Genomic DNA, 70,848 nt, shown 5'->3' on the forward strand with positions numbered 1-70,848 from the left:
TTGTACATACCAGTTGCGTTGCTCCTGGGAGTATGGGTTCGAGTCACTTCTGGGGTGTGAGTTTTCAGTTGCATATTGTCCTGGGGACCATTCAGGCTTGTTCGCATTTGTGTTCCTCACGTGTGCCCCAAAGAATGAGGTGATTTGGTAAAATGCTATGCCCAAGATTACTATCCGAGTGCCGGCGGTGGGGTGGTTCAAAGAGCCTCGGCTATCACCTCATTATGTCCGGTCGTGATGGTCAAGTGGATTAAGGCGTCTTGTACATACCAGTTGCGTTGCTCCTGGGAGTATGGGTTCGAGTCACTTCTGGGGTGTGAGTTTTCAGTTATATATTATTTATATATATATATTATTTATATATATATTATTTATAAATATATTATTTATATATAAATATATTATTTATATATAAATATATTATTTATATATAAATATATTATTTATATATAAATATATTATTTATATATAAATATATTATTTATATATAAATATATTATTTATATATATATATATATATATATATATATATATATATATATATATATATATATATATATATATATATTGGTGTATACTGGCAGCAGGTTTTCTTTCAAACATGTTTCATTGAATATGACCGCATATTCTGTATTTATTATTTTCTGGTTTAGGGCTTCTATCCCTCTAACTATTTTCTTAGCATCAGGGCTTAATTGAAATAGGAGTTCTCCAAAACTCATTTTCGTACTTTTAAGTTGAAGAAAAGAAGTGATTTACTATTGAGTATATTGCACTTATTTGTATAATTTGCACGACGTTTCGAACCTCCATGGTTCATTCTCAAGTGAACAGATCTTACAATACTAGTTGATTTTATACCCGCATTAGGTCAGGTGATAATACAATGAAGGTGAAAACATGGGGGGATACATAAGGGATAAACATAGGGGCTGCAGAAGGCTTATTGGCCCATACGAGGCATCTCCTATCTAAACACAAAGATTAATCCAGTGTAATTGGCCTGTTATGTTGGACATTGTCTTCTGTGTTGGCATCGATATATTCTTGTCTTGTCCTTACTCTCATGGTGGGTAGAGTAAATAGTTCGAACTATTTACTCTACCCACCATGAGAGTAAGGACAAGACAAGAACATATCGATGCCAACACAGAAGACAATGTCCAACATAACAGGCCAATTACACTGGATTAATCTTTGTGTTTAGATAGGAGATGCCTCGTATGGGCCAATGTTATGATCTCAGCCTACAGGAGAAACGAGTCTCCCTCCTTGAGAGTTATTCAGCAAGCCTGACCTAACTAGAAGGTCTAGCAAATATTGAGGTGATAACCCATATGAAAAATGGCTGGTTGGATATGTAAAACAATTTAAGATTATGGGCAGTAAGTAAGGAAATAGATAAATGACTGGCTAGGAGATGTGGACATTTTGCTGGAGGCGTGAGGCTCGCTTCCGGAGGACCTTGACCTCACTTGAGTGCCAGACATCGCAGGGGGAAGCCGCGCTCCATTTGAGCTCCCGCCAGAAGGGAACCCCTAGTGATATATCTCGAAGAGAAGAGAAGTGTGTAGACGTGCCAGCTGTGGAACCGAGCTGGGAACGTTGTGGTATCAAGTCCTGGTCGACGAGCAGAGTTTAATAAGCTACTCAGAGGCATTTTCGTGGGCTGTGTGGAGCGCCCTGACCAGACGCCGTCAGAGGAAAAGCGCCCTCGATCAGTTAATCTGTGGTAAGCACGATATACGCCAGTTCATAGTGATCACTTGTAGTTGGTCGTGTGCCCAGCGACGGTAGCAATGTTTATTTATAAGTTAGACAGGTTTTAATAAGGCAGAAAGCCTGAAATAGGAGAGTGAAGAGGGAGGAGCACGGAGCGACGTCCGCCCCCTCTGAGCGCTGGCGGACGACTGAGGGAGCCTGGCTCTTGACGGAGGAAGACCCTCCCAGCGAGTGAGGACCGCCGCCAGGCGAGGTGGAGTATGGACCCGCCCAAAACGGGGGAGTCCACTCTCACTGTATGTAGAGAACAGATAGAGGTTTGAGGCAAGCATATTGTGTGGTTATTTTTGTTTATGTGTTAAAGGGGAACATTTTATTGGAGTGTCGATGGGTTGCAGGTTTGTCTTTTGGGGAAGAAGTTGCTGAGAACTTCGAAGCCAGCAGATGAAGTAGCTGATGAGACTCCAAGGTAGTGAAGCAGAGAACCTCGAGCTGGGAGGAGAAGCAGTGAAGAGGAGTGTCACATGCTTCTGTAGAGGTGGAGAAGCACCATAGTTGCTCGAGGAAACTTCATGGTGTAGCAGCCAAGAGAGCTGTGGAGGAACCTAGAAGAAGGGTGAAGCACCGTAGTTGTGCAAAGAAACTTCATGATAGCAGCCTGGAGGAGCTGCAGAGGATCCTGGTAGTGAAGCCCGGAAGAACCTAAGGATATTAGGGTAGTGAACTTCCAGAGGTGGAAGGGGAAGTTCTGGTGGATTACTTATAGGGAGTTGATAGTGTTTGGTTGTCATTAGCGTGCAAGACGCAGTGAGAGGTGAGTGACTGTTGGCATTCTTACGTCAAGGAGTTTTTTATACTGAAGTATCAATGAACATTTATACAGGTATATGTTATTGCATTCAAATGCTGATTTTCTATATATATATATATGTTATCTTGCTGATGGTGCAACAGTGTATGTAGGCTTGATCAACTGGAGGAGGTTGATAGTATCAGGTGGTGAACCAGGAGATAGGATACCACTTGATAAGCTGATAATAGAGTTCTGATGGTGTTGGAGTGCAACCGGATTGTGATATTATAGAGTATAGGATTCATTATTATTATATGTGTGTATGTATCGTGTATGTGCTTTGTCCAGTAAATGTGTCACAATTTGCTGGTGTTTGCCCTTGTCCTAGTGAGGCTTCCCAGGAGGTAGTAAAGAAGGAGAGAGAGAGAGAAAGAACCAAGAACCACTGCCGTGGACAGGGTAGGAGGTAATACTAGTAAGTCATAGGGGATTGAGGAGATCATATCTCATAAGGAGAGAGTGGGGAGTCACAGCGGCTCGAGTGGGTGTGTGCACGTGACAACGAGGCTAAGTGTTGGAGCCGCATCCCCTAAACGTGTGACGTTGAGCCCCTCTCCAAGAGCCAGAAGCGCCAAGGGTGATCTCCTAGTATAAGCACTCTGCCGAGTTGTGGGTTGGGTTGTCCATAGAGAAGGATCAACGACGACAACACCAACCAACCCACAGTCTATAATAAAATTGGGGGCCTGTCCGGGAGAGTGAACTGACACACCCACACCCTGTCCAAGAGTGGATTTGTACACCCCTGCTGAGATAAACTGTGTGACCGCAGGTGTATACTCTCTCTCTTGGGAAGACTCACAGGACAAAGATGGATAAGGTGCAAGCGTTTGTGGAGTCAGGCAAGCCTGAGGACTTGGAAGGTTGCACGAGGGATCAATTGAAACAAATAGCAGAAAAATGTGGCCTTAGGTTGAAAGCATCTAAAGTAGCTGGGATGAAGGATGAGATCCTGAGGCAGTTAAGAGCCAAAAATGAAGCGGCAGAGCAAGGAGCCCAAAAAGGAGCTGAAAGTGGAAAGGAGGATGATGGGCAGGATGAAGTGAGATCCCAGGGATCGAGTAGGAGCAGCAAGAGTAGCCGCAGTAGCAGGAGTAGCCGAAATAGGAGCTTGGAGAGATTCCAGTTAGAGCTCCAGATGCAGCAACAACGAGAGGACAAGGAGAGACAGTTCCAGCTGGAAAAGATGAAATTAGAACTCCAGATGAAAAATGAAGCAGAGAAGGAAAAAGAAAAAAACAGACTGGAAATAGAAAAAGAGAAAGCAAGACTAGAGGTGGAGAAAGAAAAAGAGAAAACCAGAGTAAGAGAACTGGAGTTGGAACAGGAGAAAGAAAAAGAGAAAACCAGAGTAAGGGAACTGGAGTTGGAACAGGAGAAAGAAAAAGCCCAAGTCGAAAAAGAAAAAGAGAGAACAAAACAAATGCAGATAGAAGCGAATAGAACCTTGGCTGAGCAAAGGATTGAACATGGGTTGCCAGAGAGCACCACCCAGGTATCACACCCACCAGATGTTAGGGTTAGGGAGAAGGACATTCCCTTGTTTGTTCCCGAAGAGGCAGAGAGCTTTTTCGAGCACTTTGAAAAAGTAGCCAGTATCAAGGAGTGGCCACAGGAGGAATGGGCCCAGCTGGTCCAGTTAGGATTGACTGGTGCAGCCAGGGAGGCATACACCCAATTGTCACTGGAAGAGTGCCAGGATTATGCCACGGTAAAGAGCAGCATATTGCGCTCGTTTCAGTTAACCCCAGAAGCTTATAGAAAGCGTTTCAGAGAGATGGTGAAAGTTGGAGCATGTACGTTTGCTGAGACAGCAAGAGATCTGGAAAGACGATTCCAGAAGTGGATTGAGGCTGCAGGAGTTGGATCTTACGCTGACCTGAAGCAACTGATGGTCATGGAGAAGTTCTTGGAGATGATGCATCCCAAAACAAAGTTCAAGATCCAAGAAGCAGGGATAATGGAGGTGAAAGATGCCGCAGATAGGGCGGATATGATTACTGAAGCGTACAAGAGCTTAAGGGAGAACAGAGTGAGAAGTGAGGCGAGATGCAGCAATGGCAGACCCAATGGAGTCTGGGGAGGAAGAAATTATGAGAGACCCAGAAGAGTCTGGGGTGAGAAAAATTTTGATAAATGGGCAGATAAAAGTAAGTGCCCTAAAACTCAGAAGAATAGGTCGCGCACTTCGTCTGAAAGTGAGGATGGAGGAGCCAAACGAGAAACTAATCGTTATCCAGGGAATCAAGAGTCCAGTAAAGCTCCACAGAGTACGAGTAGTACGTCTGGCACGAGGAACTCCAATACGAGTGGGCAGAGTCAGAGCTACTCTGGTACGTATAGGAGAGATTTTTCACAGATGAGATGTTACAATTGTAACGGATTGGGTCACGTGATGCGAGATTGTCGGCAGGGCAAGAGAGTTGTGACCCTGGCCATGTGTGACCCCCGAAGCAAATATATCAATGTGTTCCAAGACAAACCACAGAGAGCGAACTTAGTGAACGAGAGGTATAGGCCGTTCATGAGCAAAGGTTGGATCAGTGTAGGAGGCCAACCTGAGGTAGAAGTTGGTATCTTAAGAGATACCGGAGCTAATCAGAGCTTGATTGCGAGAAGCCTGATTGGGAATGATCGACGGTTAGCTGGCAGTGGGAAGATGAAAGTATATGGGTTATTGTCGGAGAGTGACATGCCCATTTGTACTGTCCAGCTAAGGTCGGAATATGTGTCGGCAGAGGTGATGTTGGGAGTATGCCCCGACATACCTATTCCAGGAGTCCAAGTGATCCTAGGGAATGACTTGTGCGGGACAAAGGTGTTGACAAGAGTCATGGCGGAGACTGTGCCAGAGGAGTGCCCAGAAGGCCACGGCACGGGTGGGACACCTGAGAGTGTGAACCTGACTGACATCCGAGGAGATGCGTCAGGAGACCGCCAAGCCATTGAGTACCCTGTCTCGGTAGTGACGAAGGCAGAAGTGGCCGACGAGGAAGACACTGGAGAAGGTGAGACAGTGTCGATTCAGCCGGTGGAAGAGATCGATGTAGATATAGCACGGCTATTTGATGAAGGTCCAGCCCAGGAAAATGGAGTCTCGGTGAGGTCGAAAGTGAGGATGACCCAGCCGAAGAAGAATCATGTGAAGAGAGCGGACCTGAGTAGAGCCCAGACTGCTGAAATTAAGAGTCGGAAGGTGAATGCAACTGTGCTGAGTATGAATGAGGAAAGATGTGGACATACTGAGGACGGGAGTAGAGCGTCACGTTGTCCACGAGCACAGAGGCATATGGATAGTGGAGTTAAGTTGTTTGAGATGTCAGGAGTTGACATGTTTCACAGAAGACGTGGAGGAGAGATAGTGAAGAAGAGTAATAGCCGAGAAAATGAAAGGAGAAGAGACAGTATGTGTGGAGAGATGCTTACGAGCACTTTGGGAGAGGTAAAGCGACATGTATGGTCGAGTGCTGTTGGATGTAGTATAGTGCCCGAAGAAACTTTTAGGGAACGAAGAAGAGTTGAAGGAGAAGAAATGGAGTTGTATAAAGGTGAGAAGTGTGAGAAGAGGATGACGATACAAGCATGGAGGAATAGAAGAAAGCCGAGGACTCGATGGAGGTCAAACAAGACGATGTCTTGGACAAATGAGGAGACGAAAGGGAGGATAGTTGGTGAAGACGAGGGAGTGAAGTATGATGACAGGAGGCGGAAGTATAATGGCAGTAGATGGAAGTATGAAGACGACAGAGGAGATACAGACAGTAGATGTCTGACTCTGGACGGGAAGAGAAGAAGACGAGGAAACGGAGGGTGGAGACAGTAAGTAGAGTGGACCAATGGATTGCAGGCATCCAAGGAGGACAGCCTAGCCAAGAGGTGCCAGAGAAGTCAAATCGTTTATGAGAAGATCGTGTTTCTGGAGAGTTGTGAGCCAGATGTTGCAAGGTGCAACGAATTAATTGTAGACTCCTAAGAGAGTATATGGGGTGAAGAACGAGACAGTGTAGTGGCGGATGTATTATCCCGAGCCTAGCCACTAGAATAACTCTCAAAAATAAGGGGGGGGGGAGTGTTATGATCTCAGCCTACAGGAGAAACGAGTCTCCCTCCTTGAGAGTTATTCAGCAAGCCTGACCTAACTAGAAGGTCTAGCAAATATTGAGGTGATAACCCATATGAAAAATGGCTGGTTGGATATGTAAAACAATTTAAGATTATGGGCAGTAAGTAAGGAAATAGATAAATGACTGGCTAGGAGATGTGGACATTTTGCTGGAGGCGTGAGGCTCGCTTCCGGAGGACCTTGACCTCACTTGAGTGCCAGACATCGCAGGGGGAAGCCGCGCTCCATTTGAGCTCCCGCCAGAAGGGAACCCCTAGTGATATATCTCGAAGAGAAGAGAAGTGTGTAGACGTGCCAGCTGTGGAACCGAGCTGGGAACGTTGTGGTATCAAGTCCTGGTCGACGAGCAGAGTTTAATAAGCTACTCAGAGGCATTTTCGTGGGCTGTGTGGAGCGCCCTGACCAGACGCCGTCAGAGGAAAAGCGCCCTCGATCAGTTAATCTGTGGTAAGCACGATATACGCCAGTTCATAGTGATCACTTGTAGTTGGTCGTGTGCCCAGCGACGGTAGCAATGTTTATTTATAAGTTAGACAGGTTTTAATAAGGCAGAAAGCCTGAAATAGGAGAGTGAAGAGGGAGGAGCACGGAGCGACGTCCGCCCCCTCTGAGCGCTGGCGGACGACTGAGGGAGCCTGGCTCTTGACGGAGGAAGACCCTCCCAGCGAGTGAGGACCGCCGCCAGGCGAGGTGGAGTATGGACCCGCCCAAAACGGGGGAGTCCACTCTCACTGTATGTAGAGAACAGATAGAGGTTTGAGGCAAGCATATTGTGTGGTTATTTTTGTTTATGTGTTAAAGGGGAACATTTTATTGGAGTGTCGATGGGTTGCAGGTTTGTCTTTTGGGGAAGAAGTTGCTGAGAACTTCGAAGCCAGCAGATGAAGTAGCTGATGAGACTCCAAGGTAGTGAAGCAGAGAACCTCGAGCTGGGAGGAGAAGCAGTGAAGAGGAGTGTCACATGCTTCTGTAGAGGTGGAGAAGCACCATAGTTGCTCGAGGAAACTTCATTGTGTAGCAGCCAAGAGAGCTGTGGAGGAACCTAGAAGAAGGGTGAAGCACCGTAGTTGTGCAAAGAAACTTCATGATAGCAGCCTGGAGGAGCTGCAGAGGATCCTGGTAGTGAAGCCCAGAAGAACCTAAGGATATTAGGGTAGTGAACTTCCAGAGGTGGAAGGGGAAGTTCTGGTGGATTACTTATAGGGAGTTGATAGTGTTTGGTTGTCATTAGCGTGCAAGACGCAGTGCGAGGTGAGTGACTGTTGGCATTCTTACGTCAAGGAGTTTTTTATACTGAAGTATCAATGAACATTTATACTGGTATATGTTATTGCATTCAAATGCTGATTTTCTATATATATATGTTATCTTGCTGATGGTGCAACAGTGTATGTAGGCTAGATCAACTGGAGGAGGTTGATAGTATCAGGTGGTGAACCAGGAGAGAGGATACCACTTGATAAGCTGATAATTGAGTTCTGATGGTGTTGGAGTGCAACCGGATTGTGATATTATAGAGTATAGGATTCATTATTATTATATGTGTGTATGTGCTTTGTCCAGTAAATGTGTCACAATTTGCTGGTGTTTGCCCTTGTCCTAGTGAGGCTTCCCAGGAGGTAGTAAAGAAGGAGAGAGAGAGAGAAAGAACCAAGAACCACTGCCATGGACAGGGTAGGAGGTAATACTAGTAAGTCATAGGGGATTGAGGAGATCATATCTCATAAGGAGAGAGTGGGGAGTCACAGCGGCTCGAGTGGGTGTGTGCACGTGACAACGAGGCTAAGTGTTGGAGCCGCATCCCCTAAACGTGTGACGTTGAGCCCCTCTCCAAGAGCCAGAGCGCCAAGGGTGATCTCCTAGTATAAGCACTCTGCCGAGTTGTGGGTTGGGTTGTCCATAGAGAAGGATCAACGACGACAACACCAACCAACCCACAGTCTATAATACCAATAAGCCTTCTGCAGCCCCTATGTTTATCCCTTATGTATCCCCCCATGTTTTCACCTTCATTGTATTATCACCTGACCTAATGCGGGTATAAAATCAACTAGTATTGTAAGATCTGTTCACTTGAGAATGAACCATGGAGGTTCGAAACGTCGTGCAAATTATACAAATAAGTGTAATATACTCTATAGTAAATCACTTCTTTTCTTCACCTTAAAAGTACGAAAATGAGTTTTGGAGAACTCCTATTTCAAATAAGCCCTGATGCTAAGAAAATAGTTAGAGGGATAGAAGCCCTAAACCAGAAAATAATAAATACAACATATGCGGTCATATTCAATGAAACATATATATATATATATATATATATATATATATATATATATATATATATATATATATATATATATATATATACATATATATATATATATATATATATATATATATATATATATATATATATATATATATATATATATATATATATAATATATATACTATTACACTACACCCTTATATATTACACTAATATATATGTATATATATATATATATATATATATATATATATATATATATATATATATATATATATATATATATATATAATATATTATATAAATTATTTATATATATATATATATATTATTTATATATATTATATATATAATTATATAGGTCATATGTTTTTGTATTTTTGCTGATTTGTTAGTAAATAATAAAAGAAATATAAATTATTTGATTTTTTTACCCTTAAATTGGTTTTAATATTTAAATTGAAAACAATAATATAATATAAAAAAATATAAGAAAAATAATAATACATTATAAAATAAAATATAATAAAAATAATATAATATAATATAAAATAATATAATTTAATTTCAAGAAATTTAACTTTAAACACAAAGATGTGAAAAGGGTTCAGATTAGGCTCAAACCTTTCACAAGAGATTCATATTTGTGTATGAATGGATTATGAATGACTCATGTTAGGAGTGTAAAGTTATCACAACATCTCAAATTAGTGTTAGATACATATGTCTTGGTTATAAGTTTTGGAAACCTATTCAAGTCCACACACAATATCGTATCTGATACGATAAAACAAACGTTTCCAATCCTTTCAAATACTTTCCAGATATGTTGTGGCAACCTAAAATTGTTTGCTGGGAAGAGAGTGATGCAGAGGCTCAAGAGAGTGATGCAGAGGCTGAAGCGAGTGATGCAGAGGCTGAAGTGAGTGATGCAGTGGCTCTAGAGAGTGATGTAGAGGCTTAAGAGAGTGATGCAGAGGCTTAAGAGAGTGATGCAGAGGCTTAAGAGAAGGATGCAGAGGCTCAAGAGAGTGATTCAGAGGCTTACGAGAGTGATGCAGAGAATCAAGAGAGTGATGCAGAGGCTCGAGAGAGTTATGCAGAGGCCTCAAGAGAGGGATTCAGAGGGTTAAGAGAGTGATGCAGAGGCTGAAGAGAGTGTTGCAGAGGCTATAGAGAGGGATGAAGAGGCTGAAGAGAGTGATGCAGAGGCTCAAGAGAGGGATGCAGAGGCTCAAGAGAGTGATGCAGAGGCTTAAGAGAGTGAGGCAAAGGCTTAGGAGAGGGATGCAGAGGCTCAAGAGAGTAATGCAGAGGCTTAAGAGGGTGATGCAGGGGCTCCAGAGAGTGATGCAGAGGCTTGAGAGAGGGACGCAGGGGCTCAAGAGAGTGATGCAGAGGCTCAAGAGATGGATTCAGAGGCTTAAGAGAGTGATGCAGAGGCTTAAGAGAGTGATGCAGAGGCTTAAGAGAGGGGGATGCAGAGGCTCAAAATAGGGATGTAGAGGCCCAAGAGAGGGATGCAGAGGCTCAAGACAGGGATGCAAATGCTCAAGTGAGGGATGCAGATGCACAAGAGAGGGATGCAGAGGCTCTTGAGAGTGATGCAGTGCTTAAGAGAGGGATGCAGAGGCTTAAGAGAGTGAAGCAAAGGCTCAAGAGAGGGATGCAGAGGCTCATGAGAGGGATGCAGGTGTTCAAGAGAGGGATGCAGAGGCTCAAGCGAGTGATTCAGAGGCTTACGAGACTGATGCAGAGGCTTAAGAAAGTGATGCAGAGGCTTAAGAGAGGGATGCAGGGGCTCAAGAGGGGGATGCAGAGGCTCAAGAAAGGGATGCAGGGGCTTAAGAGATGGATGCAGAGGCTCAAGTGAGGGATGCAGAGGCACAAGAGAGGGATTCAGAGGCTCTTGAAAGTGACGCAGAGGCTCAAGAGAGCGATGCAGAGGCTTAAGAGAGTGATGCAAAGGCTCAGGAGAAGGATGAAGAGGCTCATGAGAGGGATGCAGGAGTTCAAGAGAGTGATGCAGAGGCTCAAGAAAGGGATGCAGAGGCTTAAGAAAGTGATGCAGAGGCTCAAAAAAGGGATGCAGAGGCTTAAGAGAGTGATGCAGAGGCTGAAGAGAGTGATGCAGAGGCTGAAAGAGTTCAAGAGAGTGATGCAGAGGCTCAAGAGAGGGATGCAGAGGCTCAAGTGAGGGATGAAAGTGAGGTAATTACCTCAAGTAAGGTAATGTGATTACCTCAAATGAGGTAATGAAAACACATTGATTTTTATCATTTGTATTGGAAACAACATCTTTTTATGTCTTTTCTAGAATCTAAATAATACGAAACCTCGCTTTATGATTTGAAGTTAAAATCCTCAAATTCGGTAATATAGCGATTTTTTTTCACGTTTTTCATGTAGTGTGATTGTACGTAAATTTATTCGTTTTTACCAATAGTTCGATAATTCTTCATGTTTTCTCACGATATGTGATTTAGCCTTAAGTCTGAGAATTTCGCATAATATTGCATTTTTAAGCAAGTTTTCTTGCTTTTTGTTTTGTACTAAAAATCATCGAATTTAGCAATATTTTGACGTTTTTATCCTTCTTTTTCTTTGTGATTTAAACAAAATACCATCGAATTAGGCAATATTTTGCCGTTTTTCCACGTTTTTGTGAATTTTCAGTTTATTGTTAATAATTCTTTAAATATACGATAAAAATGATGCAAACACATAATTGATTAGAAAAAACTTAAATACTTCATTTTCAATCAACTATTTGTTTCTCGGTAAAATACTGAGTAAGATATTGAAAAGGGGAGAAGTTCTGTTTTTATTGCATATATCGACGTTTCAGCCGGATTAGAGCGGTTTTACGTGTACATCTTCCACCGGTAATATAAACGGAAAATCAAGAACATTTTAGTTAATTCTAATGAAAACACATTGATTTTTATCATTTGTATTGGAAACAACATTTTTATATGTCTTTTCTAGGATCTAAATAATACGAAACCTCGCTTTATGATTTGAAGTTAAAATCCTCAAATAAGGTAATAGAGAGATTTTGTTCACGTTTTTTATGTAGTGTGACTTCACGTGAATATATTCGTTTTTACCAATATTTCGATACTATTAAATATACGATAAAAATGATGCAAACACATAATTGATTAGAAAAAACTTAAATACTTCATTTTCAATCAACTATTTGTTTCTCGGTAAAATACTGAGTAAGATATTGAAAAGGGGAGAAGTTCTGTTTTTATTGCATATATCGACGTTTCAGCCGGATTAGAGCGGTTTTACGTGTACATCTTCCACCGGTAATATAAACGGAAAATCAAGAACATTTTAGTTAATTCTAATGAAAACACATTGATTTTTATCATTTGTATTGGAAACAACATTTTTATATGTTTATATTTGGGTTGTTTGGGATATTTTGAAAACTGCAGGGGGGATTGGGCAAAATGTGACCTATCGCTGCTTTCAGTTATTGGCATATTTTCAGTATAAAAATTCGTAATTTCAAACTGCGAATACGTGCAGAGAGTCAAAATTTGGCTCCAAAATTAAGATCAAGGGTCGAATTTGGGATGTTTGGGATATTTTAAAAACTGCAAGGAGTGTTTGGGCAAAATGTGATCCATCGCCGCTTTCAGTAATTGGCATATTTTCGGTATAAAAAGTCGTAATTTCAAACTGCGAATACGTGCAGAGAGCCAGAATTTGGCTAAAAAATATTGCTCAAGCGTCGAATTTGTTATGTTTGGGATATTTTGAAAACTGCAGGGGGGTTTGGGCAAAATGTGATCCATCGCCGCTCTCAGTAATTGGCATTTTTTCGGTATAAAAAGCCTTAATTTCAAACTGCGAATACGTGCAGAGAGCCAGAATTTGGCTCCAAAATTCAGCCTCTGCATCATTCTCTTCAGCCTCTGCATCACTCTCTTAAGCCTCTGCATCATTCTCTTGAGCCTCTGCATCACTCTCTTGAGCCTCTGCATCACTCTCCTGAGCCTCTGCATCACTCTTTTACGCCTCTGCATCATTCTCTGCATCATTCTCTGCATCACTCTCTTCAGCCTCTGCAACCCTCTCTTCAGCCTCGGCATCACTCTCTTAAGCCTCTGAATCCCTCTCTTGAGGCCTCTGCATAACTCTCTCGAGCCTCTGCATCACTCTTTTGATTCTCTGCATCACTCTCGTAAGCCTCTGAATCACTCTCTTGAGCCTCTGAATCCCTCTCTTAAGCCTCTGCATCCCTCTCTTAAGCCTCTGCATCCCTCTCTTGAGCCTATTCATCCCTCACTTGAGCCTCTGCATCCCTCTCTTGAGCCTCTACATCCCTCTCTTGAGCCCCTGCATCCCTCTCTTAAGCCACTGCATCACTGTCTTAAGCCTCTGCATCACTCTCGTAAGCCTATCCATCACTCTCGTAAGCCTCAGAATCACTCTCTTGAGCCTCTGCATCACTCTCATGAGCCCCTGCATCCCTCTCTCAAGCCTCTGCATCACTCTCTTGAGCCTCAGAATCACTCTCTTGAGCCTCTGCATCACTCTCTTGAGCCTTTGCATCCCTCTCTTGAGCCTCTGCATCCCTCTCTTGAGCCTCTGCTTCACTCTCTTCAGCCTCTTCATCCCTCACTTGAGTCTCTGCATCCCTCTCTTGAGCCCCTGCATCTGTCTCTTGAGCCTCTGCATCCCGGTCGGCCGAGCGGACAGCACGCTGGACTTGTGATCCTGTGGTCCTGGGTTCGATCCCAGGCGCCGGCGAGAAACATTGGGCAGAGTTTCTTTCACCCTATGCCCCTGTTACCTAGCAGTAAAATAGGTACCTGGGTGTTAGTCAGCTGTCACGGGTTGCTTCCTGGGGGTGGAGGCCTGGTCGAGGACCGGGCCGCGGGGACACTAAAAAAAGCCCCGAAATCATCTCAAGATAACCTCAAGATAACCTCCCTCTCTTGAGCCCCTGCATCCCTCTCTTAAGCCTCTGCATCACTCTCTTAAGCCTCTGGATCACTCTCGTAAGCCTCTCCATCACTCTCGTAAGTCTCAGAATCACTCTCTTGAGCCTTTGCATCCCTCTCTTTAACTCCTGCATCCCTCTCATGAGCCTCTGCATCCCTCTCTTGAGCCTTTGCATCACCCTCTTAAGCCTCTGCATCCCTCTCTTGAGCCTCTGCATCACTCTCAAGAGCCTCTGCATCCCTCTCTTGGGCCTCTATATCCCTCTCTTGAGCCTAAGTATCCATCTCTTAAGCCTCTGCATCACTCTCTTAAGCCTCTGCATCACTCTCTTAAGCCTCTGCATCCCTCTCTTCAGGCCTCTGCATAACTCTCTCGAGCCTCTGCATCACTCTCTTGATACTCTGCATCACTCTCGTAAGCCTCTGAATCACTCTCTTGAGAACCTGCATCCCTCTCTCAAGCCTCTGCATCACTCTCTTGAGCCTCTGCATCACCCTCTTAAGCCTTTGCATTACTCTCTTGAGCCTCTGCATCCCTCTCTTGAGCCTCTGCATCACTCTCCTCAGCCTCTTCATCCCTCTCTTGAGCCTCTGCAACACTCTCTTCAGCCTCGGCATCACTCTCTTAAGCCTCTGAATCCCTCTCTTGAGGCCTCTGCATAACTCTCTCGAGCCTCTGCATCACTCTCTTGATTCTCTGCATCGCTCTCGTAAGCCTCTGAATCACTCTCTTGAGCCTCTGCATCCCTCTCTTAAGCCTCTGCATCCCTCTCTTAAACCTCTGCATCACTCTCTTCAGCCTCTACATCACTCTCTTAAGCCTCTGCTTCCCACTCTTGATCCTCTGCATCACTCTCTTTAGCCTCACCATCACTCTCTTGATCGTCTGCATCACTCTCTTGAGCCTCTGCATCACTCTCTTGAGCCTCTCTATCACTCTCTTGAGCCTCTGCATCACTCTCCTGAGCCTCTCCATCACTCTATTAAGCCTCTGCATCCCTCTCTTGATTCTCTGCATCACTCTCTTGAGCCTCTGCATCATACTCTTGAGCCTCTGCATCCTTTTCTTAAGCCTCTACATCATTCTCTTGAGCCTCTGCATCACTCTCTTGAGCCTCTGCATCACTCTCTTAAGCCTCTGCCTTTCTCTCTTGAGCCTCTGTATCACCCTCTTGAGCCTCTGCATCCCTCCCTGGAGCCTCAGCATCCCTCTCTTGAGCCTTTTTCAGCACTCTCTTGAGCCTCTGCATCATTCTCTTGAGCCTCAGCGTCCCTCTCTTAAGCCTCTGCATTACTCTCTTGAGCCTCTGCATCCCACTATTAAGCCTCTGCATCACTCTCTTGAGCCTCTGCATCACTCTCTTGAGTTTCTGCATCACTCTTTTGAGCACCTACATCACTCTCTTGAGCCTCTGCATCACTCTTAAACCTCTGCATCCCTCTCTTGATCCTCTGCATCACTCTCATGAGCCTCTGCATCATTCTCTTGAGCCTCTACATCCTTCTCTTAAGCCTCTACATCATTCTCGTGAGCCCCTGCATCACTCTCTTGAGCCTCTGCATCACTCTCTTTAGCCTCTGCATCTCTCTCTTCAGCCTCTGCATCACTCTCATGATCCTCTGCATCACTCTCTTGAGCCTCTGCATCACTCTCTTGAGCTTTTGCATCACTCTCTTGAGCCTCTGCATGCCTCTCTTAAGCCTCTGCAACACTCTCTTCAGCCTCTGCATCACTCTCCTAAGCCTCTGCATCCCTCTCTTGAGCCTCTGCATCCCTCTCTTAAGCATCTGCAACACTCTCTTCAGCCTCTGCATCACTCTCTTGAGCCTTTGCATCACTATCCTGAGCCTCTGCATCCCTCTCTTAAGCCTCTGCAACACTCTCTTCAGCCTCTGCATCACTCTCTTGATCCTCTGCATTACTCTCTTGAGCCTCTGCATCACTCTCTTGAGCCTTTGCATCACTCTCTTGAGCCTCTGCATCCTTCTCTTAAGCCTCTGCAACACTCTCTTCAGCCTCTGCATCACTCTCTTGATCCTCTGCATTACTCTCTTGAGCCTCTGCATCACTCTTTTGATCCTCTGCATCCCTCTCTTGAGCCTCTGCATCCCTCTCTTAAGCCTCTGCATCCCTCTCTTGAGCCTCTGCAACACTCTCTTCAGCCTCTGCATCACTCTCTAAAGCCTCTGCATCCCTCTCTTAAGCCTCTGCAACACTCTCTTCAACCTCTGCATCACTCTCTTGAGCCTTTGCATCACTCTCTTGAGCCTCTGCATCACTTACTTAAGCCTCTGCAACACTCTCTTCAGCCTCTGCATCACTCTCTTAAGCCTCTGCATCCCTTTTTTGAGCCTCTGCATTTCTCTCTTGGGCTTCTACATCCCTCTCTTGAGCCTCTGCATCCCTCTCTTAAGCCTCTGCATCACTCTCTTAAGCCTCTGCATCACTCTCTTAAACCTCTGAATCACTCTCTTGAGCCTTTGCATCACTCTCTTGAGCCCCTGCATCCCTCTCTCAAGCCTCTGCATCACTCTCTTGAGCCTCTGCATCACCCTCTTAAGCCCCTGCATTACTCTCTTGAGCCTCTGCGTCCCTCTCCTAAGCCTCTGCCTAACTCTCTTAAGCCTCTGCATCATTCTCTTGAGCCTCTGCATCACTCTCTTCAGCCTTTTCATCCCTCTCTTGAGCCTCTGCATCACTCTCTAAAGCCTCTGAATCCCTCTCTTGAGGCCCCTGCATCCCTCTATTGAGCCTCTGCATCACTCTCTTGAGCATCTGCATCACCCTCTTAAGCCTCTGCATCCCTCTCTTGAGCCTCTGCATCACTCTCAAGAGCCTCTGCATCCCTCTCTTGGGCCTCTATATCCCTCTCTTGAGCCTAAGTATCCATCTCTTAAGCCTCTGCATCACTCTCTTAAGCCTCTGCATCACTCTCTTAAGCCTCTGCATCCCTCTCTTCAGGCCTCTGCATAACTCTCTCGAGCCTCTGCATCACTCTCTTGATACTCTGCATCACTCTCGTAAGCCTCTGAATCACTCTCTTGAGAACCTGCATCCCTCTCTCAAGCCTCTGCATCACTCTCTTGAGCCTCTGCATCACCCTCTTAAGCCTTTGCATTACTCTCTTGAGCCTCTGCATCCCTCTCTTGAGCCTCTGCATCACTCTCCTCAGCCTCTTCATCCCTCTCTTGAGCCTCTGCAACACTCTCTTCAGCCTCGGCATCACTCTCTTAAGCCTCTGAATCCCTCTCTTGAGGCCTCTGCATAACTCTCTCGAGCCTCTGCATCACTCTCTTGATTCTCTGCATCGCTCTCGTAAGCCTCTGAATCACTCTCTTGAGCCTCTGCATCCCTCTCTTAAGCCTCTGCATCCCTCTCTTAAACCTCTGCATCACTCTCTTCAGCCTCTACATCACTCTCTTAAGCCTCTGCTTCCCACTCTTGATCCTCTGCATCACTCTCTTTAGCCTCACCATCACTCTCTTGATCGTCTGCATCACTCTCTTGAGCCTCTGCATCACTCTCTTGAGCCTCTCTATCACTCTCTTGAGCCTCTGCATCACTCTCCTGAGCCTCTCCATCACTCTATTAAGCCTCTGCATCCCTCTCTTGATTCTCTGCATCACTCTCTTGAGCCTCTGCATCATACTCTTGAGCCTCTGCATCCTTTTCTTAAGCCTCTACATCATTCTCTTGAGCCTCTGCATCACTCTCTTGAGCCTCTGCATCACTCTCTTAAGCCTCTGCCTTTCTCTCTTGAGCCTCTGTATCACCCTCTTGAGCCTCTGCATCCCTCCCTGGAGCCTCAGCATCCCTCTCTTGAGCCTTTTTCAGCACTCTCTTGAGCCTCTGCATCATTCTCTTGAGCCTCAGCGTCCCTCTCTTAAGCCTCTGCATTACTCTCTTGAGCCTCTGCATCCCACTATTAAGCCTCTGCATCACTCTCTTGAGCCTCTGCATCACTCTCTTGAGTTTCTGCATCACTCTTTTGAGCACCTACATCACTCTCTTGAGCCTCTGCATCACTCTTAAACCTCTGCATCCCTCTCTTGATCCTCTGCATCACTCTCATGAGCCTCTGCATCATTCTCTTGAGCCTCTACATCCTTCTCTTAAGCCTCTACATCATTCTCGTGAGCCCCTGCATCACTCTCTTGAGCCTCTGCATCACTCTCTTTAGCCTCTGCATCTCTCTCTTCAGCCTCTGCATCACTCTCATGATCCTCTGCATCACTCTCTTGAGCCTCTGCATCACTCTCTTGAGCTTTTGCATCACTCTCTTGAGCCTCTGCATGCCTCTCTTAAGCCTCTGCAACACTCTCTTCAGCCTCTGCATCACTCTCCTAAGCCTCTGCATCCCTCTCTTGAGCCTCTGCATCCCTCTCTTAAGCATCTGCAACACTCTCTTCAGCCTCTGCATCACTCTCTTGAGCCTTTGCATCACTATCCTGAGCCTCTGCATCCCTCTCTTAAGCCTCTGCAACACTCTCTTCAGCCTCTGCATCACTCTCTTGATCCTCTGCATTACTCTCTTGAGCCTCTGCATCACTCTCTTGAGCCTTTGCATCACTCTCTTGAGCCTCTGCATCCTTCTCTTAAGCCTCTGCAACACTCTCTTCAGCCTCTGCATCACTCTCTTGATCCTCTGCATTACTCTCTTGAGCCTCTGCATCACTCTTTTGATCCTCTGCATCCCTCTCTTGAGCCTCTGCATCCCTCTCTTAAGCCTCTGCATCCCTCTCTTGAGCCTCTGCAACACTCTCTTCAGCCTCTGCATCACTCTCTAAAGCCTCTGCATCCCTCTCTTAAGCCTCTGCAACACTCTCTTCAACCTCTGCATCACTCTCTTGAGCCTTTGCATCACTCTCTTGAGCCTCTGCATCACTTACTTAAGCCTCTGCAACACTCTCTTCAGCCTCTGCATCACTCTCTTAAGCCTCTGCATCCCTTTTTTGAGCCTCTGCATTTCTCTCTTGGGCTTCTACATCCCTCTCTTGAGCCTCTGCATCCCTCTCTTAAGCCTCTGCATCACTCTCTTAAGCCTCTGCATCACTCTCTTAAACCTCTGAATCACTCTCTTGAGCCTTTGCATCACTCTCTTGAGCCCCTGCATCCCTCTCTCAAGCCTCTGCATCACTCTCTTGAGCCTCTGCATCACCCTCTTAAGCCCCTGCATTACTCTCTTGAGCCTCTGCGTCCCTCTCCTAAGCCTCTGCCTAACTCTCTTAAGCCTCTGCATCATTCTCTTGAGCCTCTGCATCACTCTCTTCAGCCTTTTCATCCCTCTCTTGAGCCTCTGCATCACTCTCTAAAGCCTCTGAATCCCTCTCTTGAGGCCCCTGCATCCCTCTATTGAGCCTCTGCATCACTCTCTTGAGCATCTGCATCACCCTCTTAAGCCTCTGCATCCCTCTTTTGAGCCTCTGCATCACTTTCTTAAGCCTCTGTGTAACACTGTAAAAGTGTTTGGTTTAGTTTAATACATACATAGAGTACATGAGTCACAGACAAGGATCTGAGAGGCGCCAGTTGTCTGCCTGAGATCTCACACCTCAAAGCGTTAATGACCTCAAGTGACCTGAGGTCAGATCATGCGAATTTCACCTTGCTTCCGCTAACCTTTTATCAAATCACCTCATTCTTTAGGGCACACGTGAGGAACACAATTGCAAACAAGCCTGAATGGTCCCCAGGACAATATACAACTTCTGGGGTGTGAGTTTTCAGTTATATATATATATATATATATATATATATATATATATATATATATATATATATATATATATATATATATATATATATATATATATATATATATATATATATACATATATATATATATATATATATATATATATATATATATATATATATTATACATTATATATATATATGTATTATAAATATATATATATTATATATATATATATATATATATATATATATATATATATATATATATATATGCAAACAAGCCTGAATGGTCCCCAGGACTATATACAACTGAAAACTCACACCCCAGAAGTGACTCGAACCCATACTGCCAGGAGCAAAGCAACTGGTATGTACAGGGACGCCTTAATCAGCTTGACCATCACGACCGGACAAAAGGAAGTGATAGCCGAAGCTATTTGAACCACTTCCCCGCCGGCACTCGGATGGTAATCTTGGGCATAGCCTTTTATCAAATCACCTCATTCTTTGGGGCACACGTGAGGAACACAAATGCAAACAAGCCTGATTGGTCCCCAGGACTATATACAACTGAAAACTCACACCCCAGAAGTGACTCGAACCCATACTGCCAGGAGCAACGCAACTGGTATGTGATTAAGGCGTCCCTGTACACACCAGTTGCGTATTTATATAATAAATATTATAAATAATATATATTATATAAATTATTTATATATATATATATATATATATATATATATTATTTATATATATATTATATATATAATTATATAGGTCTTATGTTTTTGTATTTTTGCTGATTTGTTAGTATAAAAGAAATATAAATTATTTGATTTTTTTACCCTTAAATTGGTTTTAATATTTAAATTGAAAACAATAATATAAAAAATATACCAAAATAATAATACAATATAAAATAAAATATATTAAAAATAATAATATAATATAAATTACTATAATATAATTTCAAGAAATTTAACTTTAAACACAAAGATGTGAAAAGGGTTCAGATTAGGCTCAAACCTTTCACAAGAGATTCATATTGGTATATGAATGGATTATGAATGACTCATGTTAGGATTGTAAAGTTGCCACAACATCTCAAATTAGTGTTAGATACGTAGGATTTGGTTATAAGTTTTGGAAACTTATTTAAGTCCACACACAATATCGTATCTGATACGATAAAACAAACGTTTCCAATCCTTTCAAATAGTTTCCAGATATGTTGTGGCAACCTTAAATTGTTTGCTGGGAGGCCACTGCATCACTCTCTCGAGCCTCTGCATCACTCTCTCGAGCCTCTGCATCACTCTCTTGATCCACTGCATCACTCTCTTGAGTCTCTGCATCACTCTCTAGAGCCTCTGCATCACTCTCTTCAGCGTCTGCATCACTCTCTTAAGCCTCTGCTTCCCTCTCTAGATCCTCTGCATCACTCTCTTGAGCCTCTGCATCACTCTCTTGATCCTCTGCATCACTCTCTTGAGCCTCAGCATCCCTCTCTTGAAGTCTTGCATCCCTCTAATGAGCCTCTGCATCCCTCTTTTGAGCCTTTGCATCACTCTCTTAAGCCTCTGCATCCCTCTCTTGAGCCTCTGCATCACTCGCAAGAGCCTCTGCATCCCTCTCTTGTGCCTCGTAAGCACAAGAAAGTGATGCAGAGGCTTAAGAAAGGGATGCAGAGGCTCAAAAAAGAGATGCAGAGGCTTAAGAGAGTCGTGCAGAGGCTGAAAAGAGTGTTGCAGAGGCTTAAGAGAGTGATGCAGAGGCTCAAGAGAGTGATGCAAAGGCTCAAGAGAGTGATGCAGAAGCTGAAGAGAGTGTTGCAGAGGCTTAAGAGAGGGATGCAAAGGCTCAAGAGAGTGATGCAGAAGCTGAAGAGAGTGTTGCAGAGGTTTAAGAGAGGGATGCAGAGGCTCAAGAGAGTGATGCAAAGGCTCAAGAGAGTGAAGCAGAGGCTCAAGAGAGTGATGCAGAGGCTCAAGAGTGTTGCAGAGGCTTAAGAGAGGGATGCAGAGGCTCATAAGAGGGATGCAGAGGCTTAAGAGAGTGATGCAGAGGCTGAAGAGTGTGTTGCAGAGGCTTAAGAGAGGGATGCAGAGGCTCAAGAGAGTGATGCAGAGGATCAAGAGAGTGATGCAGAGGATCAAGAGAGTGATTCAGAGGCTTACGAGAGTGATGCAGAGAATCATGAGAGTGATGCAGAGGATCAAGAGAGTGATGCAGAGGCTCAAGAGATTGATGCAGAGGATCAAGAGAGTGATGCAGAGGCTTACGAGAGTGATGCAGAGAATCAAGAGAGTGATGCAGAGGCTCGATAGAGTTATGTAAAGGCTTCAAGAGAGTGATGGAGAGGCTCAAGAGAGTGATGCAGAGGCTCAAGAGTGTTGCAGAGGCTCAAGAGAGGGATGCAGAGGCTAAAGAGAGGGATGCAGAGGCTCATAAGAGGGATGCAGAGGCTTAAGAGAGTGATGCAGAGGCTGAAGAGTGTGTTGCAGAGGCTTAAGAGAGGGATGCAGAGGCTCAAGAGAGTGATGCAGAGGATCAAGAGAGTGATGCAGATGCTCGAGAGAGTGATTCAGAGGCTTACGGGAGTGATGCAGAGAATCATGAGAGTGATGCAGAGGATCAAGAGAGTGATGCAGAGGCTCAAGAGAGTGATGCAGAGGATCAAGAGAGAAATGCAGAGGCTCGAGAGAGTGATTCACAGGCTTACGAGAGTGATGCAGAGAATCAAGAGAGTGATGCAGAGGCTCGATAGAGTTATGTAAAGGCTTCAAGAGAGGGATTCTGAGGCTTAAGAGAGTGATGCAGAAGCTGAAGAGAGTGTTGCAGAGGCTAAAGAGAGGGATGAAGAGGCTGAAGATAGTGATGCAGAGGCTCAAGAGAGGGATGCAGAGGCTCAAGAGAGTGATGCAGAGGCTTGAGAGAGGGATGCAGGGGCTCAAGAGAGTTATGCAGAGGCTCAAGAGAGTGATTCAGAGGCTTAAGAGAGTGACGCAGGGGCTCAAGAGAGTGATGCAGAGGCTCAAGAGAATGATGTAGAGGCTTAAGAGAGTGATGCAGAGGCTCAAGAGAATGATGCAGGGGGCTCAAGAGAATGATGCAGAGGCTTAAGAGAGTGATGCAGAGGCTGAAGAGAGTGTTGCTGAGGCTTAGGAGAGTGATGCAGAGGATCACGAGAGTGATGCAGAGGCTCAAGAGAGTGATGCAGAGGCTGAAGAGAGTGATGCAGAGGCTGAAGTGAGTGATGCAGTGGGTCTAGAGAGTGATGCAGAGGCTTAAGAGAGTGATGCAGAGGCTCAAGAGAGGGATGCAGAGGCTCAAGAGAGGGATGAACAGGCTCAAGAGAGGGATGCAGAGGCTTAAGAGAGTGATTCAAAGGCTTAAGAGAGGGATGCAGAGGCTCAAGAGAATGATGTGGAGGCTTAAGAGAGGGATGCAGAGGCTCAACAGAATGATGCAGAGGCTCAAGAGAGTGATGCGGAGGATCAAGAGAGTGATGCAGAGGCTGAAGAGAGAGATGCAGAGGCTCTAGAGAGGGATGCAGAGGCTTAACAGAGTGATGCAAAGGCTCAGGAGAGGGATGCAGAAGCTCATGAGAGGGATGCAAGAGTTCAAGAGAGTGATGCAGAGGCTCAAGAAAGGGATGCAGAGGCTTAAGAAAGTGATGCAGAGGCTCAAAAAAGGGATGCAGAGGCTTAAGAGAGTGATGCAGAGGCTAAAGAGAGTGTTGCTGAGGCTTAAGAGAGTGATGCAGAGGCTCAAGAGAGTGATGCAAAGGCTCAAGAGAGTGATGCAGAGGCTGAAGAGAGTGTTGCAGAGGCTCAAGAGAGTGATGCAGAGGCTTTAGAGAGGGATGCTGAGGCTCAAGAGAATGATGCAGAGGCTCAAGAGAGTTCTGTAAAAGGCTCAAGAGAGGGATGCTGAGGCTCCAGAGAGGGATGCAGAGGCTCAAGGGAGTAGACCTGGTTGAGACCTGGTTGATGGGGTTCTTGGAGTTCTTCTACTCCCCAAGCCTGGCCCGAGGCCAGGCTCGACTTGTGAGAGTTTGGTCCACCAGGCTGTTGCTTGGAGCGGCCCGCAGGCCCACATACCCACCACAGCCCGGTTGGTCCGGCACTCCTTGCAGGAATAAATCTAGTTTCCTCTTGAAAATGTCCACGGTTGTTCCGGCAATATTTCTTTGCTTGCTGGGAGGACGTTGAACAACCGCGGACCTCTGATGTTTATACAGTGTTCTCTGATTGTGCCTATGGCACCTCTGCTCTTCATTGGTTCTATTCTACATTTTCTTCCATGTCGTTCACTCCAGTACGTTGTTATTTTACTGTGTAGATTTGGTACTTGGCCCTCCAGTATCTTCCAGGTGTATATTATTTGATATCTCTCTCGTCTTCTTTCTAGTGAGTACATTTGGAGGGCTTTGAGACGATCCCAATAATTTAGGTGCTTTATTGCGTCTATGCGTGCCGTATATGTTCTCTGTATTCCCTCTATTTCAGCAATCTCTCCTGCTCTGAAGGGGGAAGTGAGTACTGAGCAGTACTCAAGACGGGACAACACAAGTGCCTTGAAGAGTACAACCATTGTGATGGGATCCCTGGATTTGAAAGTTCTCGTAATCCATCCTAACATTTTTCTGGCTGTCGCAATATTTGCTTGGTTATGCTCCTAAAACGTTAGGTCGTCAGACATTATTATTCCCAAATCCTTTACATGCTGTTTTCCTACTATGGGTACATTTGATTGTGTTTTGTACTCTGTATTATGTTTAAGGTCCTCATTTTTACCGTACCTGAGTACCTGGAATTTATCACTGTTAAACATCATGTTATTTTCTGATGCCCAGTCGAAAACTTTATTAATATCAGCTTGAAGTTTTTCAATGTCCTCAGCCGAGGTAATTTTCATACTGATTTTTGTGTCATCTGCAAAGGATGATACGAAGCTGTGACTTGTATTTTTGTCTATATCTGATATGAGAATAAGGAAAAGCAGTGGTGCAAGGACTGTACCCTGAGGTACAGAGCTTTTCACTGCACTTGGACTAGATTTTATATGGTTGACAGTTACTCGCTGAGTCCTGTTTGACAGAAAACTGAGTATCCAGCGTCCTATTTTACCGGTTATTCCCATTGACTTCATTTTGTGTGCTATCACGCCATGGTCACATTTATCGAAAGCCTTTGCGAAGTCCGTGTATATCACATCAGCATTCTGTTTCTCTTCTAATGCCTCAGTGACTTTGTCGTAGTGCTCAAGTAGCTGTGAGAGGCACGATCTTCCCGCTCGAAATCCATGTTTGCCTGGGTTATGAAGGTCATTGGTCTCCATGAAATTGGTGACCTGACTCCTAAACACTCTCTCAAATACTTTTATGATGTGCGATGTTAGTGCAACTGGTCTATAATTTTTTGCCAATGCTTTGCTCCCTCCCTTGTGTAGAGGGGCTATGTCTGCTACTTTAAGTGCATCTGGTATCTCCCCCGTGTCCAAGCTCTTCCTCCACACTATACTGAGTGCCTGTGCTACCGGCACTTTGCATTTCTTTATAAATATTGAATTCCATGAGTCTGGACCTGGGGCCGAGTGCATGGGCATGTTTTCAATTTCTTTTTCAAAATATAGTGCGCTCGTGTTTATATCAGTTATATTTACAGGGGGTTGAATATCCCGCATAAAGAAATTGTCTGGATCTTCCACCTTCAATGTTGTTTATTAGAATGCAGAGGCTCAAGAGAGTGATGCAGAGGCTCAAGAGAGTGATGCAGAGGCTGAAGAGAGTGATGCAGAGGCTGAAGTGAGTGATGCAGTGGGTCTAGAGAGTGATGCAGAGGCTTAAGAGTGTGATGCAGAGGCTTAAGAGAGGGATGCAGAGGCTTAAGAGAGGGATGCAGAGGCTCAAGAGTGTGATTCAGAGGCTTAAGAGAGTGATGCGCAGAGGCTTAAGAGAGGGGGATGCAGAGGCTCGAAAGAGGGATGTAGAGGCCCAAGAGAGGGATGCAGAGGCTCAAGACAGGGATGCAGATGCTCAAGTGAGGGATGCAGATGCACAAGAGAGGGATGCAGAGGCTCTTGAGAGTGATGCCGAGGCTTAAGAGAGGGATGCAGAGGCTTAAGAGAGTGAAGCAAAGGCTCAAGAGAGGGATGCAGAGGCTCATGAGAGGGATGCTGGAGTTCAAGAGAGGGATGCAGAGGCTCAGGCGAGTGATTCAGAGGCTTACGAGAGTGATGCAGAGGCTTAAAAGAGTGATGCAGAGGCTTAAGAGAGGGATGCAGGGGCTCAAGAGTGGGATGCAGAGGCTCAAGAGAGGGATGCAGGGGCTTAAGAGAGGGATGCAGAGGCTCAAGTGAGGGATGCAGAGGCACAAGAGAGGGATTCAGAGGCTCTTGAGAGTGACTCAGAGCCTCAAGAGAGGGATGCAGAGGCTTAAGACAGTGATGCAAAGGCTCAGGAGAAGGATGAAGAGGCTCATGAGAGGGATGCAGGAGTTCAAGAGAGTGATGCAGAGGCTCAAGAAAGGGATGCAGAGGCTTAAGAACGTGATGCAGAGCCTCAAAAAAGGGATGCAGAGGCTTAAGAGAATGATGCAGAGGCTGAAGAGAGTGTTGCAGAGGATTACGAGAAGAATACAGAGGCTCAAGAGAGTGATGCAAAGGCTCAAGAGAGTGATGCAGAGGCTGAAGAGAGTGTTGCAGAGGCTTAAGCGAGGGATGCAGAGGCTCAAGAGAGGGATGCAGAGGCTTAAGAGAGTGATGCACAGGCTGAACAGAGTGTTGCAGAGGCATAAGAGAGGGATGCAGAGGCTCAAGAGAGTGATGTAAAGGCTCAAGAGAGTGACGCAGAGGCTTAAGAAAGGGATGCAGAGGCTCAAGAGAGGGATGTAGAGGCTCAAAAGAGTGATGCAGAGGATCAAGAGAGTGATGCAGAGGCTTAAGAGAGGAATGCAGAGGCTGAAGAGAATGATGCAGAGGCTTAAGAGAGGGATGCAGAGTGTCATGAGAGTGATGGAGAGGCTCAAGAGAGTGGTGCAGAGTTTCAACAGAGTGATTCAGAGGCTTACGAGAGTGATGCAGAGGCATAAGAGAGTGATGCAGAGGCTTAAGAGAGGGATGCAGAGGCTCAAGAGAAGGATGTACAGGCTCAAGAGTATGATGCAGAGGCTCAAGGGAGTGATGCAGAGAATCATGAGAGGGATGCAGAGGCTTAAATGAGTGATGCAGAGGCTCAAGAGAGTGATGCAGAGGCTCAAGAGAGTGATGCAGAGGCTCAAGAGAGTGATGCAGTGGCTCTGGAGAGTGATGCAGAGGCTTAAGAGAGTGAAGCAGAGGCTTAAGAGAGGGATGCAGAGGCTTAAGAGAGGGATGCAGAGGCTCAAGAGAGTGATTCAGAGGCTTACGAGAGTGATGCAGAGAATCAAGAGAGTGATGCAGAGGCTCGAGAGTTATGCAGAGGCCTCAAGAGAGGGATTCAGAGGGTTAAGAGAGTGATGCAGAAGCTGAAAAGAGTGTTGCAGAGGCTTAAGAGGGTGATGCAGGGGCTCCAAAGAGTGATCCAGAGGCTTGAGAGAGGGATGCAGAGGCTCAAGAGAGTGATGCAGAGGCTCAAGAGAGTGATTCAGAGGCTTAAGAGAGTGATGCAGATGCCTAAGAGAGTGATGCAGAGGCCTAAGAGAGGGGGATGCAGTGGCTCAAAAGAGGGATGTAGAGGCCCAAGAGAGGGATGCAGAGGCTCAAGACAGGGATGCAGAGGCTCAAGTGAGGGATGCAGATGCACAAGAGAGGGATGCAGAAGCTCTTGAGAGTGATGCAGAGGCTTAAGAGAGGGATGCAGAGGCTTAAGAGAGTGAAGCAAAGGCTCAAGAGAGGGATGCAGAGGCTCATGAGAGGGATGCAGGAGTTCAAGAGAGGGATGCAGAGGCTCCGGCGAGTGATTCAGAGGCTTACGAGAGTGATGCAGAGGCTTAAGAGAGTGATGCAGAGGCTTAAGAGAGGGATGCAGGGGCTCAAGAGGGGGATGCAGAGGCTCAAGAGAGGGATGCAGGGGCTTAAGAGAGGGATGCAGAGGCTCAAGTGAGGGATGCAGAGGCACAAGAGAGGGATTCAGAGGCTCTTGAGAGTGACGCAGAGGCTCAAGAGAGGGATGCAGAGGCTTAAGACAGTGATGCAAAGGCTCAGGAGAAGGATGAAGAGGCTCATGAGAGGGATGCAGGAGTTCAAGAGAGTGATGCAGAGGCTCAAGAAAGGGATGCAGAGGCTTAAGAACGTGATGCAGAGGCTCAAAAAAGGGATGCAGAGGCTTAAGAGAGTGATGCAGAGGCTGAAGAGAGTGTTGCAGAGGCTTACCAGAGGGATACAGAGGCTCAAGAGAGTGATGCAAAGGCTCAAGAGAGTGATGCAGAGGCTGAAGAGAGTGTTGCAGAGGTTTAAGAGAGGGATGCAGAGGCTCAAGAGAGGGATGCAGAGGCTTAAGAGAGTGATGCACAGGCTGAACAGAGTGTTGCAGAGGCATAAGAGAGGGATGCAGAGGCTCAAGCGAGTGATGTAAAGGCTCAAGAGAGTGACGCAGAGGCTTAAGAAAGGGATGCAGAGGCTCAAGAGAGGGATGTAGAGGCTCAAAAGAGTGATGCAGAGGATCAAGAGAGTGATGCAGAGGCTTAAGAGAGGAATGCAGAGGCTGAAGAGAATGATGCAGAGGCTTAAGAGAGGGATGCAGAGTGTCATGAGAGTGATGGAGAGGCTCAAGAGAGTGGTGCAGAGTTTCAACAGAGTGATTCAGAGGCTTACGAGAGTGATGCAGAGGCTTAAGAGAGTGATGCAGAGGCTTAAGAGAGGGATGCAGAGGCTCAAGAGAAGGATGTACAGGCTCAAGAGTATGATGCAGAGGGTCAAGGGAGTGATGCAGAGAATCATGAGAGGGATGCAGAGGCTTAAATGAGTGATGCAGAGCCTCAAGAGAGTGATGCAGAGGCTCAAGAGAGTGATGCAGAGGCTCAAGAGAGTGATGCAGTGGCTCAAGAGAGTGATTCAGAGGCTTAAGAGAGTGATGCAGATGCTTAAGAGAGTGATGCAGAGGCTTAATAGAGGGGGATGCAGAGGCTCAAAAGAGGGATATAGAGGCCCAAGAGAGGGATGCAGAGGCTCAAGACAGGGATGCAGAGGCTCAGGTGAGGGATGCAGATGCACAAGAGAGGGATGCAGAGGCTCTTGAAAGTGATGCAGAGGCTTAAGAGAGGGATGCAGAGGCTTAAGAGAGTGAAGCAAAGGCTCAAGAGATGGATGCAGAGGCTCATGAGAGGGATGCAGGAGTTCAAGAGAGGGATGCAGAGGCTCCGGCGAGTGATTCAGAGGCTTACGAGAGTGATGCAGAGGCTTAAGAGAGTGATGCAGAGGCTTAAGAGAGGGATGCAGGGGCTCAAGAGGGGGATGCAGAGGCTCAAGAGAGGGATGCAGGGGCTTAAGAGAGGGATGCAGAGGCTCAAGTGAGAGATGCAGAGGCACAAGAGAGGGATTCAGAGGCTCTTGAGAGTGACGCAGAGGCTCAAGAGAGGGATGCAGAGGCTTAAGACAGTGATGCAAAGGCTCAGGAGAAGGATGAAGAGGCTCATGAGAGGGATGCAGGATTTCAAGAGAGTGATGCAGAGGCTCAAGAAAGGGATGCAGAGGCTTAAGAACGTGATGCAGAGGCTCAAAAAAGGGATGCAGAGGCTTAAGCGAGTGATGCAGAGGCTGAAGAGAGTGTTGCAGAGGCTTACCAGAGGGATACAGAGGCTCAAGAGAGTGATGCAAAGGCTCAAGAGAGTGATGCAGAGGCTGAAGAGAGTGTTGCAGAGGCTTAAGAGAGGGATGCAGAGGCTCAAGAGAGGGATGCAGAGGCTTAAGAGAGTGATGCAGAGGCTGAACAGAGTGTTGCAGAGGCATAAGAGAGGGATGCAGAGGCTCAAGAGAGTGATGTAAAGGCTCAAGAGAGAGACGCAGAGGCTTAAGAAAGGGATGCAGAGGCTCAAGAGAAGGATGTACAGGCTCAAGAATATGATGCAGAGGCTCAAGGGAGTGATGCAGAGAATCATGAGAGGGATGCAGAGGCTTAAATGAGTGATGCAGAGGCTCAAGAGAGTGATGCAGAGGCTCAAGAGAGTGATGCAGAGGCTCAAGAGAGTGATGCAGTGGCTCAAGAGAGTGATTCAGAGGCTTAAGAGAGTGATGCAGATGCTTAAGAGAGTGATGCAGAGGCTTAAGAGAGGGGGATGCAGAGGCTCAAAAGAGGGATGTAGAGGCCCAAGAGAGGGATGCAGAGGCTCAAGACAGGGATGCAGAGGCTCAAGTGAGGGATGCAGATGCACAAGAGAGGGATGCAGAGGCTCTTGAAAGTGATGCAGAGGCTTAAGAGAGGGATGCAGAGGCTTAAGAGAGTGAAGCAAAGGCTCAAGAGAGGGATGCAGAGGCTCATGAGAGGGATGCAGGAGTTCAAGAGAGAGATGCAGGGGCTCCGGCGAGTGATTCAGAGGCTTACGAGAGTGATGCAGAGGCTTAAGAGAGTGATGCAGAGGCTTAAGAGAGGGATGCAGGGGCTCAAGAGGGGGATGCAGAGGCTCAAGAGAGGGATGCAGGGGCTTAAGAGAGGGATGCAGAGGCTCAAGTGAGAGATGCAGAGGCACAAGAGAGGGATTCAGAGGCTCTTGAGAGTGACGCAGAGACTCAAGAGAGGGATGCAGAGGCTTAAGACAGTGATGCAAAGGCTCAGGAGAAGGATGAAGAGGCTCATGAGAGGGATGCAGGAGTTCAAGAGAGTGATGCAGAGGCTCAAGAAAGGGATGCAGAGGCTTAAGAACGTGATGCAGAGGCTCAAAAAAGGGATGCAGAGGCTTAAGCGAGTGATGCAGAGGCTGAAGAGAGTGTTGCAGAGGCTTACCAGAGGGATACAGAGGCTCAAGAGAGTGATGCAAATGCTCAAGAGAGTGATGCAGAGGCTGAAGAGAGTGTTGCAGAGGCTTAAGAGAGGGATGCAGAGGCTCAAGAGAGGGATGCAGAGGCTTAAGAGAGTGATGCAGAGGCTGAACAGAGTGTTGCAGAGGCATAAGAGAGGGATGCAGAGGCTCAAGAGAGTGATGTAAAGGCTCAAGAGAGAGACGCAGAGGCTTAAGAAAGGGATGCAGAGGCTCAAGAGAGGGATGTAGATGCTCAAAAGAGTGATGCAGAGGATCAAGAGAGTGATGCAGAGGCTTTGGAGAGGAATGCAGAGGCTGAAGAGAATGATGCAGAGGCTTAAGAGAGGGATGCAGAGGCTTATGAGAGTGATGGAGAGGCTCAAGAGAGTTATGCAGAGTTTCAACAGAGTGATTCAGAGGCTTATGAGAGTGATGCAGAGGCTTAAGAGAGTGATGCAGAGGCTTAAGAGAGGGATGCAGAGGCTCAAGAGAGGGATGCACAGGCACAAGAGTATGATGCAGAGGCTCAAGGGAGTGATGCAGAGAATCATGAGAGGGATGCAGAGGCTTAAATGAGTGATGCAGAGGCTCAAGAGAGTGATGCAGAGGCTCAAGAGAGTGATGCAGAGGCTGAAGAGAGTGATGCAGAGGCTCAAGAGAGTGATGCAGAGGCTGAAGAGAGTGATGCAGAGGCTGAAGTGAGTGATGCAGTTGTTCTAGAGAGTGATGCAGAGGCTTAAGAGAATGAAGCAGAGGCTTTAGAGAGGGATGCAGAGGCTTAAGAGTGGGATGCAGAGGCTCAAGAGAGTGATTCAGAGGCTTACGAGAGTGATGCAGAGAATCAAGAGAGTGATGCAGAGGCTCGAGAAAGTTATACAGAGGCCTCAAGAGAGGGATTGAGAGGGTTAAGAGTGTGATGCAGAGGCTGAAAAGAGTGTTGCAGAGGCTCTAGAGAGGGATGAAGAGGCAGAAGAGAGTGATGCAGAGGCTCAAGAGAGGGATGCAGAGGCTCAAGAGAGTAATGCAGAGGCTTAAGAGAGTGAGGCAAAGGCTTAGTAGAGGGATGCAGAGGCTCAAGAGAGTAATGCAGAGGTTTAGGAGGGTGATGCAGGGACTTCAAAGAGTGATCCAGAGGCTTGGGAGAGGGATGCAGGGGCTCAAGATAGTGATGCAGAGGCTCAAGTGAGTGATTCAGAGGCCTAAGAGAGTGAAGCAGAGGCTTAATAGAGTGATGCAGAGGCTTAAGAGAGTGAGGCAAAGGCTTAGGAGAGGGATGCAGAGGCTCAAGAGAGTAATGCAGAGGCTTAAGAGGGTGATGCAGGGGCTCCAAAGAGTGATCCAGAGGCTTGAGAGAGGGATGCAGAGGCTCAAAAGAGTGATGTAGAGGCTCAAGAGAGTGATTCAGAGGCTTAAGAGAGTGATGCAGAGGCTTAAGAGAGTGATGCAGAGGCTTAAGAGAGAAGATGCAGAGGCTCAAAAGAGGGATGTAGAGGCCCAAGAGAGGGATGCAGAGGCTCAAGACAGGGATGCAGAGGCTCAAGTGAGGGATGCAGATGCACAAGAGTGGGATGCAGAGGCTGTAGAGAGTGATGCAGAGGCTTAAGAGAGGGATGCAGAGGCTTAAGAGAGTGAAGCAAAGGCTCAAGAGAGGGATGCAGAGGCTCATGAGAGGGATGCAGGAGTTCAAGAGAGGGATGCAGAGGCTCAGGCGAGTGATTCAGAGGCTTATGAGAGTGATGCAGAGGCTTAAGAGAGTGATGCAGAGGCTTCAGAGAGGGATGCAGGGGCTCAAGAGAGGGATGCAGAGGCTCAAGAGAGGGATGCAGGGTCTTAAGAGAGGGATGCAGAGGCTCAAGTGAGGGATGCAGAGGCACAAGAGAGGGATTCAGAGGCTCTTGAGAGTGACGCAGAGGCTCTAGAGAGGGATGCAGAGGCTTAAGACAGTGATGCAGAGGCTCAAGAGAGTGCTGTAAAAGGCTCAAGAGAGGGATGCTGAGGCTCCAGAGAGGGATGCAAAGGCTCAAGGGAGTAATGCAGAGGCTCAAGAGAGTGATGCAGAGGCTCAAGAGAGTGATGCAGAGGCTGAAGAGAGTGATGCAGAGGCTGAAGTGAGTGATGCAGTGGGTCTAGAGAGTGATGCAGAGGCTTAAGATAGTGATGCAGAGGCTTAAGAGAGGGATGCAGAGGCTTAAGAGAGGGATGCAGAGGCTCAAGAGAGTGATTCAGAGGCTTAAGAGAGTGATGCGCATAGGCTTAAGAGAGGGGGATGCAGAGGCTCAAAAGAGGGATGTAGAGGCCCAAGAGAGGGATGCAGAGGCTCAAGACAGGGATGCAGATGCTCAAGTGAGGGAAGCAGATGCACAAGAGAGAGATGCAGAGGCTCTTGAGAGTGATGCAGAGGCTTAAGAGAGGGATGCAGAGGCTTAAGAGAGTGAAGCAAAGGCTAAAGAGAGGGATGCAGGAGTTCAAGAGAGGGATGCAGAGGCTAAGGCGAGTGATTCAGAGGCTTACGAGAGTGATGCAGAGGCTTACGAGAGTGATGCAGAGGCTTAAGAGAGTGATGCAGAGGCTTAAGAGAGGGATGCAGGGGCTCAAGAGTGGGATGCAGAGGCTCAAGAGAGGGATGCAGGGGCTTAGGAGAGGGATGCAAAGGCTCAAGTGAGGGATGCAGAGGCACAAGAGAGGGATTCAGAGGCTCTTGAGAGTGACGCAGAGGCTCAAGAGAGGGATGCAGAGGCTTAAGACAGTGATGCAAAGGCTCAGGAGAAGGATGAAGAGGCTCATGAGAGGGATGCAGGAGTTCAAGAGAGTGATGCAGAGGCTCAAGAAAGGGATGCAGAGGCTTAAGAACGTGATGCAGAGGCTCAAAAAAGGGATGCAGAGGCTTAAGAGAGTGATGCAGAGGCTGAAGAGAGTGTTGCAAAGGCTTACGAGAGGGATACAGAGGCTCAAGAGAGTGATGCAAAGGCTCAAGAGAGTGATGCAGAGGGTGAAGAGAGTGTTGCAGAGGCTTAAGAGAGGGATGCAGAGGCTCAAGAGAGGGATGCAGAGGCTTAAGAGAGTGATGCACAGGCTGAACAGAGTGTTGCAGAGGCATAAGAGAGGGATGCAGAGGCTCAAGAGAGTGATGTAAAGGCTAAAGAGAGTGACGCAGAGGCTTAAGAAAGGGATGCAGAGGCTCAAGAGAGGGATGTAGAGGCTCAAAAGAGTGATGCAGAGGATCAAGAGAGTGATGCAGAGGCTTAAGAGAGGAATGCAGAGGCTGAAGAGAATGATGCAGAGGCTTAAGAGAGGGATGCAGAGTGTCATGAGAGTGATGGAGAGGCTCCAGAGAGTGATGCAGAGTTTAAGCAGAGTGATTCAGAACCTTACGAGAGTGATGCAGAGGCTTAAGAGAGTGATGCAGAGGCTTAATTAAGAGAGGGATCCAGAGGCTCAAGAGAGGGATGCACAGGCTCAAGAGTATGATGCAGAGGCTCAAGGGAGTGATGCAGAGAATCATGAGAGGGATGAGAGGCTTTAATGAGTGATGCAGAGGCTCAAGAGAGTGATGCAGAGGCTCAAGAGAGTGATGCAGAGGCTCTAGAGAGTGATGCAGAGGCTCAAGAGAGTGATGCAGTGGCTCTAGAGAGTGATGCAGAGGCTTAAGAGAGTGAAGCAGAGGCTTAAGAGAGGGATGCAGAGGCTTAAGAGAGGGATACAGAGGCTCAAGAGAGTGATTCAGAGGCTTACGAGAGTGATGCAGAGAATCAAGAGAATGATGCAGAGGCTCGAGAGAGTTATGCAGAGGCCTCAAGAGAGGGATTGAGAGGGTTAAGAGAGTGATGAAGAGGCTGAAAAGAGTGTTGCAGAGGCTCTAGAGAGGGATGAGGAGGCTGAAGAGAGTGATGCAGAGGCTCAAGAGAGGGATGCAGAGGCTCAAGAGAGTGATGCAGAGGCTTCAGAGAGTGAGGCAAAGGCTTAGTAGAGGGATGCAGAGGCTCAAGAGAGTAATGCAGAGGCTTAAGAGGGTGATGCAGGGACTCCAAAGAGTGATCCAGAGGCATGAGAGAGGGATGCAGGGGCTCAAGATAGTGATGCAGAGGCTCAAGAGAGTGATTCAGAGGCTTAGGAGAGAGATGCAGAGGCTTAAGAGAGTGATGCAGAGGCTTAAGAGAGTGGGGCAAAGGCTTAGGAGAGGGATGCAGAGGCTCAAGAGATGAATGCAGAGGCTTAAGAGGGTGATGCAGGGGCTCCAGAGATTGATCCAGAGGCTTGAGAGAGGGATGCAGAGGCTCAAGAGAGTGATGCAGAGGCTCAAGAGAGTGATTCAGAGGCTTAAGAGAGTGATGCAGAGGCTTAAGAGAGTGATGCAGAGGCTCAAAAGAGGGATGTAGAGGCTCAAGTGAGGGATGCAGATGCACAAGAGAGGGATGCAGAGGCTCTTGAGAGTGATGCAGAGGCTTAAGAGAGGGATGCAGAGGCTTAAGAGAGTGATGCAAAGGCTCAAGAGAGGGATGCAGAGGCTTATGAGAGGGATGCAGGAGTTCAAGAGAGAGATGCAGAGGCTCAGGCGAGTGATTCAGAGGCTTACGAGAGTGATGCAGAGGCTTAAGAGAGTGATGCAGAGGCTTAAGAGAGGGATGCAGGGGCTCAAGAGGGGGATGCAGAGGCTCAAGAGAGGGATTCAGGGGCTTAAGAGAGGGATGCAGAGGCTCAAGTGAGGGATGCAGAGGCACAAGAGAGGGATTCAGAGGCTTTTGAGAGTGACGCAGAGGCTCAAGAGAGGGATGCAGAGGCTTAAGACAGTGATGCAAAGGCTCAGGAGAAGGATGAAGAGGCTCATGAGAGGGATGCAGGAGTTCAAGAGAGTGATGCAGAGGCTCAAGAAAGGGATGCAGAGGCTTAAGAACGTGATGCAGAGGCTCAAAAAAGGGATGCAGAGGCTTACGAACGTGATGCAGAGGCTTAAGAGAGTGATGCAGAGGCTGAAGAGAGTGTTGCAGAGGCTTACCAGAGGGATACAGAGGCTCAAGAGAGTGATGCAAAGGCTCAAGAGAGAGATGCAGAGGCTGAAGAGAGTGTTGCTGAGGCTTAAGAGAGGGAGGCAGAGGCTCAAGAGAGGGATGCAGAGGCTTAAGAGAGTGATGCAGAGGCTGAACAGAGTGTTGCAGAGGCATAAGAGAGGGATGCAGAGGCTCAAGAGATTGATGTAAAGGCTAAAGAGAGTGACGCAGAGGCTCAAGAAAGGGATGCAGAGGCTTACGAACGTGATGCAGAGGCTTAAGAGAGTGATGCAGAGGCTGAAGAGAGTGTTGCAGAGGCTTACCAGAGGGATACAGAGGCTCAAGAGAGTGATGCAAAGGCTCAAGAGAGAGATGCAGAGGCTGAAGAGAGTGTTGCTGAGGCTTAAGAGAGGGAGGCAGAGGCTCAAGAGAGGGATGCAGAGGCTTAAGAGAGTGATGCAGAGGCTGAACAGAGTGTTGCAGAGGCATAAGAGAGGGATGCAGAGGCTCAAGAGATTGATGTAAAGGCTAAAGAGAGTGACGCAGAGGCTTAAGAAAGGGATGCAGAGGCTCAAGAGAGGGATGTAGAGGCTCAAACGAGTGATGCAGAGGATCAAGAGAGTGATGCAGAAGCTTAAGAGAGGAATGCAGAGGCTGAAGAGAATGATGCAGAGGCTTACGAGAGGGATGCAGAGTGTCATGAGAGTGATGGAGAGGCTCAAGAGAGTGATGCAGAGTTTCAACAGAGTGATTCAGAGGCTTACGAGAGTGATGCAGAGGCTTAAGAGAGTGATGCAGAGGCTTAAGAGAGGGATCCAGAGGCTCAAGAGAGGGATGCACAGGCTCAAGAGTATGATGCAGAGGCTCAAGGGAGTGATGCAGAGAATCATGAGAGGGATGAGAGGCTTAAATGAGTGATGCAGAGGCTCAAGAGAGTGATGCAGAGGCTCAAGAGAGTGATGCAGAGGCTCTAGAGAGTGATGCAGAGGCTCAAGAGAGTGATGCAGTGGCTCTAGAGAGTGATGCAGAGGCTTAAGAGAGTGAAGCAGAGGCTTAAGAGAGGGATGCAGAGGCTTAAGAGAGGGATACAGAGGCTCAAGAGAGTGATTCAGAGGCTTACGAGAGTGATGCAGAGAATCAAGAGAATGATGCAGAGGCTCGAGAGAGTTATGCAGAGGCCTCAAGAGAGGGATTGAGAGGGTTAAGAGAGTGATGCAGAGGCTGAAAAGAGTGTTGCAGAGGCTCTAGAGAGGGATGAAGAGGCTGAAGAGAGTGATGCAGAGGCTCAAGAGAGGGATGCAGAGGCTCAAGAGAGTGATGCAGAGGCTTCAGAGAGTGAGGCAAAGGCTTAGTAGAGGGATGCAGAGGCTCAAGAGAGTAATGCAGAGGCTTAAGAGGGTGATGCAGGGACTCCAAAGAGTGATCCAGAGGCATGAGAGAGGGATGCAGGGGCTCAAGATAGTAATGCAGAGGCTCAAGAGAGTGATTCAGAGGCTTAGGAGAGTGATGCAGAGGCTTAAGAGAGTGATGCAGAGGCTTAAGAGAGTGATTCAGAGGCTTAGGAGAGTGATGCAGAGGCTTAAGAGAGTGATGCAGAGGCTTAAGAGAGTGGGGCAAAGGCTTAGGAGAGGGATGCAGAGGCTCAAGAGATGAATGCAGAGGCTTAAGAGGGTGATGCAGGGGCTCCAGAGATTGATCCAGAGGCTTGAGAGAGGGATGCAGAGGCTCAAGAGAGTGATGCAGAGGCTCAAGAGAGTGATTCAGAGGCTTAAGAGAGTGATGCAGAGGCTTAAGAGAGTGATGCAGAGGCTCAAAAGAGGGATGTAGAGGCTCAAGTGAGGGATGCAGATGCACAAGAGAGGGATGCAGAGGCTCTTGAGAGTGATGCAGAGGCTTAAGAGAGGGATGCAGAGGCTTAAGAGAGTGATGCAAAGGCTCAAGAGAGGGATGCAGAGGCTTATGAGAGGGATGCAGGAGTTCAAGAGAGGGATGCAGAGGCTCAGGCGAGTGATTCAGAGGCTTACGAGAGTGATGCAGAGGCTTAAGAGAGTGATGCAGAGGCTTAAGAGAGGGATGCAGGGGCTCAAGAGGGGGATGCAGAGGCTCAAGAGAGGGATGCAGGGGCTTAAGAGAGGGATGCAGAGGCTCAAGTGAGGGATGCAGAGGCACAAGAGAGGGATTCAGAGGCTTTTGAGAGTGACGCAGAGGCTCAAGAGAGGGATGCAGAGGCTTAAGACAGTGATGCAAAGGCTCAGGAGAAGGATGAAGAGGCTCATGAGAGGGATGCAGGAGTTCAAGAGAGTGATGCAGAGGCTCAAGAAAGGGATGCAGAGGCTTACGAACGTGATGCAGAGGCTTAAGAGAGTGATGCAGAGGCTGAAGAGAGTGTTGCAGAGGCTTACCAGAGGGATACAGAGGCTCAAGAGAGTGATGCAAAGGCTCAAGAGAGAGATGCAGAGGCTGAAGAGAGTGTTGCTGAGGCTTAAGAGAGGGAGGCAGAGGCTCAAGAGAGGGATGCAGAGGCATAAGAGAGGGATGCAGAGGCTCAAGAGATTGATGTAAAGGCTAAAGAGAGTGACGCAGAGGCTTAAGAAAGGGATGCAGAGGCTCAAGAGAGGGATGTAGAGGCTCAAAAGAGTGATGCAGAGGATCAAGAGAGTGATGCAGAGGCTTAAGAGAGGAATGCAGAGGCTGAAGAGAATGATGCAGAGGCTTACGAGAGGGATGCAGAGTGTCATGAGAGTGATGGAGAGGCTCAAGAGAGTGATGCAGAGTTTCAACAGAGTGATTCAGAGGCTTACGAGAGTGATGCAGAGGCTTAAGAGAGTGATGCAGAGGCTTAAGAGAGGGATCCAGAGGCTCAAGAGAGGGATGCACAGGCTCAAGAGTATGATGCAGAGGCTCAAGGGAGTGATGCAGAGAATCATGAGAGGGATGAGAGGCTTAAATGACTGATGCAGAGGCTCAAGAGAGTGATGCAGAGGCTCAAGAGAGTGATGCAGAGGCTCAAGAGAGTGATGCAGAGGCTCAAGAGAGTGATGCAGTGGCTCTAGAGAGTGATGCAGAGGCTTAAGAGAGTGAAGCAGAGGCTTAAGAGAGGGATGCAGAGGCTTAAGAGAGGGATACAGAGGCTCAAGAGAGTGATTCAGAGGCTTACGAGAGTGATGCAGAGAATCAAGAGAGTGATGCAGAGGCTCGAGAGAGTTATGCAGAGGCCTCAAGAGAGGGATTGAGAGGGTTAAGAGAGTGATGCAGAGGCTGAAAAGAGTGTTGCAGAGGCTCTAGAGAGGGATGAAGAGGCTGAAGAGAGTGATGCAAAGGCTCAAGAGAGGGATGCAAAGGCTCAAGAGAGTGATGCAGAGGCTTCAGAGAGTGAGGCAAAGGCTTAGTAGAGGGATGCAGAGGCTCAAGAGAGTAATGCAGAGGCTTAAGAGAGTGATGCAGGGACTCCAAAGAGTGATCCAGAGGCATGAGAGAGGGATGCAGGGGCTCAAGATAGTGATGCAGAGGCTCAAGAGAGTGATTCAGAGGCTTAGGAGAGTGATGCAGAGGCTTAAGAGAGTGATGCAGAGGCTTAAGAGAGTGGGGCAAAGGCTTAGGAGAGGGATGCAGAGGCTCAAGAGAGGAATGCAGAGGCTTAAGAGGGTGATGCAGGGGCTCCAAAGATTGATCCAGAGGCTTGAGAGAGGGATGCAGAGGCTCAAGAGAGTGATGCAGAGGCTCAAGAGAGTGATTCAGAGGCTTAAGAGAGTGATGCAGAGGCTTAAGAGAGTGATGCAGAGGCTCAAAAGAGGGATGTAGAGGCCCAAGAGAGGGATGCAGATGCTCAAGACAGGGATGCAGAGGCTCAAGTGAGGGATGCAGATGCACAAGAGAGGGATGCAGAGACTCTTGAGAGTGATGCAGAGGCTTAAGAGTGTGAAACAGAGGCTTAAGAGAGGGATGCAGAGGCTTAAGAGAGGGATGCAGAGGCTCAAGAGAGTGATTCAGAGGCTTACGGGAGTGATGCAGAGAATCAAGAGAGTGATGCAGAGGCTCGAGAGAGTTATACAGAGGCCTCAAGAGAGGGATTGAGAGGGTTAAGAGAGTGATGCAGAGGCCGAAAAGAGTGTTGCAGAGGCTCTAGAGAGGGATGAAGAGGCTGAAGAGAGTGATGCAGAGGCTCAAGAGAGGGATGCAGGGGCTCAAGAGAGTGATGCAGAGGCTTAAGAGAGTGAGCCAAAGGCTTAGTAGAGGGATGCTGAGGCTCAAGAGAGTAATGCAGAGGCTTAAGAGGGTGATGCAGGGGCTCCAAAGAGTGATCCAGAGGCTTGAGAGAGGGATGCAGGGGCTCAAGATAGTGATGCAGAGGCTTAAGCGAGGGGGATACAGAGGCTCAAAAGAGGGATGTAGAGGCACAAGAGAGGGATGCAGAGGCTCAAGACAGGGATGCAGAGGCTCAAGTGAGGGATGCAGATGCACAAGATAGGGATGCAGAGGCTCTTGATAATGATGCAGAGGCTTAAGAGAGGGATGCAGAGGCTTAAGAGAGTGAAGCAAAGGCTCAAGAGAGGGATGCAGAGGCTCATGAGAGGGATGCAGGAGTTCAAGAGAGGAATGCAGAGGCTCAAGCGAGTGATTCAGAGGCTTACGAGAGTGATGCAGAGGCTTAAGAGAGTGATGCAGAGGCTTAAGACAGTGATGCAGAGGCTCAAGAGAGTGCTATAAAAGGCTCAAGAGAGGGATGCTGAGGCTCCAGAGAGGGATGCAGAGGCACAAGGGAGTAATGCAGAGGCTCAAGAGAGAGATGCAGAGGCTCAAGAGAGTGATGCAGAGGCTGAAGAGAGTGATGTAGAGGCTGAAGTGAGTGATGCAGTGGGTCTAGAGAGTGACGCAGAGGCTTAAGAGAGTGATGCAGAGGCTTAAGAGAGGGATGCAGAGGCTTAAGAGAGGGATGCAGAGGCTCAAGAGAGGGATTCAGAGGCTTAAGACAGTGATGCGCAGAGGCTTAATAGAGGGGGATGCAGAGGCTCAAAAGAGGGATGTAGAGGCCCAAGAGAGGGATGCAGAGGCTCAAGCCAGGGATGCAGATGCTCAAGTGAGGGAAGCAGATGCACAAGAGAGGGATGCAGAGGCTCTTGAGAGTGATGCAGAGGCTTAAGAGAGGGATGCAGAGGCTCAAGAGAGGGATGCAGAGGCTTAAGACAGTGATGCAGAGGCTCAAGAGAGTGCTATAAAAGGCTCAAGAGAGGGATGCTGAGGCTCCAGAGAGGGATGCAGAGGCACAAGGGAGTAATGCAGAGGCTCAAGAGAGAGATGCAGAGGCTCATGAGAGGGATGCAGGAGTTCAAGAGAGTGATGCAGAGGCTCAAGAGAGGGATGCAGAGGCTTAAGACAGTGATGCAGAGGCTCAAGAGAGTGCTATAAAAGGCTCAAGAGAGGGATGCTGAGGCTCCAGAGAGGGATGCAGAGGCACAAGGGAGTAATGCAGAGGCTCAAGAGAGAGATGCAGAGGCTCAAGAGAGTGATGCAGAGGCTGAAGAGAGTGATGTAGAGGCTGAAGTGAGTGATGCAGTGGGTCTAGAGAGTGACGCAGAGGCTTAAGAGAATGAATGCAGAGGCTTAAGAGAGGGATGCAGAGGCTTAAGAGAGGGATGCAGAGGCTCAAGAGAGGGATTCAGAGGCTTAAGACAGTGATGCGCAGAGGCTTAATAGAGGGGGATGCAGAGGCTCAAAAGAGGGATGTAGAGGCCCAAGAGAGGGATGCAGAGGCTCAAGACAGGGATGCAGATGCTCAAGTGAGGGAAGCAGATGCACAAGAGAGGGATGCAGAGGCTCTTGAGAGTGATGCAGAGGCTTAAGAGAGGGATGCAGAGGCTTAAGAGAGTAAAGCAAAGGCTCAAGAGAGGGATGCAGAGGCTCATGAGAGGGATGCAGGAGTTCAAGAGAGTGATGCAGAGGCTCAAGAAAGGGATGCAGAGGCTTAAGAACGTGATGCAGAGGCTCAAAAAAGGGATGTAGAGGCTTAAGAGAGTGATGCAGAGGCTGAAGAGAGTGTTGCAAAGGCTTACGAGAGGGATACAGAGGCTCAAGAGAGTGATGCAGAGGCTCAGGCGAGTGATTCAGAGGCTTACGAGAGTGATGCAGAGGCTTAAGAGAGTGATGCAGAGGCTTAAGAGAGGGATGCAGGGGCTCAAGAATGGTATGCAGAGGCTCAAGAGAGGGATGCAGGGGCTTAAGAGAGGGATGCAAAGGCTCAAGTGAGGGATGCAGAGGCACATGAGAGGGATTCAGAGGCTCTTGAGAGTGACGCAGAGGCTCAAGAGAGGGATGCAGAGGCTTAAGACTGTGATGCAAAGGCTCATGAGAAGGATGAAGAGGCTCATGAGAGGGATGCAGGAGTTCAAGAGAGTGATGCAGAGGCTCAAGAAAGGGATGCAGAGGCTTAAGAACGTGATGCAGAGGCTCAAAAAAGGGATGCAGAGGCTTAAGAGAGTGATGCAGAGGCTGAAGAGAGTGTTGCAAAGGCTTACGAGAGGGATACAGAGGCTCAAGAGAGTGGTGCAAAGGCTCAAGAGAGTGATGCAGAGGCTGAAGAGAGTGTTGCAGAGGCTTAAGAGAGGGATGCAGAGGCTCAAGAGAGGGATGCAGAGGCTTAAGAGAGTGATGCACAGGCTGAACAGAGTGTTGCAGAGGCATAAGAGAGGGATGCAGAGGCTCAAGAGAGTGATGTAAAGGCTAAAGAGAGTGATGCAGAGGCTTAAGAAAGGGATGCAGATGCTCAAGAGAGGGATGTAGTGGCTCAAAAGAGTGATGCAGAGGATCAAGAGAGTGATGCAGAGGCTTAAGAGAGGAATGCAGAGGCTGAAGAGAATGATGCAGAGGCTTAAGAGAGGGATGCAGAGTGTCATGAGAGTGATGGAGAGGCTCAAGAGAGTGATGCAGAGTTTCAACAGAGTGATTCAGAGACTTACGAGAGTGATGCAGAGACTTAAGAGAGTGATGCAGAGGCTTAAGAGAGGGATGCAGAGGCTCAAGAGAGGGATGCACAGGCTCAAGAGTATGATGCAGAGGCTCAAGGGAGTGATGCAGAGAATCATGAGAGGGATGCAGATGCTTAAATGAGTGATGCAGAGGCTCAAGAGAGTGATGCAGAGGCTCAAGAGAGTGATGCAGAGACTCAAAAGAGTGATGCAGTGGCTCTAGAGAGTGATGCAGAGGCTTAAGAGAGTGAAGCAGAGGCTTAAGAGAGGGATGCAGAGGCTTAAGAGAGGGATACAGAGGCTCAAGAGAGTGATTCAGAGGCTTACGAGAGTGATGCAGAGAATCAAGAGAGTGATGCAGAGGCTCGAGAGAGTTATGCAGAGGCCTCAAGAGAGGGATTCAGAGGGTTAAGAGAGTGATGCAGAGGCTGAAAAGAGTGTTGCAGAGGCTCTAGAGAGGGATGAAGAGGTTGAAGAGAGTGATGCAGAGGCTCAAGAGAGGGATGCAGAGGCTCAAGAGAGTGATGCAGAGGCTTAATAGAGTGAGTCAAAGGCTTAGGAGAGGGATGCAGAGGCTCAAGAGAGTAATGCAGAGGCTGAAGAGGGTGATGCAGAGGCTCCAAAGAGTGATCCAGAGGCTTGACAGAGGGATGCAGAGGCTCAGGAGAGTGATGCAGAGGCTCAAGAGAGTGATTCAGAGGCTTAAGAGAGTGATGCAGAGGCTTAAGAGAGTGATGCAGAGGTTTAAGAGAGGGGGATGCAGAGGCTCAAAAGAGGGATGCAGAGGCCCAAGAGAGGGATGCAGAGGCTCAAGACAGGGATGCAGAGGCTCAAGTGAGGGATGCAGATGCACAAGAGAGGGATGCAGAGGCTCTTGAGAGTGATGCAGAGGCTTAAGAGAGGGATGCAGAGGCTTAAGAGAGTGAAGCAAAGGCTCAAGAGATGGATGCAGAGGCTCATGAGAGGGATGCAGGAGTTCAAGAGAGGGATGCAGAGGATCAGGCGAGGGATTCAGAGGCTTACGAGAGTGATGCAGAGGCTTAAGAGAGTGATGTAGAGGCTTAAGAGAGGGATGCAGGGGCTCAAGAGGGGGATGCAGAGGCTCAAGAGAGGGATGCAGGGGCCTAAGAGAGGGATGCAGAGGCTCAAGTGAGGGATGCAGAGGCACAAGAGAGGGATTCAGAGGCTCTTGAGAGTGACGCAGAGGCTCAAGAGAGGGATGCAGAGGCTTAAGACAGTGATGCAAAGGCTCATGAGAAGGATGAAGAGGCTCATGAGAGGGATGCAGGAGTTCAAGAGAGTGATGCAGAGGCTCAAGAAAGGAATGCAGAGGCTTAAGAACGTGATGCAGAGGCCCAAAAAAGGGATGCAGAGGCTTAAGAGAGTGATGCAGAGGCTGAAGAGAGTGTTGCAGAGGCTTACCAGAGGGATACAGAGGCTCAAGAGAGTGATGCAAAGGCTCAAGAGAGTGATGCAGAGGCTGAAGAGAGTGTTGCAGAGGCTTAAGAGAGGGATGCAGAGGCTCAAGAGAGGGATGCAGAGGCTTAAGAGAGTGATGCACAGGCTGAACAGAGTGTTGCAGAGGCATAAGAGAGGGATGCAAAGGCTCAAGAGAGTGATGTAAAGGCTAAAGAGAGTGACGCAGAGGCTTAAGAAAGGGATGCAGAGGCTCAAGAGAGGGATGTAGATGCTCAAACGAGTGATGCAGAGGATCAAGAGAGTGATGCAGAGGCTTAAGAGAGGAATGCAGAGGCTGAAGAGAATGATGCAGAGGCTTAACAGAGGGATGCAGAGGCTCAAGAGAGGGATGCACAGGCTCAAGAGTATGATGCAGAGGCTCAAGGGAGTTATGCAGAGAATCATGAGAGGGATGCAGAGGCTTAAATGAGTTATGCAGAGGCTCAAGAGAGTGATGCAGAGGCTAAAGAGAGTGATGCAGAGGCTGACGAGAGTGATGCAGAGGCTCAAGAGAGTGATGCAGAGGCTGAAGAGAGTGATGCAGAAGCTGAAGTGAGTGATGCAGTTGCTCTAGAGAGTGATGCAGAGGCTTAAGAGAGTGAAGCAGAGGCTTAAGAGAGGGATGCAGAGGCTTAAGAGAGGGATGCAGAGGCTTAACAGAGGGATGCAGAGGCTCAAGAGAGGGATGCACAGTCTCAAGAGTATGATGCAGAGGCTCAAGGGAGAGATGCAGAGAATCATGAGAGGGATGCAGAGGCTTAAATGAGTTATGCAGAGGCTCAAGAGAGTGATGCAGAGGCTAAAGAGAGTGATGCAGAGGCTGAAGAGAGTGATGCAGAGGCTCAAGAGAGTGATGCAGAGGCTGAAGAGAGTGATGCAGAGGCTGAAGTGAGTGATGCAGTTGCTCTAGAGAGTGATGCAGAGGCTTAAGATAGTGAAGCAGAGGCTTAAGAGAGGGATGCAGAGGCTTAAGAGAGGGATGCAGAGGCTCAAGAGAGTGATTCAGAGGCTTACGAGAGTGATGCAGAGAATCAAGAGAGTGATGCAGAGGCTCGAGAGAGTTATACAGAGGCCTCAAGAGAGGGATTGAGAGGGTTAAGAGAGTGATGCAGAGGCTGAAAAGAGTGTTGCAGAGGCTCTAGAGAGGGATGAAGAGGTTGAAGAGAGTGATGCAGAGGCTCAAGAGAGTGATGCAGAGGCTAAAGAGAGTGATGCAGAGGCTGAAGAGAGTGATGCAGAGGCTCAAGAGAGTGATGCAGAGGCTGAAGAGAGTGATGCAGAGGCTTAATAAGAGGGTGATGCAGTTGCTCTAGAGAGTGATGCAGAGGCTTAAGAGAGTGAAGCAGAGGCTTAAGAGAGGGATGCAGAGGCTTAAGAGAGGGATGCAGAGGCTCAAGAGAGTGATTCAGAGGCTTACGAGAGTGATGCAGAGAATCAAGAGAGTGATGCAGAGGCTCGAGAGAGTTATACAGAGGCCTCAAGAGAGGGATTGAGAGGGTAAAGAGAGTGATGCAGAGGCTGAAAAGAGTGTTGCAGAGGCTCTAGAGAGGGATGAAGAGGCTGAAGAGAGTGATGCAGAGGCTCAAGAGAGGGATGCAGAGGCTTCAGAGAGTGAGGCAAAGGCTTAGTAGAGGGATGCAGAGGCTCAAGAGAGTAATGCAGAGGCTTAAGAGGGTGATGCAGGGACTCCAAAGAGTGATCCAGAGGCTTGAGAGAGGGATGCAGGGGCTCAAGATAGTGATGCAGAGGCTGAAGAGAGTGATGCAGAGGCTGAAGTGAGGGATGCAGTGGGTCTAGAGAATGATGCAGAGGCTTAAGAGAGTGATGCAGAGGCTTAAGAGAGGGATGCAGAGGCTTAAGAGAGGGATGCAGAGGCTCTAGAGAGTGATTCAGAGGCTTTAGAGAGTGATGCGCAGAGGCTTAAGAGAGGGGGATGCAGAGGCTCAAAAGAGGGATGTAGAGGCCCAAGAGAGGGATGCAGAGGCTCAAGACAGGGATGCAGATGCTCAAGTGAGGCAAGCAGATGCACAAGAGAGGGATGCAGAGGCTCTTGAGAGTGATGCAGAGGCTTATGAGAGGAATGCAGAGGCTTAAGAGAGTGAAGCAAAGGCTCAAGAGAGGGATGCAGAGGCTCATGAGAGGGATGCAGGAGTTCAAGAGAGTGATGCCGAGGCTCAAGAAAGGGATGCAGAGGCTTATGAACGTGATGCAGAGGCTCAAAAAAGGGATGCAGAGGCTTAAGAGAGTGATGCAGAGGCTGAAGAGAGTGTTGCTAAGGCTTACAAGAGGGATACAGAGGCTCAAGAGAGTGATGCAGAGGCTCAGGTGAGTGATTCAGAGGCTCAAGAGAGTGATGCAGAGGCTGAAGAGAGTGTTGCAGAGGCTTAAGAGAGGGATGCAGAGGCTCAAGAGAGGGATGCCGAGGCTTAAGAGAGTGATGCAGAGGCTGAACAGAGTGTTGCAGAGGCATAAGAGAGGGATGCAGAGGCTCAAGAGAGTGATGTAAAGGCTCAAGAGAGTGACGCAGAGGCTTAAGAAAGGGATGCAGAGGCTCAAGAGAGGGATGTAGATGCTCAAAAGAGTGATGCAGAGGATCAAGAGAGTGAGGCAGAGGCTTAAGAGAGGAATGCAGAGGCTGAAGTGAATGATGCAGAGGCTTAAGAGAGGGATGCAGAGGCTTATGAGAGTGATGGAGAGGCTCAAGAGAGTGATGCAGAGTTTCAACAGAGTGATTCAGAGGCTTATGAGTAATGCAGAGGCTTAAGAGAGTGATGCAGAGGATTAAGAGAGGGATGCAGAGGCTGAAGAGAGGGATGCACAGGCTCAAGAGTATGATGCAGAGGCTCAAGGGAGTGATGCAGAGAATCATGAGAGGGATGCAGAGGCTTCAATGAGTTATGCAGAAGGTCAAGAGAGTGATGCAGAGGCTAAAGAGAGTGATGCAGAGGCTGAAGAGAGTGATGCAGAGGCTCAAGAGAGTGATGCAGCGGCTGAAGAGAGTGATGCAGAGGCTGAAGAGAGGGATGCAGAGGCTTAAGAGAGGGATACAGAGGCTCAAGAGAGTGATTCAGAGGCTTACGAGAGTGATGCAGAGAATCAAGAGAGTGATGCAGAGGCTCGAGAGAGTTATGCAGAGGCCTCAAGAGAGGGATTCAGAGAGTTAAGAGAGTGATGCAGAGGCTGAAAAGAGTGTTGCAGAGGCTCTAGAGAGGGATGAAGATTTTGCAGAGAGTGATGCAGAGGCTCAAGAGAGGGATGCAGAGGCTCAAGAGAGTGATGCAGAGGCTTAAGAGAGTGAGTCAAAGGCTTAGGAGAGGGATGCAGAGGCTCAAGAGAGTAATGCAGAGGTTTAAGAGGGTGATGCAGAGGCTCCAAAGAGTGATACAGAGGCTTGAGAGAGGGATGCAGAGGCTCAAGAGAGTGATGCAGAGGCTCAAGAGAGTGATTCAGAGGCTTAAGAGAGTGATGCAGAGGATTAAGAGAGTGAAGCAGAGGCTAAAGAGAGGGGGATGCAGAGGTTCAAAAGAGGGATGTAGAGGCCCAAGAGAGGGATGCAGAGGCTCAAGGCAGGGATGCAGAGGCTCAAGTGAGGGATGCAGATGCACAAGAGAGGGATGCAGAGGCTCTTGAGAGTGATGCAGAGGCTTAAGAGAGGGATGCAGAGGCTTAAGAGAGGGATGCAGAGGCTCAAGTGAGTGATTCATATGCTTACGAGAGTGATGCAGAGAATCAAGAGAGTGATGCAGAGGCTCGAGAGAGTTATGTAGAGGCCTCAAGAGAGGGATTCAGAGGGTTAAGAGAGTGATGCAGAGGCTGAAAAGAGTGTTGCAGAGGCTCTAGAGAGGGATGAAGAGGCTGAAGAGAGTGATGTAGAGGCTCACGAGAGGGATGCAGAGGTTCAAGAGAGTGATGCAGAGGCTTAAGAGAGTGAGGCAAAGGCTTAGGAGAGGGATGCAGAGGCTAAGGAGAGTAATGCAGAGGCTTAAGAGGGTGATGCAGGGGCTCCAAAGAGTGATCCAGAGGCTTGAGAGAGGGATGCAGAGGCTCAAGAGAGTGATGCAGAGGCTCAAGAGAGTGATTCAGAGGCTTAAGAGAATGATGCAGAGGCTTAAGAGAGGAATGCTGAGGCTGAAGAGAATGATGCAGAGGCTTAAGAGAGGGATGCAGAGGCTTAAGAGAGTGATGCAGAGGCTTAAGAGAGGGATGCAGAGGCTCAAGAGAAGGATGCACAGGCTCAAGAGTATGATGCAGAGGCTCAAGGGAGTGATGCAGAGAATCATGAGAGGGATGCAGAGGCTTAAATGAGTGATGCAGAGGCTCAAGAGAGTGATGCAGAGGCTCAAGAGAGTGATGCAGACGCTCAAGAGAGTGATGCAGAGGCTGAAGTGAGTGATGCAGTTGCTCTAGAGAGTGATGCAGAGGCTTAAGAGAGGGATGCAGAGGCTTAAGAGAGGGATGCAGAGGCTCAAGAGAGTGATTCAGAGGCTTACGAGAGTGATGCAGAGAATCAAGGGAGTGATGCAGAAACTCGAGAGAGTTATACAGAGGCCTCAAGAGAGGGATTGAGAGTGTTAAGAGAGTGATGCAGAGGCTGAAAAGAGTGTTGCAGAGGCTCTAGAGAGGGATGAAGAGGCTGAAGAGAGTGATGCAGAGGCTCAAGAGAGTGATGCAGAGGCTCAGGAGAGTGATGCAGAGGCTTAAGAGAGTGAGGCAAAGGCTTAGGAGAGGGATGCAGAGGCTCAAGAGAGTAATGCAGAGGCTTAAGAGGGTGATGCCGGGGCTCCAAAGAGTGATCCAGAGGCTCAGGAGAGTGATTCAGAGGCTTAAGAGAGTGATGCAGAGGCTTAAGAGAATGATGCAGAAGGTCAAGTGAGGGATGCAGATGCACAAGAGAGGGATGCAGAGGGTCTTGAGAGTGATGCAGAGGCTTAAGAGAGGGATGCAGAGGCTTAAGAGAGTGAAGCAAAGGCTCAAGAGAGGGATGCAGAGGCTCATGAGAGGGATGCAGAGGCTCAAGCGAGTGATTCAGAGGCTTACGAGAGTGATGAAGAGGCTTAAGAGAGTGATGCAGAGGCTTAAGAGAGGGATGCAGGGGCTCAAGAGTGGAATGCAGAGGCTAAAGAGAGGGATGCAGGGGCTTAAGAGACGGATGCAGAGGCTCAAGTGAGGGATGCAGAGGCACAAGAGAGGGATTCAGAGGCTCTTGAGAGTGACGCTGAGGCTCAAGAGAGGGATGCAGAGGCTTAAGAGAGTGATGCAAAGGCTCAGGAGAAGGATGAAGAGGCTCATGAGAGGGATGCAGGAGTTCAAGAGAGTGATGCAGAGGCTCAAGAAAAGGATGCAGAGGCTTAAGAAAGTGATGCAGAGGCTCAAAAAAGGGATGCAAAGTGATGCCTCTGCATCACTCTCTTGAGCCTCTGTATCCCTTTCTTGAGCCTCTCAATCACTCTCTTCAGCCTCTTCATCCCTCGGTTGAGCCTCTGAATCACTATCTTGAGCCTCTGCATCACTCTCTTGAACCCCTGAATTCCTCTCTCAAGCCTCTGCATCACTCTCTTGATTCTCTGCATCACTCTCGTAAGCATCTGAAACACTCTCTCGAGCCTCTGCATCACTCTCTTGATCCTCTGCATCACTCTCTAGAGCCTCTGCATCACTCTCTTCAGCCTCTGCATCACTCTCTTAAGCCTCTGCTTCCCTCTCTTGATCCACTGCATCACTCTCTTGAGCCTCTACATCACTCTCTTAAGCCTCTGCATTACTCTCGTAAGCCTCTGAATCACTCTCTTGAGCCTCTGCATCCCTCTCTTGAGCCTCTGCATCACTCCCAAGAGCCTCTGCATCCCTCTCTTTTGCCTCTTCATGACTCACTTGAGCCTCTGCATCCCTCTCTTGAGCCTCTGCATCACTCTCTTGAACTCCTGCATCCCTCTTATGAGCCTCTGCATCCCTCACTTGAGCCTTTGCATCACTCTCTTAAGCCTCTACATCCCACTCTTGAGCCTCTGCGTCACTCTCAAGAGACTCTGCATCCCTCTCTTAAGCCTCTACATCTCTCTCTTGAGCCTCTGCATCCCTCTCTTAAGCCTCTACATCACTCTCTTGAGCCTTTGCATCACTCTCTTGAGCCTCTGCATCCCTCTCTTAAGCCTCTGCATCATTCTCTTGTGCCTCTGCATCATTCTCTTGAACCTCTGCATCACTCTCTTAAACCTCTGCATCTCTATCTTCAGCCTCTGCATCCCTCTCTTGAGAATCTGCATCCCTCTCTTGAGCCCCTGCATCCCTCTCTTGAGCCTCTACATCCCTCTCTTGAGCCTCTGCATCCCTCTCTTAAGCCTCTGTATAACTCTCTTGAGCCTTTGCATCACTCTCTTGATCCTCTGCATCCCTCTCCTATGCCTCTGCAACACTCTCTTCAGCCTCTGCATCACTCTCTTAACCCTCTGCATCCCTCTCTTGAGCCTCTGCATCTCTCTCTTAAGCCTCTGCAACACTCGCTTCAGCCTCTGCATCACCTTCATGAGCCTTTGCATCATTCTCTTGAGCCTCTGCATCCCTCTCTTAAGCCTGTGCAACACTCTCTTCAGCCTCTGCATCACTCTCTTAAGCCTCTGCATCCCTCTCTTGAGCCTCTGCGTCACTCTCAAGAGCCTCTGCATCCCTCTCTTGTGCCTCTGCATCCCTCACTTGAGCCTCTGCATCCCTCTCTTGAGCCTCTGCATCCCTCTCTTGAGCCTCTGCATCCCTTTCTTGAGCCTTTGCATCACCCTCTTGAACTCCTGCATCCCTCTCATGAGCCTCTGCATCCCTTTCCTGAGCCTTTGCATCACTCTCTTAAGCCTCTGCATCCTTCTCAAGAGCCTCTGCATCCCTCTCTTGTGCCTCTGCATCCCTCACTTGAGCCTCTGCATCCCTCTGTTGAGCCTCTGCAACCCTCGCTTGAGCATCTGCATCACTCTCTTAAGCCTCTGCATCACTCTCGTAAGCCTCTGAATCACTCTTTTGAGCCTCTGCACCCCACTCGTGAACTCCTGCATCCCTCTCATGAGCCTCTGCATCCTTCTCTTGAGCCTTTGCTTCACTCTCTTAAGCCACTGCATCCCTCTCTTGAGCCTCTGCATCACTCTCAAGAGCCTCTGCATCCCTCTCTTGTTCCTCTGCATCCCTCACTTGAGCCTCTGCATCACTCTCTTAAGCCTCTGCATCACTCTCTTAAGCCTCTGAATCACTCTCTTGAGCCTCTGCATCACTCTCTTGAGCCCCTGCATCCGTCTCTCAAGCCTCTGCATCACTCTCTTGAGCCTTTGCATCACCCTCTTAAGCCTCTGCATTACTCTCTTGATCCTCTGCATCCCTCTCCTAAGTCTCTGCCTCACTCTCTTAAGCCTCTGCATCATTCTCTTCAGCCTCTGCATCCCTCTCTTGAGCCTCTGCATTACTCTCTTCAGCCTCTTCAGCCCTCTCTTGAGCCTCTGCAACACTCTCTTCAGCCTCTTCATCACTCTTTTAAGCCACCGAATCCCTCTTTTGAGACCTCTGCATAACTCTCTCGAGCCTGTGCATCACTCTCTTGATCCTCTGCATCCCTCTCTTATGCCTCTGCATCATTCTCTTAAGCCTCTGCATCAGTCTCTAGAGCCTCTGCATCACTCTCTTGAGCCTCTCTATCACTCTCTTGAGGCTCTGCATCACTGTCGTAAGCCTCGGCTTCCCTCTCGTGATCCTCTGCATCACTCTCTTGAGCCTCTGCATCACTCTCTTGATCGTCTGCATCACTCTCTTGAGCCTCTGCATCACTCTCTTGAGCCTCTCTATCACTCTCTTGAGGCTCTGCATCACTCTCTTGAGCCTCTGCATCACTCTCTTAAGCCTCTGCATCCCTCCCTTGATCCTCTGCATCACTCTCTTGAGCCTCTGCATCACTCACTTGATCGTCTGCATCACTCTCTTGAGCCTCTGCATCACTCTCTTGAGCCTCTGCATCACTCTCTTGACCCTCTCTATCACTCTCCTGAGGCTCTACATCTTTCTCTTGAGCCTCTGCTTCACTCTCTTGAGCCTCTGCATCACTCTTTTAAGCCTCTGAATCACTCTCTTGAGCCTCTGCATCACTCTCTTGAGCCTCTGCATCCCTCTTTGGAGCCTCAGCATCCCTCTCTTGGGCCTTTTGCATCACTCTCTTAAGCCGATACATCACTCTCTTGAGCCTCTGCATCTCTCTATTAATCCTCTGCATCACTCTCTTGAGCCTCTGCATCCCTCTCCAGAGCCTCTGCATCACTCTCTTGAGTTTCTGCATCACTCTCTTGAGCCTCTGCATCACTCTCTTGAGCCTCTGCATCACTCTCCTAAACCTCTGTATCCCTCTCTTGATCCTCTGCATCACTCTCTTGAGCCTCTGCATCAGTCTCTTGAGCCTCTACATCCTATTTCTAAGCCTCTACATCATTCTCTTGAGCCCCTGTATCACTCTCTTAATCCTCTGCATCACTCTCTTAAGCCTCTTCATCTCTCTCTTCAGCCTCTGCATCATTCTCTTGAGCCTCTGCATCCCTCTCTTAAGCCTCTACATCATTCTCTTGAGCCTCTGCATCTCTCTCTTCAGCCTCTGCATCACTCTCTTGATCCTCTGCATCACTCTCTTGAGCCTCTGCATTATTCTCTTGAGCCTCTGCATCCCTCTCCTAAGCCTCTACATCATTCTCTTGAGCCTCTGCATCCCTCTCTTGAGCCTCTGCATCACTGTCAAGTGAACCGCATCTTTCTCTTTTTCCTGTGCATCACTCACTTTAGCCTCTGCATCCCTCTCTTGAGCCTATTCATCCCTCTCTTGAGCCTCGGCATCCCTCTCTTGAGCCTCTGCACCACTCTCATGAGCCTCTCTATCACTCTCTTGAGCCCCTGCATCCCTCTATTGAGCCTCTGCATCACTTTCTTAAGCATCTGCATCCCTTTCTTGAGCCTCTTCATCTCTCTCTTGAATTCCTGCATCCCTCTCATGAGCCTTTGCATCACTCTCTTGAGCCTATACCTCCCTCTCTCGAGCCTCTGCATCCCTCTCCTAAGCCTCTGCATCACTCTCTTGAGCCTTTGCATCATTCTCTTGATCCACTGCATCACTCTCTTGAGCCTCTACATCACACTCTTAAGCCTCTGCTTTACTCTCGTAAGCCTATGAATCACTCTCTTGAGCCTCTGCATCCCTCTCTTGAGCCTCTGCATCACTCCCAAGAGCCTCTGCATCCCTCTCTTTTGCCTCTTCATGACTCACTTGAGCCTCTGCATCCCTCTCTTGAGCCTCTGCATCACTCTCTTGAACTCATGCATCCCTCTTATGAGCCTCTGCATCCCTCACCTGAGCCTTTGCATCACTCTCTTAAGCCTCTGCATCCCTCTCTTGAGCCTCTGCGTCACTCTCAAGAGACTCTGCATCCCTCTCATGTGCCTCTGCTTCCCTCACTTGAGCCTCTGCATCCTTCTCTTGAGCCTCTACATCCCTCTCTTGAGCCTCTGCATCCCTCTCTTAAGCCTCTGCATCCCTCCCATGAGCCTCTGCATCACTCTCGTAAGCATCTGAATCACTCTGTTGAGCCTCTGCATCACTCTCTTGAGCCTCTCCATCACTCTCTTGAGCCACTGCATCCCTCTCTTAAGCCTCTGCATCATTCTCTTCAGACTCTGCATCCCTCTCCTAAGCCTCTGCATCATTCTCATCAGCCTCTGCATTCCTCTCTTAAGCCTCTGCATCACTCTCTTGGTCCTCTGCATCCCTCTCTTAAGCCTCTGCATCACTCTCTTGAGCCCCTGCATCATTCTCTTGAGCCTCTGCATCCCTCTCTTAAGCCTCTACATCCCTCTCCTGAGCCTCTGCATCCCTCTCTTAGGCCTCTGCATCACTCTCGTGAGCCTTTGCATCACTCTCATGAGCCTCTGCATCCCTCTCTTAAGCCTCTGCATCATTCTCTTGTGCCTCTGCATCATTCTCTTGAACCTCTGCATCACTCTCTTAAGCCTCTGCATCTCTCTCTTGAGCCTCTGCATCCCTCTATTAATCCTCTGCATCACTCTCTTGAGCCTCTGCATCCCTCTCCTTAGCCTCTGCATCACTCTCTTGAGTCTCTGCATCTCTCTCCTGAGCCTCTGCATCACTCTCGTAAGCCTCTGAATCACTCTCTTGAGCCTCTGCATTCCTCACTTGAGCCTTTGAATCACTCTCATGGGCCTCTGCATCCCTCTCTTAAGCCTCTGCATCACTCTCGTAAGCCTCTGAATCACTCTCTTGAACCTGCACATCCCTCTTTTGAGCCTCTGCATCCCCCCCCTCCCTCTTAAGTCTCTGCCTCACTCTCCTCAGCCTCTGCATCCCTCTCTTGATCATCTGCATCAATCTCGTAAGCCTCTGCATCACTCTCTTGAGCCTCTGCATCCCACTTTTAAGCCTCTGCATCACTCTCTTAAGCCTCTGCATCACTCTCGTAAGTGTCTGAATCACTCTCTTGAGCCTCTGCATAACTCTCTTGAGCCCCTGCATCCCTCTCTCAAGCCTCTGCATCACTCTCTAGAGCCTCTGCATCACTCTCTTGAGCCTTTGCATCACCCTCTTACGCCTCTGCATTACTCTCTTGAGCCTCTGCATCCCTCTTCTAAGTCTCTGCCTCACTCTCTTAAGCCTCTACATCATTCTCTCCAGCCTCTGCATCACTCTCTTGAGCCTCTGCATTACTCTCTTCAGCCTCTTCAGCCTCTTCAGCCCTCTCTTGTGCCTCTGCAACACTCTCTTCAGCCTCTGCATCACTCTTTTAAGCCACTGAATCCCTCTTTTGAGACCTCATCATATCTCTCTCGGGCCTGTGCATCACTCTCATGAGCCTCTGCATCCCTCTCTTATGCCTCTGCATCACTCTCTTAAGCCTCTGCATCACTCTCTAGAGCCTCTGCATCACTCTCTTCAGCCTCTGCAACACTGTCGTAAGCCTCTGCTTCCCTCTCTTGATCCTCTGCATCTCTCTCTTGAGCCTCTGCATCACTCTCTTGATCGTCTGCATCACTCTCTTGAGCCTCTGCATCACTCTCTTGAGCCTCTCTATCACTCTCTTGAGGCTCGGCATCACTCTCTTGAGCCTCTGCATCACTCTCGTAAGCCTCTGCATCCCTCCCTTGATCCTCTGCATCACTCTCTTGAGCCTCTGCATCACTCACTTGATCGTCTGCATCACTCTCTTGAGCCTCTGCATCACTCTCTTGAGCCTCTGCATCACTCTCTTGACCCTCTCTATCACTCTCCTGAGGCCCTACATCTTTCTCTTGAGCCTCTGCTTCACTCTCTTGAGCCTCTGCATCACTCTCTTAAGCCTCTGAATCACTCTCTTGAGCCTCTGCATCACTCTCTTGAGCCCCTGCATCCCTCTCTCAAGCCACTGCATCACTCTCTTGAGCCTTTGCATCACCCTCTTATGCCTCTGCATTACTCTCTTGAGCCTCTGCATCCCTCTCCTAAGTCTCTGCCTCACTCTCTTAAGCCTCTTCATCATTCTCTCCAGCCTCTGCATCCCTCTCTTGAGCCTCTGCATTACTCTCTTCAGCCTCTTCAGCCCTCTCTTGAGCCTCTGCAACACTCTCTTCAGCCTCTGCATCGCTCTTTTAAGCCACTGAATCCCTCTTTTGAGACCTCTTTATATCACTCTCGGGCCTGTGCATCACTCTCATGAGCCTCTGCATCCCTCTCTTATGCCTCTGCATCACTCTCTTAAGCCTCTGCATCCCTCTCTTGATCCTCTGCATCACTCTCTTGAGCCTCTTCATCACTCTCTTGATAGTCTGCATCACTCTCTTGAGCCTCTGCATCACTCTCTTGAGCCTCTGCATCACTCTCTTGACCTTCTCTATCACTCTCCTGAGGCTCTACATCATTCTCTTGAGCCTCTGCTTCAATCTCTTGAGCCTCTGCATCACTCTCTTAAGCCTCTGCCTTTCTCTCATGAGCCTCTGCATCACTCTCTTGAGCCTCTGCATCCCTCTTTGGAGCCTCAGCATCCCTCTCTTGGGCCTTTTGCATCACTCTCTTAAGCCTCTACATCACTCTCTTGAGCCTCTGCATCTCTCTATTAATCCTCTGCATCACTCTCTTGAGCCTCTGCATCCCTCTCCAGAGCCTCTGCATCACTCTCTTGAGTTTCTGCATCACTCTCTTGAGCCTCTGCATCACTCTCTTGGGCCTCTGCACCACTCTCCTAAACCTCTGTATCCCTCTCTTGATCCTCTGCATCACTCTCTTGAGCCTCTGCATCATTCTCTTGAGCCTCTACATCCTATTTCTAAGCCTCTACATCATTCTCTTGAGCCCCTGCATCACTCTCTTAATCCTCTGCATCACTCTCTTAAGCCTCTTCATCTCTCTCTTCAGCCTCTGCATCATTCTCTTGAGCCTCTGCATCCCTCTCTTAAGCCTCTACATCATTCTCTTGAGCCTCTGCATCTCTCTCTTCAGCCTCTGCATCACTCTCTTGATCCTCTGCATCACTCTCTTGAGCCTCTGCGTTATTCTCTTGAGCCTCTGCAACCCTCTCCTAAGCCTCTACATCATTCTCTTGAGCCTCTGCATCCCTCTCTTGAGCCTCTGCATCACTGTCAAGTGCCTCTGCATCTTTCTCTTGTGCCTGTGCATCACTCACTTTAGCCTCTGCATCCCTCTCTTGAGCCTCTGCATCCCTCTCTTGAGCCTATTCATCCCTCTCTTGAGCCTCTGCATCCCTCTCTTGAGCCTCTGCACCACTCTCATGAGCCTCTCTATCACTCTCTTGAGCCCCTGCATCCCTCTATTCTGCCTCTGCATCACTCTCTTAAGCCTCTGCATCCCTCCCTTGATCCTCTGCATCACTCTCTTGAGCCTCTGCATCACTCACTTGATCGTCTGCATCACTCTCTTGAGCCTCTGCATCACTCTCTTGAGCCTCTCTATCACTCTCTTGAGGCTCTGCATCACTCTCTTGAGCCTCTGCATCACTCTCTTAAGCCTCTGCATCCCTCCCTTGATCCTCTGCATCACTCTCTTGAGCCTCTGCATCACTCACTTGATCGTCTGCATCACTCTCTTGAGCCTCTGCATCACTCTCTTGAGCCTCTGCATCACTCTCTTGACCCTCTCTATCACTCTCCTGAGGCTCTACATCTTTCTCTTGAGCCTCTGCTTCACTCTCTTGAGCCTCTGCATCACTCTCTTAAGCCTCTGAATCACTCTCTTGAGCCTCTGCATCACTCTCTTGAGCCCCTTCATCCCTCTCTCAAGCCACTGCATCACTCTCTTGAGCCTTTGCATCACCCTCTTAAGCCTCTGCATTACTCTCTTGAGCCTCTGCATCCCTCTCCTAAGTCTCTGCCTCACTCTCTTAAGCCTCTTCATCATTCTCTCCAGCCTCTGCATCCCTCTCTTGAGCCTCTGCATTACTCTCTTCAGCCTCTTCATCCCTCTCTTGAGCCTCTGCAACACTCTCTTCAGCCTCTGCATCGCTCTTTTAAGCCACTGAATCCCTCTTTTGAGACCTCTTCATATCTCTCTCGGGCCTGTGCATCACTCTCATGAGCCTCTGCATCCCTCTCTTATGCCTCTGCATCACTCTCTTAAGCCTCTGCATCCCTCTCTTGATCCTCTGCATCACTCTCTTGAGCCTCTTCATCACTCTCTTTATCGTCTGCATCACTCTTGAGTCTCTGCATCACTCTCTTGAGCCTCTGCATCACTCTCTTGACCCTCTCTATCACTCTCCTGAGGCTCTACATCATTCTCTTGAGCCTCTGCTTCACTCTCTTGAGCCTCTGCATCACTCTCTTATGGCTCTGCCTTTCTCTCATGAGCCTCTGCATCACTCTCTTGAGCCTCTGCATCCCTCTTTGGAGCCTCAGCATCCCTCTCTTGGGCCTTTTGCATCACTCTCTTAAGCCTCTACATCACTCTCTTGAGCCTCTGCATCTCTCTATTAATCCTCTGCATCACTCTCTTGAGCCTCTGCATCCCTCTCCAGAGCCTCTGCATCACTCTCTTGAGTTTCTGCATCACTCTCTTGAGCCTCTGCATCACTCTCTTGGGCCTCTGCATCACTCTCCTAAACCTCTGTATCCCTCTCTTGATCCTCTGCATCACTCTCTTGAGCCTCTACATCCTATTTCTAAGCCTCTACATCATTCTCTTGAGCCCCTGCATCACTCTCTTAATCCTCTGCATCACTCTCTTAAGCCTCTTCATCTCTCTCTTCAGCCTCTGCATCATTCTCTTGAGCCTCTGCATCCCTCTCTTAAGCCTCTACATCATTCTCTTGAGCCTCTGCATCTCTCTCTTCAGCCTCTGCATCACTGTCTTGATCCTCTGCATCACTCTCTTGAGCCTCTGCGTTATTCTCTTGAGCCTCTGCAACCCTCTCCTAAGCCTCTACATCATTCTCTTGAGCCTCTGCATCCCTCTCTTGAGCCTCTGCATCACTGTCAAGTGCCTCTGCATCTTTCTCTTGTGCCTGTGCATCACTCACTTTAGCCTCTGCATCCCTCTCTTAAGCATCTGCATCCCTTTCTTGAGCCTCTTCATCTCTCTCTTGAATTCCTGCATCCCTCTCATGAGCCTTTGCATCACTCTCTTGAGCCTATACCTCCCTCTCTTGAGCCTCTGCATCCCTCTCCTAAGCCTCTGCATCACTCTCTTGAGCCTTTGCATCATTCTCTTGATCCACTGCATCACTCTCTTGAGCCTCTACATCACACTCTTAAGCCTCTGCTTTACTCTCGTAAGCCTCTGAATCACTCTCTTCAATCTCTGCATCCCTCTCTTTAGCCTCTGCATCACTCCCAAGAGCCTCTGCATCCCTCTCTTTTGCCTCTTCATGACTCACTTGAGCCTCTGCATCCCTCTCTTGAGCCTCTGCATCACTCTCTTGAACTCCTGCATCCCTCTTATCAGCCTCTGCATCCCTCACTTGAGCCTTTGCATCACTCTTTTAAGCCTCTGCATCCCTCTCTTGAGCCTCTGCTTCACTCTCAAGAGACTCTGCATCCCTCTCATGTGCCTCTGCTTCCCACACTTGAGCCTCTGCATCCCTCTCTTGAGCCTCTACATCCCTCTCTTGAGCCTCTGCATCCCTCTCTTAAGCCTCTGCATCCCTCCCATGAGCCTCTGCATCACTCTCGTAAGCATCTGAATCACTCTGTTGATCCTCTGCATCACTCTCTTGGGCCTCTCCATCACTCTCCTGAGCCACTGCATCCCTCTCTTAAGCCTCTGCATCATTCTCTTCAGCCTCTGCATCACTCTCTTGGTCCTCTGCATCCCTCTCTTAAGCCTCTGCATCACTCTCTAGAGCCCCTGCATCATTCTCTTGAGCCTCTGCATCCCTCTCTTAAGCCTCTACATCCCTCTCTTGAGCCTCTGCATCCCTCTCTTAAGCCTCTGCATCACTCTCTTGAGCCTGTGCATCACTCTCTTGAGCCTCTGCATCCCTCTCTTAAGCGTCTGCATCATTCTCTTGTGCCTCTGCATCATTCTCTTGAACCTCTGCATCACTCTCTTAAGCCTCTTCATCTCTCTCTTGAGCCTCTGCATCCCTCTATTAATCCTCTGCATCACTCTCCTGAGCCTCTGCATCCCTCTCCTGAGCCTCTGCATCACTCTCTTGAGTCTCTGCATCCCTCTCCTGAGCCTCTGCATCACTCTCTTAAGCCTCTGCATCACTCTCGTAAGCCTCTGAATCACTCTCTTGAGCCTCTGCATTCCTCACTTGAGCCTTTGAATCACTCTCTTTTGCCTCTGCATCCATCTCTTAAGCCTCTGCATCACTCTTGTAAGCCTCCGAATCACTCTCTTGAACCTCCACATCCCTCTTTTGAGCCTCTGCATCCCTCTCTTAAGTCTCTGCCTCACTCTCCTGAGTCTCTGCATCCCTCTCTTGAGCCTCTGCATGACTCTCTTGGGCCTCTGCATCCCACTTTTAAGCCTCTGCATCACTCTCTTAAGCCTCTGCATCACTCTCTTAAGTCTCTGAATCACTCTCTTGAGCCTCTGCATAACTCTCTTGAGCCCCTGCATCCCTCTCTCAAGCCTCTGCATCACTCTCTTGAGCCTCTGCATCCCTCTCTTGAGCCTCTCAATCACTCTCTTCAGCCTCTTCATCCCTCGCTTGAGCCTCTGAATCACTATCTTGAAGCTCTGCATCACTCTCTTGAACCCCAGAATTCCTCTCTCAAGCCTCTGCATCACTCTCTTGATTCTCTGCATCACTCTCGTAAGCATCTGAACCACTCTCTCGAGCCTCTGCATCACTCTCTTGATCCTCTGCATCACTCTCTAGAGCCTCTGCATCACTCTCTTCAGCCTCTGCATCACTCTCTTAAGCCTCTGCTTCCCTCTCTTTATCCACTGCATCACTCCCTTGAGCCTCTACATCACTCTCTTAAGCCTCTGCATTACTCTCATAAGCCTCTGAATCACTCTCTTGAGCCTCTGTATCCCTCTCTTGAGCCTCTGCATCAGTCCCAAGAGCCTCTGCATCCCTCTCTTTTACTTCTTCATGACTCACTTGAGCCTCTGCATCCCTCTCTTTAGCCTCTGCATCGCTCTCTTGAACTCCTGCATCCCTCTTATGAGCCTCTGCATCCCTCACTTGAGCCTTTGCATCACTCTCTTAAGCCTCTGCATCCCTCTCTTGAGCCTCTGCGTCACTCTCAACAGACTCTGTATCCCTCTCATGTGCCTCTGCTTCCCTCACTTGAGCCTCTTCATCCCTCTCTTGAGCCTCTGCATCCCTCTCTTAAGCCTCTGCATCCCTTCCATGAGCCTTTGCATCACTCGCATAAGCATCTGAATCACTTTGTTGAGCCTCTGCATCACTCTCTTGAGCCTCTCCATCACTCTCTTGAGCCACTGCATCCCTCTCTTAAGCCTCTGCATCATTCTCCTGAGCCTCTGCATCCCTCTCCTAAGCCTCTGCATCATTCTCATCAGCCTCTACATTCCTCTCTTAAGCCCCTGCATCACTTTCTTGGTCCTCTGCATCCCTCTCTTAAGCCTCTGCATCACTCTCTTGAGCCCCTGCATCATTCTCTTGAGCCTCTGCATCCCTCTCTTAAGCCTCTACATCCGGCCCTCTCTTGAGCCTCTGCATCCCTCTCTTAAGCCTCTGCATCACTCTCTTGAGCCTTTGCATCACTCTCTTGAGCCTCTGCATCCCTCTCTTAAGCCTCTGCATCATTCTCTTGTGCCTCTGCATCATTCTCTTGAACCTCTGCATCACTCTCTTAAGCCTCTGCATCTCTCTCTTGAGCCTCTGCATCCCTCTATTAATCCTCTGCATCACTCTCTTGAGCCTCTGCATCCCTCTCCTGAGCCTCTGCATCACTCTCTTGAGTCTCTGCATCCCTCTCCTGAGCCTCTGCATCACTCTCTTAAGCCTCTGCATCACTCTCGTAAGCCTTTGAATCACTCTCTTGAGCCTCTGCATTCCTCACTTGAGCCTTTGAATCACTCTCTTTTGCCTCTGCATCCCTCTCTTAAGCCTCTGCATCACTCTTGTAAGCCTCTGAATCACTCTCTTGAACCTCCACATCCCTCTTTTGAGCCTCTGCATCCCTCTCTTAAGTCTCTGCCTCACTCTCCTGAGTCTCTGCATCCCTCTCTTGAGCCTCTGCATGACTCTCTTGGGCCTCTGCATCCCTCTCTTAAGCCTCTGCAACACTCTCCTCAGCCTCTGCATCACTCTCTTGAGACACTGCATCCCACTTTTAAGCCTCTGCATCACTCTCTTAAGCCTCTGCATCACTCTCTTAAGTTTCTGCATCACTCTCTTGAGCCTCTGCATCACTCTCTTGGGCCTCTGCATCACTCTCCTAAACCTCTGTATCCCTCTCTTGATCCTCTGCATCACTCTCTTGAGCCTCTGTATCATTCTCTTGAGCCTCTACATCCTATTTCTAAGCCTCTACATCATTCTCTTGAGCCCCTGCATCACTCTCTTAATCCTCTGCATCACTCTCTTAAGCCTCTTCATCTCTCTCTTCAGCCTCTGCATCATTCTCTTGAGCCTCTGCATCCCTCTCTTAAGCCTCTACATCATTCTCTTGAGCCTCTGCATCTCTCTCTTCAGCCTCTGCATCACTCACTTGATCCTCTGCATCACTCTCTTGAGCCTCTGCGTTATTCTCTTGAGCCTCTGCAACCCTCTCCTAAGCCTCTACATCATTCTCTTGAGCCTCTGCATCCCTCTCTTGAGCCTCTGAATCACTGTCAAGTGCCTCTGCATCTTTCTCTTGTGCCTGTGCATCACTCACTTTAGCCTCTGCATCCCTCTCTTGAGCCTCTGCATCCCTCTCTTGAGCCTATTCATCCCTCTCTTGAGCCTCTGCATCCCTCTCTTGAGCCTCTGCACCACTCTCATGAGCCTCTCTATCACTCTCTTGAGCCCCTGCATCCCTCTATTCAGCCTCTGCATCACTTTCTTAAGCATCTGCATCCCTTTCTTGAGCCTCTTCATCTCTCTCTTGAATTCCTGCATCCCTCTCATGAGCCTTTGCATCACTCTCTTGAGCCTTTACCTCCCTCTCTTGAGCCTCTGCATCCCTCTCCTAAGCCTCTGCATCACTCTCTTGAGCCTTTGCATCATTCTCTTGATCCACTGCATCACTCTCTTGAGCCTCTACATCACACTCTTACGCCTCTGCTTTACTCTCGTAAGCCTCTGAATCACTCTCTTGAATCTCTGCATCCCTCTCTTTAGCCTCTGCATCACTCCCAAGAGCCTCTGCATCCCTCTCTTTTGCCTCTTCATGACTCACTTGAGCCTCTGCATCCCTCTCTTGAGCCTCTGCATCACTCTCTTGAACTCCTGCATCCCTCTTATCAGCCTCTGCATCCCTCACTTGAGCCTTTGCATCACTCTTTTAAGCCTCTGCATCCCTCTCTTGAGCCTCTGCTTCACTCTCAAGAGACTCTGCATCCCTCTCATGTGCCTCTGCTTCCCACACTTGAGCCTCTGCATCCCTCTCTTGAGCCTCTACATCCCTCTCTTGAGCCTCTGCATCCCTCTCTTAAGCCTCTGCATCCCTCCCATGAGCCTCTGCATCACTCTCGTAAGCATCTGAATCACTCTGTTGAGCCTCTGCATCACTCTCTTGGGCCTCTCCATCACTCTCCTGAGCCACTGCATCCCTCTCTTAAGCCTCTGCATCATTCTCTTCAGCCTCTGCATCACTCTCTTGGTCCTCTGCATCCCTCTCTTAAGCCTCTGCATCACTCTCTAGAGCCCCTGCATCATTCTCTTGAGCCTCTGCATCCCTCTCTTAAGCCTCTACATCCCTCTCTTGAGCCTCTGCATCCCTCTCTTAAGCCTCTGCATCACTCTCTTGAGCCTGTGCATCACTCTCTTGAGCCTCTGCATCCCTCTCTTAAGCCTCTGCATCATTCTCTTGTGCCTCTGCATCATTCTCTTGAACCTCTGCATCACTCTCTTAAGCCTCTTCATCTCTCTCTTGAGCCTCTGCATCCCTCTATTAATCCTCTGCATCACTCTCCTGAGCCTCTGCATCCCTCTCCTGAGCCTCTGCATCACTCTCTTGAGTCTCTGCATCCCTCTCCTGAGCCTCTGCATCACTCTCTTAAGCCTCTGCATCACTCTCGTAAGCCTCTGAATCACTCTCTTGAGCCTATGCATTCCTCACTTGAGCCTTTGAATCACTCTCTTTTGCCTCTGCATCCATCTCTTAAGCCTCTGCATCACTCTTGTAAGCCTCTGAATCACTCTCTTGAACCTCCACATCCCTCTTTTGAGCCTCTGCATCCCTCTCTTAAGTCTCTGCCTCACTCTCCTGAGTCTCTGCATCCCTCTCTTGAGCCTCTGCATGACTCTCTTGGGCCTCTGCATCCCTCTCTTAAGCCTCTGCAACTCTCTCCTCAGCCTCTGCATCACTCTCTTGAGACTCTGCATCCCACTTTTAAGCCTCTGCATCACTCTCTTAAGCCTCTGCATCACTCTCTTAAGTCTCTGAATCACTCTCTTGAGCCTCTGCATAACTCTCTTGAGCCCCTGCATCCCTCTCTCAAGCCTCTGCATCACTCTCTTGAGCCTCTGCATCCCTCTCTTGAGCCTCTCAATCACTCTCTTCAGCCTCTTCATCCCTCGCTTGAGCCTCTGAATCACTATCTTGAAGCTCTGCATCACTCTCTTGAACCCCTGAATTCCTCTCTCAAGCCTCTGCATCACTCTCTTGATTCTCTGCATCACTCTCGTAAGCATCTGAACCACTCTCTCGAGCCTCTGCATCACTCTCTTGATCCTCTGCATCACTCTTTAGAGCCTCTGCATCACTCTCTTCAGCCTCTGCATCACTCTCTTAAGCCTCTGCTTCCCTCTCTTTATCCACTGCATCACTCCCTTGAGCCTCTACATCACTCTCTTAAGCCTCTGCATTACTCTCGTAAGCCTCTGAATCACTCTCTTGAGCCTCTGTATCCCTCTCTAGAGCCTCTGCATCAGTCCCAAGAGCCTCTGCAGCCCTCTCTTTTACTTCTTCATGACTCACTTGAGCCTCTGCATCCCTCTCTTTAGCCTCTGCATCGCTCTCTTGAACTCCTGCATCCCTCTTATGAGCCTCTGCATCCCTCACTTGAGCCTTTGCATCACTCTCTTAAGCCTCTGCATCCCTCTCTTGAGCCTCTGCGTCACTCTCAACAGACTCTGTATCCCTCTCATGTGCCTCTGCTTCCCTCACTTGAGCCTCTGCATCCCTCTCTTGAGCCTCTTCATCCCTCTCTTGAGCCTCTGCATCCCTCTCTTAAGCCTCTGCATCCCTCCCATGAGCCTTTGCATCACTCGCATAAGCATCTGAATCACTCTGTTGAGCCTCTGCATCACTCTCTTGAGCCTCTCCATCACTCTCTTGAGCCACTGCATCCCTCTCTTAAGCCTCTGCATCATTCTCCTGAGCCTCTGCATCCCTCTCCTAAGCCTCTGCATCATTCTCATCAGCCTCTACATTCCTCTCTTAAGCCTCTGCATCACTTTCTTGGTCCTCTGCATCCCTCTCTTAAGCCTCTGCATCACTCTCTTGAGCCCCTGCATCATTCTCTTGAGCCTCTGCATCCCTCTCTTAAGCCTCTACATCCGGCCCTCTCTTGAGCCTCTGCATCCCGCTCTTAAGCCTCTGCATCACTCTCTTGAGCCTTTGCATCACTCTCTTGAGCCTCTGCATCCCTCTCTTAAGCCTCTGCATCATTCTCTTGTGCCTCGGCATCATTCTCTTGAACCTCTGCATCACTCTCTTAAGCCTCTGCATCTCTCTCTTGAGCCTCTGCATCCCTCTATTAATCCTCTGCATCACTCTCTTGAGCCTCTGCATCCCTCTCCTGAGCCTCTGCATCACTCTCTTGAGTCTCTGCATCCCTCTCCTGAGCCTCTGCATCACTCTCTTAAGCCTCTGCATCACTCTCGTAAGCCTTTGAATTACTCTCTTGAGCCTCTGCATTCCTCACTTGAGCCTTTGAATCACTCTCTTTTGCCTCTGCATCCCTCTCTTAAGCCTCTGCATCACTCTTGTAAGCCTCTGAATCACTCTCTTGAACCTCCACATCCCTCTTTTGAGCCTCTGCATCCCTCTCTTAAGTCTCTGCCTCACTCTCCTGAGTCTCTGCATCCCTCTCTTGAGCCTCTGCTTGACTCTCTTGGGCCTCTGCATCCCTCTCTTAAGCCTCTGCAACACTCTCCTCAGCCTTTGCATCACTCTCTTGAGACACTGCATCCCACTTTTAAGCCTCTGCATCACTCTCTTAAGCCTCTGCATCACTCTCTTAAGTTTCTGCATCACTCTCTTGAGCCTCTGCATCAATCTCTTGGGCCTCTGCATCACTCTCCTAAACCTCTGTATCCCTCTCTTGATCCTCTGCATCACTCTCTTGAGCCTCTGCATCATTCTCTTGAGCCTCTACATCCTATTTCTAAGCCTCTACATCATTCTCTTGAGCCCCTGCATCACTCTCTTAATCCTCTGCATCACTCTCTTAAGCCTCTTCATCTCTCTCTTCAGCCTCTGCATCATTCTCTTGAGCCTCTGCATCCCTCTCTTAAGCCTCTACATCATTCTCTTGAGCCTCTGCATCTCTCTCTTCACCCTCTGCATCACTCACTTGATCCTCTGCATCACTCTCTTGAGCCTATACCTCCCTCTCTTGAGCCTCTGCATCCCTCTCCTAAGCCTCTGCATCACTCTCTTGAGCCTTTGCATCATTCTCTTGATCCACTGCATCACTCTCTTGAGCCTCTACATCACACTCTTACGCCTCTGCTTTACTCTCGTAAGCCTCTGAATCACTCTCTTGAATCTCTGCATCCCTCTCTTTAGCCTCTGCATCACTCCCAAGAGCCTCTGCATCCCTCTCTTTTGCCTCTTCATGACTCACTTGAGCCTCTGCATCCCTCTCTTGAGCCTCTGCATCACTCTCTTGAACTCCTGCATCCCTCTTATCAGCCTCTGCATCCCTCACTTGAGCCTTTGCATCACTCTTTTAAGCCTCTGCATCCCTCTCTTGAACCTCTGCTTCACTCTCAAGAGACTCTGCATCCCTCTCATGTGCCTCTGCTTCCCACACTTGAGCCTCTGCATCCCTCTCTTGAGCCTCTACATCCCTCTCTTGAGCCTCTGCATCCCTCTCTTAAGCCTCTGCATCCCTCCCATGAGCCTCTGCATCACTCTCGTAAGCATCTGAATCACTCTGTTGAGCCTCTGCATCACTCTCTTGGGCCTCTCCATCACTCTCCTGAGCCACTGCATCCCTCTCTTAAGCCTCTGCATCATTCTCTTCAGCCTCTGCATCACTCTCTTGGTCCTCTGCATCCCTCTCTTAAGCCTCTGCATCACTCTCTAGAGCCCCTGCATCATTCTCTTGAGCTTCTGCATCCCTCTCTTAAGCCTCTACATCCTTCTCTTGAGCCTCTGCATCCCTCTCTTAAGCCTCTGCATCACTCTCTTGAGCCTGTGCATCACTCTCTTGAGCCTCTGCATCCCTCTCTTAAGCCTCTGCATCATTCTCTTGTGCCTCTGCATCATTCTCTTGAACCTCTGCATCACTCTCTTAAGCCTCTTCATCTCTCTCTTGAGCCTCTGCATCCCTCTATTAATCCTCTGCATCACTCTCCTGAGCCTCTGCATCCCTCTCCTGAGCCTCTGCATCACTCTCTTGAGTCTCTGCATCCCTCTCCTGAGCCTCTGCATCACTCTCTTAAGCCTCTGCATCACTCTCGTAAGCCTCTGAATCACTCTCTTGAGCCTCTGCATTCCTCACTTGAGCCTTTGAATCACTCTCTTTTGCCTCTGCATCCATCTCTTAAGCCTCTGCATCACTCTTGTAAGCCTCTGAATCACTCTCTTGAACCTCCACATCCCTCTTTTGAGCCTCTGCATCCCTCTCTTAAGTCTCTGCCTCACTCTCCTGAGTCTCTGTATCCCTCTCTTGAGCCTCTGCATGACTCTCTTGGGCCTCTGCATCCCTCTCTTAAGCCTCTGCAACACTCTCCTCAGCCTCTGCATCACTCTCTTGAGACTCTGCATCCCACTTTTAAGCCTCTGCATCACTCTCTTAAGCCTCTGCATCACTCTCTTAAGTCTCTGAATCACTCTCTTGAGCCTCTGCATAACTCTCTTGAGCCCCTGCATCCCTCTCTCAAGCCTCTGCATCACTCTCTTGAGCCTCTGAATCCCTCTCTTGAGCCTCTCAATCACTCTCTTCAGCCTCTTCATCCCTCGCTTGAGCCTCTGAATCACTATCTTGAAGCTCTGCATCACTCTCTTGAACCCCTGAATTCCTCTCTCAAGCCTCTGCATCACTCTCTTGATTCTCTGCATCACACTCGTAAGCATCTGAACCACTCTCTCGAGCCTCTGCATCACTCTCTTGATCCTCTGCATCACTCTCTAGAGCCTCTGCATCACTCTCTTCAGCCTCTGCATCACTCTCTTAAGCCTCTGCTTCCCTCTCTTTATCCACTGCATCACTCTCTTGAGCCTCTACATCACTCTCTTAAGCCTCTGCATTACTCTCGTAAGCCTCTGAATCACTCTCTTGAGCCTCTGCATCCCTCTCTTGAGCCTCTGCATCACTCCCAAGAGCCTCTGCATCCCTCTCTTTTACCTCTTCATGACTCACTTGAGCCTCTGCATCCCTCTCTTTAGCCTCTGCATCGCTCTCTTGAACTCCTGCATCCCTCTTATGAGCCTCTGCATCCCTCACTTGAGCCTTTGCATCACTCTCTGAAGCCTCTGCATCCCTCTCTTGAGCCTCTGCGTCACTCTCAACAGACTCTGCATCCCTCTCATGTGCCTCTGCTTCCCTCACTTGAGCCTCTGCATCCCTCTCTTGAGCCTCTACATCCCTCTCTTGAGCCTCTGCATCCCTCTCTTAAGCCTCTGCATCCCTCCCATGTGCCTTTGCATCACTCGCATAAGCATCTGAATCACTCTGTTGAGTCTCTGCATCACTCTCTTGAGCCTCTCCATCACTCTCTTGAGCCACTGCATCCCTCTCTTAAGCCTCTGCATCATTCTCCTGAGCCTCTGCATCCTTCTCCTAAGCCTCTGCATCATTCTCATCAGCCTCTACATTCCTCTCTTAAGCCTCTGCATCACTTTCTTGGTCCTCTGCATCCCTCTCTTAAGCCTCTGCATCACTCTCTTGAGCCCCTGCATCATTCTCTTCAGCCTCTGCATCCCTCTCTTAAGCCTCTACATCCGGCCCTCTCTTGAGCCTCTGCATCCCTCTCTTAAGCCTCTGCATCACTCTCTTGAGCCTTTGCATCACTCTCTTGAGCCTCTGCATCCCTCTCTTAAGCCTCTGCATCATTCTCTTGTGCCTCTGCATCATTCTCTTGAACCTCTGCATCACTCTCTTAAGCCTCTGCATCTCTCTCTTGAGCCTCTGCATCCCTCTATTAATCCTCTGCATCACTCTCTTGAGCCTCTGCATCCCTCTCCTGAGCCTCTGCATCACTCTCTTGAGTCTCTGCATCCCTCTCCTGAGCCTCTGCATCACTCTCTTAAGCCTCTGCATCACTCTTGTAAGCCTCTGAATCACTCTCTTGAACCTCCACATCCCTCTTTTGAACCTCTGCATCCCTCTCTTAAGTCTCTGCCTCACTCTCCTGAGTCTCTGCATCCCTCTCTTGAGCCTCTGCATGACTCTCTTGGGCCTCTGCATCCCTCTCTTAAGCCTCTGCAACACTCTCCTCAGCCTCTGCATCACTCTCTTGAGACACTGCATCCCACTTTTAAGCCTCTGCATCACTCTCTTAAGCCTCTGCATCACTCTCTTAAGTTTTTGAATCACTCTCTTGAGCCTCTGCATAACTCTCTTGAGCCCCTGCATCCCTCTCTCAAGCCTCTGCATCACTCTCCTGAGCCTCTGCATCCCTCTCTTGAGCCTCTCAATCACTCTCTTCAGCCTCTTCATCCCTCGCTTGAGCCTCTGAATCACTATCTTGAAGCTCTGGCGCGCATCACTCTCTTGAACCCCTGAATTCCTCTCTCAAGCCTCTGCATCACTCTCTAGAGCCTCTGCATCACTCTCTTCAGCCTCTGCATCCCTCGCTTGAGCCTCTGAATCACTATCTTGAAGCTCTGCATCACTCTCTTGAACTCCTGAATTCCTCTCTCAAGCCTCTGTATTACTCTCTAGAGCCTCTGCATCACTCTCTTCAGCCTCGGCATCACTCTCTTAAGCCTCTGCTTCCCTCTCTTTATCCACTGCATCACTCTCTTGAGCCTCTACATCACTCTCTTAAGCCTCTGCATTACTCTCGTAAGCCTCTTAATCACTCTCTTGAGCCTCTGCATCCCTCTCTTGAGCCTCTGCATCACTCCCAAGAGCCTCTGCATCCCTCTCTTTTACCTCTTCATGACTCACTTGAGCCTCTGCATCACTCTCTTTAGCCTCTGCATCGCTCTCTTGAACTCCTGCATCCCTCTTATGAGCCTCTGCATCCCTCACTTGAGCCTTTGCATCACTCTCTTAAGCCTCTGCATCCCTCTCTTGAGCCTCTGCGTCACTCTCAAGAGACTCTACATCCCTCTCATGTGCCTCTGCTTCCCTCACTTGAGCCTCTGCATCCCTCTCTTGAGCCTCTACATCCCTCTCTTGAGCCTCTGCATCCCTCTCTTAAGCCTCTGCATCCCTCCCATGAGCCTTTGCATCACTCGCGTAAACATCTGAATCACTCTGTTGAGCCTCTGCATCACTCTCTTGAGCCTCTTCATCACTCTCTTGAGCCACTGCATCCCTCTCTTAAGCCTCTGCATCATTCTCCTGAGCCTCTGCATCCCTCTCCTAAGCCTCTGCATCATTCTCACCAGCCTCTGCATTCCTCTCTTAAGCCTCTGCATCACTTTCTTGGTCCTGTGCATCCCTCTCTTAAGCCTCTACATCCGGATCTCTCTTGAGCCTCTGCATCCCTCTCTTAAGCCTCTGCATCACTCTCTTGAGCCTTTGCATCACTCTCTTGAGCCTCTGCATCCCTCTCTTAAGCCTCTGCATGATTCTCTTGTGCCTCTGCATCATTCTCTTGAACCTCTGCATCACTCTCTTAAGCCTCTGCATCTCTCTCTTGAGCCTCTGCATCCCTCTATTAATCCTCTGCATCACTCTCTTGAGCCTCTGCATCCCTCTCCTGAGCCTCTGCATCACTCTCTTGAGTCTCTGCATCCCTCTCCTGAGCCTCTTCATCACTCTCTTAAGCCTCTGCATCACTCTCGTAAGCCTCTGAATCACTCTCTTGAGCCTCTGCATTCCTCACTTGAGCCTTTGAATCACTCTCTTGGGCCTCTGCATCCCTCTCTTAAGCCTCTGCATCACTCTCGTAAGCC

The sequence above is a fragment of the Procambarus clarkii genome, chromosome 63, assembly GCF_040958095.1.
Source record: "Procambarus clarkii isolate CNS0578487 chromosome 63, FALCON_Pclarkii_2.0, whole genome shotgun sequence".
In the NCBI taxonomy this organism is placed as follows: Eukaryota; Metazoa; Arthropoda; class Malacostraca; order Decapoda; family Cambaridae; genus Procambarus; species Procambarus clarkii.